At 41.3% G+C, this 69025-nt stretch overlaps 3 protein-coding genes across 11 annotated transcripts in view; 2 read left to right on the forward strand and 1 right to left on the reverse strand.

Moving 5' to 3' along the window:
* Positions 1 to 3504: 3504 nt before the first annotated feature.
* Positions 3505 to 23268, reverse strand: pde11al (phosphodiesterase 11a, like). 2 transcript variants are annotated; one of them, XM_035408417.1, is made up of 20 exons: positions 22328 to 23268; positions 18261 to 18419; positions 16229 to 16318; positions 15658 to 15798; positions 15420 to 15484; positions 15181 to 15301; positions 14957 to 15032; positions 14644 to 14711; positions 13509 to 13601; positions 13126 to 13176; positions 12151 to 12297; positions 11526 to 11633; positions 10991 to 11100; positions 10783 to 10873; positions 9950 to 10050; positions 8995 to 9072; positions 8757 to 8820; positions 8570 to 8644; positions 6551 to 6634; positions 3505 to 5814 (listed from the first exon to the last, which is right to left on the reverse strand). In XM_035408417.1, exons 1-20 carry the CDS (start codon positions 23102 to 23104, stop codon positions 5677 to 5679), a joined length of 2637 nt encoding a protein of 878 aa, XP_035264308.1. In that variant the 5' UTR covers positions 23105 to 23268; the 3' UTR covers positions 3505 to 5676. The 2 variants fall into 2 exon arrangements, with proteins under 2 accessions (XP_035264308.1, XP_035264318.1); XM_035408427.1 differs by lacking the exons at positions 16229 to 16318; positions 18261 to 18419; positions 22328 to 23268 and having other exon boundaries at positions 15181 to 15305; positions 15658 to 15690.
* Positions 23269 to 31772: 8504 nt separating this feature from the next.
* Positions 31773 to 36107, forward strand: LOC118224410 (uncharacterized protein C7orf31). Of its 4 annotated transcripts, none has more exons than XM_035411938.1 (9): positions 31773 to 31879; positions 32322 to 32454; positions 32712 to 32783; positions 33121 to 33150; positions 33429 to 33565; positions 33835 to 33911; positions 34048 to 34222; positions 34820 to 34896; positions 35548 to 36107. In XM_035411938.1, the coding sequence occupies exons 2-9, from the start codon at positions 32375 to 32377 to the stop codon at positions 35776 to 35778; spliced, it is 879 nt and encodes a 292-aa protein (XP_035267829.1). In that variant the 5' UTR covers positions 31773 to 31879; positions 32322 to 32374; the 3' UTR covers positions 35779 to 36107. The 4 variants fall into 4 exon arrangements, with proteins under 4 accessions (XP_035267829.1, XP_035267831.1, XP_035267830.1 ...); XM_035411940.1 differs by having other exon boundaries at positions 32325 to 32454; XM_035411939.1 differs by lacking the exon at positions 31773 to 31879 and adding an exon at positions 31887 to 31998.
* Positions 36108 to 43294: 7187 nt separating this feature from the next.
* osbpl3b (oxysterol binding protein-like 3b) overlaps positions 43295 to 69025 on the forward strand; it is a 52634-nt gene continuing 26903 nt past the window's right edge. For 4 of the 5 annotated variants that reach the window (XM_035431354.1, XM_035431371.1, XM_035431379.1 and 1 more), the window contains exons 1-2: positions 43295 to 43652; positions 68771 to 68978. In XM_035431354.1, the coding sequence (XP_035287245.1) occupies positions 68910 to 68978 (69 nt within the window). In that variant the 5' untranslated portion in view covers positions 43295 to 43652; positions 68771 to 68909. Of the gene's footprint in view, positions 43653 to 52634; positions 52734 to 68770; positions 68979 to 69025 lie in introns of those variants that run through there. The other variant, XM_035431364.1, reaches the window with a different exon arrangement.

Raw genomic sequence — 69025 nt, forward strand, 5'->3', positions numbered from 1 at the left:
ACTTGACTGGAACATCATCAAACATGCCTTGGTCTTTGTTGTCCAAACAAAAGCCTTTTAAGTGGACCCGGCCAGAGAGTGGATGTGAAAGACAGGAAAAAGAGAAAGGGTTTAAACAGTCTTCATCAGGGAACGAAATGAAAGAACCTAACACAGAGGGAATTTATAAGTCCTTGGACTGGGATTTGAGTCGAGGGATCTGAACAAAGTCTCTGTTTCGATACTCGCAGTGTGTGAGATCAAATGGTGTGTACTCAGTGCAGTGAGGTCATACGCAGCTGTGGATGAGGCAACTGTCAGTCCTGCTCCGCTCCCTTGGGTTGTTTTCTGATGAAATAACTGATTCTGACTACATTCCCATTTCATGGAGCAAGACTGGCGAGTCCAGATGGAGCATAGGGTCGTATATTCTCTCTGCTCGTCTGAAGTATCATTTTAGAGTAGATGCCGCTGTCATCCACTGATATTTAAGCAATCTGCTTTGGCTGATTGTCCACAGCAGATTAGAAAAAAGCATCCATCGTATAAATGTTAGTGGACCTGGACATTGACTGCTCTGAAGGATGCCATGTGAGCAAACACTAAAAGGTTTAGTGGCAGACAAGATCTCTTACAGTAGAAGCACAATACAGGAGCTCTATAAAACAAGTAGCTATAATTTGTGAAATATACGAATTATTTTTTTATGTGTAATATATTAAAATCAGAATATGACAAGAATATGTTGCATACATATTATGTGGAAATTTACAACATCCTGATTATGTTGAATGGATAGGGATTCACTTCTGCAGTTCATCCCTCAGGTAGGTCATTGTAAACATATAGGTATTACTCAGAAACTGCACAGCTGATTTCAATTGATTTGAACACTGGATACTTCCATGTAATATTACTCTCCTCACTTCTTTAGATGTCCTCTAGAATTACAGAGGTCTGGCCAGAGAACCCGTCCTGTGCATATTAGAGAGAGCATTTCTGCATTGTAATAACAGCACAGAGGTCTCATTACAACAGCGGTCAGGGTCTCCATCCCCCAACCCTGCCCTCAGTTAAAGAGGATGACCCTTCCCCCCTTTCCTTTGCAAAAGCTGAGCAGTACAGCCTGATGGTGCTTTATTGGTTCACTATTTTCACTTACTCACTATGAGCAGATTTAACGTGGTGTGCTGCCATGGTCATGACATTTAATATTTCATGAAGGATATGTTACCAATCCACATGTTTTTCTTCAAAGTTGTTCTGTTCAAGTGCTTGTTTTATCTCTCAATTTGGTTCAGTGCATTTCTTATAGACACTTTCTGTGTGATTGCCTACTGTGTGTTGATACTGAACTAAACTGCATATTGTTATTGTTGATAATTATTTGCAGTGAAAGTAACAAAACATGTTTTCACAAAGGCGGTTTCAATACCAAGTTGGACTATATGAGGAAGAATGCAAACAAGCTGATCTGTCTTTAATTTTGTGTATTGTTTTTGTAATGGTGGTTATAAGCCTTCTGTTTCCAGACAACACAAAGTACTATTTTGAAAATGAAACTGAATATGACTAAGCCTGGTTGTTTATTTATTATTAGTGAGAATGTGTATATAAACAGCCTACTTATCTTGTAACCATATTTCCTCATGTTGACTGCACTATTAATAAAAGATGAACTGTGATTGTTAAACATTTTTAAATTCCTATATGGTATGATTTACTAAATAACTAATAGTCTACAGGTACTCATTTCCATACAAATAGACTTCATTACAAACTACACAGTCCCGGAGGAACACTAAAAATAACATGAATTAAGTCTTTCTTTTTTTTTTTTTTTGCTTAGCTTTGTATTTAGTCTCACTGTGAAAATCTGCTTACAAATGAATGTTTTGTTACAACTGCCTGAGTAATTTGGGTCAAGCCAATTCCATCACTGCAACATTGTCCTTTAATTTAGAAGGGGTGCACACTTGTCACAGGCCTCAGCTTCAGCCACTTTACACCCCTCTAATCCACAAGCATGGATACCAGTTATGACAAGAATTAGTGTATGATGAGGAGGGGATTAACCTGCAAACTGAAGCTCACCCTCTCAGGGCAAGGGCATCATTGAGAGTATGTAATATCTAAATTATTATATCAGTCATCATTTATTTTATAATCATCAATCATTGTGCTATACCAATGCTGTTTGATACTTCAGCATGTTATATTTGTGTATGTGTGTGTGTGTGTGTGTGTGTGTGTGTGAGAAAGAGACAGAGAAAGAGAGAGAATATACTTTACTCTGCCCTCCTTCCCTTTATGTCGAACCCTAAGGGAGACCAGACCCAGAGGCCTAGTCATCCCTGAATTATAGATGAAAGACTCATGCTCACTGGAGCAACGATGCTGGTTCTATGTCAGACCAACACAAAGATACAGGCTGCTGGTTCACCTCAGAACCTCATTAAAATCCACATCAGACACTTATTACAGAGCCTGGCTATGGGATAAAGAAGAGAAGGAGAGAAGTATCTATGCATGTATTTTTTATATGGTTTATTTCTCATACAGAATATCTTGGGTTCTGAGATAAGCATAGTATTCCCTGAAATGGTTAAGTCTATGGTGATAGCTATGCCAGTTCAGTAATTCAGTTTGATGACACTAGCAATTATAATGTGGTAATAAAATCCACTGCTTGTTTCAAAGTTATTTTTAGAGAAAGGGCTATACTGTACATGTTGTACACCAAAAACCCTTTTCCTGTTAAATATCAGAGTACTCAGGTATTATGGTAAACTACCTGGTGTGGTGGTCAGTTGCACGTCTCTATAATCAAACATCTGTGGAAGGACGCTGACTGTATAGCCCAACAACAATACATTGCAAAATAGAGATAGCAGAAATGAGAGTGGTTCTGCAGAGTACAGCAAGCTTAGGTAAGATAAAGGTATGTTGGGCACAGTGGTGGATAACTGTCAATGCCAGTGGCCTGATATGGCCTGATCATGTCAGAAGTCTACTTAGAGATTGACTGATATCAGTCTCATTTACATCTCAGTCCTCTCCGATGCACCAAAACTGCACATTTAGCATCAGTGAACTGCAGCCTTTGATGATTTGTAAACTATTCTCAGATTTCCCAGTCTATCCATCTTGTGTAGTTCATTATTTCCCGAATGGAATTAATTGCATTTATTCAGTTTGTAACTAAAACATAAAAAGCTAATGTCACAATCTTCTAAAAACATGTCCACAGGGATGTCAGGCTATCACCTGACTCGGCATAAATGATTTACGTCCTGTAATCCAATATCTTGGTACTACAGATCTAAAGCAGTAGTTAATCAAGAGGGATCTCTGAAGCTTAGAGGACACAACTGGACAAAAACAAAGAGACTGGCCAGTTTCTAATAGCAGCAACTGAGCCCAGATAAAACTGATCAAGCTTTTTCACCCCTCAAATGACACAACTGCATGTGGGGTGTACAAACAAAAATTCATGAGAAATACATAAACACCAAAACTGCTAAGGAGAGAAATGCATTTTTATAGATTGCAAACCAAGCCTTTTACAATCTGCAGTCTGAATCGGAATGAACTCAACTGAAAACAATATATATGCACAAATACCATAAATTAACTGACAGTAAATACAATATCCAAAAGGAAACACCTTGTGAATTAGATGGTCTTGATATTAATTCATTGGTACATAGGAAACGTAGTTAAGCATTTCAAAGGGAAATTGAGAAAAGATAAAAATACATTTTTAAACATTAAAAACAAACAAATCAAAAAGTATTTTAAGCCAACTTGATAGAACATACATTAGTTAATTTAATAATATAGTTTCATATTTATCTGACAGATGAAGACAAGTTATGATAAAAATTATAAAAATATTAAATGTATTTTATCCATCACTATTTCTCTTCCAGATCACTGTTTTCACTGTTTCCCTGGTTTCTTTTTTTTCTGTTAGAATTTCCTTCAGCAGCACTGTTGGACAGGAAAAAGCAAGTCCACCCTGATATGTACAGGGGGGTGTCAACAATTTGACAAGTATCTTTCAGTCATAAGAACCGGGACTAGTTTGGTCAGTAAACACACCAACAATGCTGTATCTGTACCTACTTCTAAGTGGGGTTTACCTGTTTTAGTATCTACATTCAGCTGTAATTCAGAAGTGAAGTGCATTCCACAAATGATATAATGAATATTACAGTAAATGAATGCTCTGAAGAACAAGAACACAAATGTGTTATTTAAATTAAGTTATGTAGAATGCAACAGAGTCTTCCCTTGAAAGGCCTTCTGCAAGCCCTCTAGATAGCACAGTACAGTGGCCGTCTGCATCAGTTTGTACTCTAGAGAAGAGAAATGTACTGTACAGGCATCCCACCCTGATGCAGCATAACAAATCAATCACTGGTGCAATGCCCTATGATTACTAAAAAATCACATAAGAATCATCCTATGCACACTACCAGGGTTCTGTACTTACAAAACTTTGCCTGAGGGAATATAAGCACAGATATTTTCTTCCACGTCTGTACCTCATATGATACACCTCACAGATGTTCTTTCATGAATACCTGGAGTTATTCAGCTCCTTCTCTTAGGTGTGTGCAGAGGCACAATGGAAACTGAATGATTCCAGGCATGTTCTCTTAGAATGTTTGCATTTGTAGGCAAGTTGGAAAATCTAATGTTCCTCAAGGGTGTCCATAAATAATGCATGCATGAAAATCAGGACAAACTTGCAGGAAATGCGTTATTTCATCAGTTCGAGGCTGTACAGTATGCTGGTTTTACAGTTTTAACATGCAGTAGCAGCTGCACAAAAATAACAAACATCACAAAAAATAGATTTAAGCAAACTGCAGCCCTTAAAACCAAAAATGCATTCACCTGGAAAACTGATCACATGCTAAGACTGTAGTGCATGCAATCCAAACTTCTTAATTCACAGATTTACCAAACATGTATGTAAAACTCCTCAATTAACAAATTGGAGCATATCAATAAACAATTTAATGAATCATAATCATAATTTAGTAACAATATTTTGTGCCAGTTTACATTCCGAAGACAATATATAACTGACATCAATCACAGTGATACTGCATTTTAATCAACTGAAAGTATGCAAGCATGCAGAACAAATCTGTTTAAATTTGTAATTCAGTTTCATGTCATTATCCTGCATTGATTTGTACCCAGTACAGATATCACATACATTTCTGTACATTTTTTTTGTATTTATCTATCTTGAGAGCAGTGGTGGTTGGAGAGCTGAAAATTGGTTGGATAGAAAATTATCATTTCTAACTATATCTGATATTACTTTTTAAAAATGAATCGCTGTATTGAAAATCAAGGAAAATGGCTGAATACAGGTGGAGACCAATAATCAAAGTTTTCCGCCCCAGCAATTTTCATCTCACCAACCTCTACAGCTTGAGAGAATTTTGTGCATACTCACTCATTAGTATCTACTCCATAGCTACCCTGATCAACTCTGTGTCAGTTTCAGAGAAGGAAAAAGCAGTTCACAGCATTATTGGTTCTACAGTTATCTTTCCATTAGAGTTAACTGTCAGAATAATTAGTTAAATTAAACAATTAAGGGCTGTGGCAGAATGAACATAATCTGAGTCTGGGTCACTCCGTGACTGCAATTAGTCCATCCCTTCTGTACTCTTATTCTCCAGCCAGTTGATTGTGGTCTGGGATTTTCTGTGTCTGCTGATTGGATGATGAAAGCTCCTCCCATTTCATTCGATTCGCATTTATTCCATCCAACATGGGCTGCAGTTTCCTGTTCAACTTCACAAGTGCCTGGGAAACAAACATTGTATGTACTGAATAGACAGAAAATGTAGAAGATTTAAATGTGTAGTATTGCCATTGACCACGGACTCACATTTGATACACATATTAAGAACTTTTCCAGAGTGGCTTGTTTAAATCAGGTGTTTCTTATAAATCATTAGAGGATGCTTTTGTAATGTCTAAACTCAACTACAGCAATGCTCTGTAATCTGGCTATAAATGATTCAAATATAAATATAAATGAAAGTCAGTTCAAGACTGTCTACTGTCTAACTGTTTGGGTCACAACCGTAATTTTCTATTCTTATAGTGCGACTAAAATGTTAAGGATCAGTGACCGACAAGGTATTTTCTATATTGCTACTCTCATTATTACAGCATAGGGTGCTGCAACACCCTTAACACCCCTACTTTCCATGCCTATGATTGGGGGTGGGTAGGTTTGCCTTTCTCATGCCTGTGTGGGTTCTCTGTCCAAGTAGTTATGTCTCTATCCAAGTAGTCACCAGATCTGAACCTAACTGAGCATTTATGGGAGATTCTGGAAGATCTGAGACAGTGTTTTCTCCACTAACATTGCATGAGTTGACTGACTCATTCCTCCTGCATAATTCCAGAAATTGGTAGATTCTATAACACGAGGCCACAAGCTGTCTTGATGACAAAGTGACTTCACATTGGATGTATGCGCTAAGATTTGGCTCGTTTAAGGAACAGAATTCTAGAAAGGTGATTTCCATACCTGGTAAAGAGGTTTACAGATCCCATCAATCCACTCCAGCTGTAAGGCTGGTAACTCATCCTTTCGGTTCCGGTCAAAGATGGCCTGTACAGAGAGAACAGTCATGAGTCTTAAACCATGAGGAAAACACACGCTCTGTCCCCAGGTCTTAGAACACCTCATAACACACAACTTGTAATACATTCATAATACCCACCATGGCCTGCCAAAATCTCTCCAAGGGTGCAGCGACTCATCCAGGAAACCACAAAAGACCCCAGAAGAACATTCAAAGAATGGCAGGCCTCTTTATAACGCCTCAGCTATGGTCAGCGTTCATGACTTTTAATTGCAATACTTGTCAAATTACTTATACTTATTGTTTATGGCTTTTACTTATGAACGTATGTTTACACATACAAGTCATCAATATGATTTAAAAGCATTTTGTCTTTGCCTCTCCACCACTTGTGTATTATACTGTATGTTCCATTTGTTATTTCATGAAAATTCTACATTCTTTCTTTTTTTGCAAAAAAAGTCTTTAAGTAAATACAAGAAGTCACGATTCAACATATTCAAAGCATAACACGGGAATAAATCACAGCTGGAAAGCAATCCTAGTTGGATTGTCAGACATTAACAATCCTGAGAAAAGTTGCTCCAGGAGACAATCCTGTGTAGAGCAGTGACAGAGAATCTGAAACTTTCACATGTGTGTGGCTGAGTATCGCCTGCCTCATGGCGCCAGGTTTATCAGAACCATGCAAGGCTCAAGAAGAGGCCGGCCACATCACAGAGGAGGCAAAGCAGACTTATGCAAACAGAGAGTACTCTGAAAACAAGCAACACAGCACCGTGTGTACAAAGCTCCTTAGTAGGACAAGGGTCAGTCAGACCAAAGGAGGGAGGAAGACAAGAAGGCAAGAGATAATTAGTGATTCATGATTAGAAACATCAGCCCCTCAGAGCTGAAGATGTCATGACTAGGGCAACCAGCTTGTCTCTACTAAGTGACCTGCAGGGATGTGAACTTGTATTTCAATGGTTATCCTCCGGGGGTCCCCATAGGCACTCCAACAACACAGTCAAGTGACTAATTGTGCAAATGAGTTTCTAACTGAGACATTTATAAAAACAATTAGTTGACCTAATACAGGGAGAGTCAGGAAGGAAAGTGAACATGGAAATTTAAATGGTACAAAAAAGCATGTCTGAGCCAGTGGTCCTCACTCTTGGTCCTGGAGAGCCACAGAGTCTGCTGGCTTTCATTGTTACTCAGAACTTTATCAATTAAAGGAGTCGTTATTAATTTTTTATTTGTAACTACTTGTGCAAGTTAAATGTTATATAACTGCTCTCCTTTTTAATGTGGGCATTTTCCATTGCTTCTAACAAAACCCATCATTCTCCTGTACAACATTTTCAAATACTGCAGCATGTCCACGGTATTAAGTAATCATCATGAATGTAGCATGCAAGTGTCGCTTGTATACATTGCTGTCAATCATCATCTGTGCTTAATCAGTGGAAATCACTTTATCACCTTATATTCTTTGGGTGGTGCAAATAAAATAATTGTTTGAGAAGGGGCTTTACAAAGAGGCTACTGTGACCTCTAGTTGGTGGAGGAATGAAGTACAATGTGACAAAACAAGGGGAGACAAACTGGAGACCCTAGTCATGACAGCAGTAACAGTAGGGTCTGAGAAGTTCAGGCAGGACAAGGTCACCCAAAGAACAGCTAACGGTGTGAGGTTTATGAAGCACGGGGTCAATGCAAAAGTGCTGTACTGAAGTGAGCACTGAACACAGATCCTGGGTTGGAGGTGACTCAGACCAAATGAATATTTGATCCCATTGTTCCAAGTCAGTGAGACCCTCAACCCTTCCCCACCAAAAGTCAAAGAAAAATGCTTTTTTAGAGATTCATGGTCGTACAGTAACTAAAAGTATGCTATTCTAAAGCCCAAGCTGTGATTTTATCCGTTAGTGAAAGCCAAAGGAATGTCATCTTGACCTTCTGAGATGGGTACTTACTGCTGGGGTCAGCTTCAGCTCGGATCTCTCCCTGTCACCCTGCTCGAAAAATTCACTGGTCACCAACTCTGCCACCTGCAAATGTTCAAATGAATCAATTGACAAACGCAAGGAGCCATAAAGAACAGTGGAAACTGGAAACACAAGTGGATAAGACATGAACAGAGAACGCGAGGGGGTGAGTGACCTGTTTGGAGATTTCCCAGGGTCGTGTCACTGCTCCCAAGTCGCAAGATGTCATGAGCATGGACCTGTTTTGGCCAAAACTCCCATCAGAACCAGCACTGTTCACCCAGCCACCCAACTGCATTCAAATCCCCTTTTCCTGGCATCATTACATCACCAAATGACAGCTTTTGTAAAATTCACTGATCCGGTCTGGGCATGTGCAAATTATAGGGCAGAAGCAAGAAGCAAGCACACACCTGAGTACCTCCCTGTGCTCCTCGTCCTTCCAGCTAAACTCTCCAGAGAGCACACACTCAAAGAACTTAGTTCTTCTCCTGTATTGTTAGAGCACAAGTCGAGAATTTTTGGGTTAAGGGTTGGGATGAGGATAAGGGAGGGGACACTCATATTTCAGTAGGATGTTTAATGCATGATATTCCCAGATATCATAAGGTAAGCTGGAGGCATGAATTGGCCCACTTTCATAGTTCCATTGTTTTCATGGTCCTTGAATCAAGCACCTGATTCACTGCTGATTTGATTACCAACTATCAAATCCCTCTTAGATGTCTGTGAATGAACCATCAGACTGACTAATGCTGTAAAGGTACCTAAACTATGCTGTGTTTTTAAACTATTGTTAAGGAATACATCTTTATTGGATCCTTCCATAACTTCCAGCTTAAATGCATAACTTCCATAACTCTTTTTCTGAAATACCAATGTGGTTTGCTCAGTTATTATTAAATATGCATGTATAAATGTACCGTAAAGTTAACCTTAGAAAATAAATATTTGAAAAAGAAAGTGTTTAAGTAAATATACTGTACCAAGCACATCCTGCTATTTTATCATTAAATATCCCCAGGAGTGTTTTAAACTTGATGTTGAATAGGCACATTTTTATGATCAAAGGTACCCCCCCCGATAATTCAGTACTAAAATACAATGCATTTGTTATTTTCTTGGCAGACAATGTTATTGATACGTACATTATTAACATTTTTTAAATGTATTTTACATTTGTAAATCTGAATAATCACTGATCCAATTCAGGTGATGTGCCTTGCTCAAGGGTATAACTGGAGGCCCCCAAGGAATAAAAGATGCAACCCTCTGGTTGGAGGATCAGCAGTTCTTTAAGTGCCCAGCAGCAGCTCACAGAACACACTCAGAACAGGCGTCAGCGGTGCAAGAGGAGCGCATACTCACTGAAAATACAGGGTGAGATCAGTGGACAGAATGGCCTGCTTCAGGAGCTGCATCATGTTGCTGTACTCCTTTGAGCAGAGGTTGGCGAAAATGTTATGACCCTGTAAAACGAATGAACAACATTTCTGGAATTTCCAGGACAGAATGTTAAAACAAAATGCATCTTATTGTTTTGTTGCTGTTGGACCAAAGAATCCAATTACCTCCTCTTGATCACTGATTAACTCAAGTCATTTAGGGTTTAATAAACACTTAAGAGAGGTCTTCCACTGCTTTGCTCTGTTGGTTGAAAATCAATGCACATCAATCTGGAGCACCTCATTAACAGTATCAGTCTGGGATGGCTGGGCATGCCATCTCCCTTTGTTACCACAGGAAATCAATAGGGACCACAGCAATGACGACAAGGGTCTTCACGACTCTGACATCAGATTGCTGATAAATACGTTTCTTAATTAAACTCCTGCATAGTTAACCATCTCACCTGCTTCTGTTTGCAATGCTGTTAATGTGCTGCAAGCTCATGGTTTGGCCTCATTTTCTCAAGAACATATACAGAGGACAATGGCACAGCAAAACAAGAGGCAAAATGAAAGCGCTTGATAACCGGAACCAAGCATATCATACCGAGAGACAATGGTGAATGACTTAATGATTTAATGATTTAAATACCAACGACAGCCCAGAACACGACGATGTGGGTAAAGGTCAGATGATCGCCAGACCAGAGGTAGATGAAGGATGAGTGGCAGGTGGTTGCCAGCTGACTAGCAGTTGCCAGGTGACATGGCAGTGATGGATGAGCGAGCTGCTTGGTTGGTTCCCATGGTCACCTCACTCTGCAGTATCATGACCGCATGATTAAAGTGGTGGTGCTCCAGGGTGGCAGAGGTCCCGTACAGTTGTGCCAGGGCTGACCCAGACCTGTAGGAGGCAACGCAAGGGCAGAGGCAGACCAGCATTAGCACACATAGTCCTCATCTCAAGTCCTTCTCAAGTTGTATCTTTATTCTTAATTGTGGAAGTTTTTTGGTCACACACTTAGCCTGGAAGGCGTTGTTAGTGCCACGATGATCCAGGTCATGGCAAAGACACCCCACCATCAGTGCCAAAGTCTCTGAGTCTGATAGGACATCCTGGAACTCAGCAGTCTACAGAGGCAGACAACATTATTATACCTCCATGGTAGCAATTGCTCTCTGACAGCATCACCATTACAATAAATGACTAGTTTACTTGGTTTACTGTACATACACTGTTTAGATTTCACACACGATATGCCCTATGTATACAGCCAGAGGCTTACGGAAGTTTTTCATGTTTAAGTTCCTTGCTCAAGGACACAATGGCAGTGACAACCAAATGAATCAAATCTGCAGTGTTCTGGTTATAAACTTCAAACTAAAGGTATCTTAGACACTGCTACTCCACCCAAGACTGTAGTGTCTCAAGAAAACCTCACCTAACAGCAGAGAAACATACTTAGTCTCCATTAGATTTCAGAAACAGATACAATGTGAATTGTATCAGATACAGATCCAATGGTCTTTATCCCACAATAAGCAGACAGACTCACCTTGATCATGGCAAACATGCACTGGGACACATTGAAGGCATGCCGCCAGTTGTGGTAGGCAACAGTGCGGTAATTCTTTCTGACGGTCAGCAGCCAGCGACATAGAACCTGGATGATGTAATATCAAATAACATTATGTAATTGGTGAATTTATGAGTCTTTAGTCATATCTGCTCTAGGCTATTCCTTGAGATCAAATGAGCACATCAACCTCATTGTCACAAGATTTTGAGGTGAACAAACAATCGCAATTATTTACAGTGAAATGAAAACATATTTGCCCCCTGATTTCCTTTATTATTGCATATTTGCCACACACTAAATGGTTTCAGATCTTTAGACAAAATGCAGTATTAGACAAAGAGAACTTGAGTAAACACAAAACACATTTAAAAAAAATTTCATTTAATGAAAAATGTTTTCAAACACCCATATCACCCATGTGAAAAAGTAATTGCCCCTTTTGTGCTTTCCTTTGTGTAGTATTACATTTTGCCTAAAGATCTGAAACCATTCCGTGCATCAAATATGCAATAACAGAGGAAATCAGGAAGGGGGGAAATTCCATAGTCTGTTTATAGTCCAGGTCAGTAGGGACCTCAGGCCTGCCAAGTTATTACCTCACCTCATAGTCGATTTTAAACTTCTGGACCACTCCCAGGTCCAAGAACATCCGCAGGGAGGCGGTGATCATGGCGTCATTGTCAAGGGAGAAGTCGTTGAAGTGAAACTCGTCTATACCCAGCTCGCTGCTCAGAGGGATCTTGGCAGCCTGGAGGAAGAAAAATCTGATGAACACCATAAGCAATAGCACATCCCACATTCAGCCCAACACAACATAACACCCAGAATAACATCCCGTCAACACATAATCAGAAACAATTACTGTTACCCGCAGTGTACCGAGATCACATCTGCGTGCTGAAGAGAATGACCTTGAGAGCCATGACAGATGTTTTCAAATATTTATATTCTAGCTGTTCGCTGTTAGCTATCATAACTATCCTTTCATTGATATAGTGTGGGTTTTATAAATGTTATCATACATTGAATCTCAGCTGTCATCAAAAAGATGACATGGAGAGCGCTGGCCAAGATTTTTTCAACATATTCAATTTGGCTGAATGCATTAAACTTTAATACCTTTATCAAGGCCTCTCATGCGCTTGTGATGGTTTGTGTTGTATAATTTATTATGTACACTACATCTGAGAGTGGGAGTGAGAGAAAGAGACTCCCTTTTCTTTAATAACCTCCACACAGACACACAGCCCACGCATGCAGGCCACACCAACCAACACTCAGAAAAATCACCCACAACACCCTGACTGCATTCCTCAAAACATAAAGCATATTACCTGCAAAACACCAATACATCACACACAGGCACACATACACGCACACGATACACAAGCATGCGCACACACCCACACACACACTGCATGCACACATACACACACACGCATGCATTCACACACACACACACACACACACACATACACACGGAGGTACAGTACATACTTATTTGGATTAGCATACGATAACTGGTGTCACATGAAAACAGGCAACCTCAGGAGACCGCAGTCTTTTCATCATATACCTTCAGTCGGTCCACCTCCACCTTGGAACATGTGGCGTGATAGGAGAGCATCTACACCATGAGAAAACAGATGCTGAACAACCAACACAAACTCCTCAATCTACGACAAACATTTCTGTGTGGGCTGCAGAGACATTCCTTTCCTCCATGTACATCTCCTGCTAAAGAAGAGCAGACCACAGCAGGGGCACCGTGCAGTGCATAACCCTGAATAAAGGCTCATTTCTCATTCAATATGAGCTGGAATGCTTGCCATGAATAACTGAAATCAGATTTAAATATGCATGTGGTGAGGCATTGTTTCTTTCGTTCGGTGTAAGTTAATATGAAAAATCAGAAGTGATCGATGGATATCTTCAGTGTGTAATAGAGGGAGAACTCACATCCAGAGCCACAGACTGCTTTGCCCAGGTCTTCTTCACCTGGTTGTACATCATTGTGTTGTTTATTCCCAGCCCACAGAAAATCACAAAAGCCTTGAGGAAAACAGAGGCAAACCTGAATACGATATGCTTACTTGTTTTTCAGTCCTTCTTATAATGTAAAGCTTATTCATATTGCTGGCATACAATGGAATCACATAATATGTGCTAAAGTATCTCTGGTTAAATGCCTTGAGCAAGGGCACAGGAGCATGTCCCACAAGGATTCAAACCTGCAAGCCTCACACCATGCTCCCAGCAACTACCAAAACAATGTTTTTACCCCTTTCCTCAGCAATCTCAGTTAAATCTATGTAGTTGGTAACCAAAAATGAGTTGTTTCATAGTAATTTAACTCATAAAGGAAATTTCTATGGAATTAACAGATACATTTGAACCAATTCTAATTCTGTCTAGTACACTAAGGCAATAATTCATAGCTCTGATACCACTTAATTCATTTGTGACTCCAATTCTCCAAAATTATTAGCCAAATATGAGTTAAGTTCAAGCAATGAAAATGTAAATGCAATGTCACCTCAAACTGATAATATTATCCTTTATCGTGAACTGTACAGTTAGTAAATAACACATTTCTTCTTAGACACAATTGCCCATGTGTCCATGTGTAGTTTTGTAGAAATTATGAAATAAAATGGTACTAGATACTATCTTGTTTGTAGGTAAACCAAGCTGGGTCCACTTTAGTGGCAGAAAAATGGTGAATTCTTATGTTATTTTATGTTATGTTAATATAACCTTTAAAAATGCATATGAAACCCCATATGAAAGCATATGAAAAACACTTTTTTGTACTGCCTAACAGAAACATAGATTTTTCAACACTATCAGTTTCACTTTCCATGTGTCACGGGAGACCCATACTGTAACTATCTTTTCCAGAAACTCTAGAGAGAGTGAGTGTAGGGTTGGGGCAAGCTTGGCTAGGATGCTCTTTTCTTGAGCAACTTTAAAAGTATCCACTTAAACAGCTGAAAGATTAGCTGGCAAAACAAAATAAGCTGTAATTCAGCATTTGTAATCTTTCCTTTTGAAAAATAAAAAGGAAATCCAAGGATGGGAAAATCAAGCTCACCTCAAACAACCTCTGATCTGCATCATTAAATGTCTTCCTGTCAAGCCGATTCAGGATCTGGGCCACCCCTGTGGGAAGACATGTCTTTTAGGCCTTGTGACAAAGGTTCAGCTCATTCACACATGAACGAGTGAGGAACCCCAGTAAGGCAAAGGGGAAGACCTGAGAAACCGGGATTCACCCCCTTTGGAGACAGATAAGAGGAAGATACGATCACAATGAACCGGACATGAAGCACGTGGTTTTAAACTAGACTTTATCTGGAGCACTGGCAGAGTTAAAGCTGCACTGACATAGTTGGGGAGGGACTCACCAATGATTTGATGGGTTCGGTTCCAAATGGGCACGCACAAAACTGACCGGATATGAAACCCGGAAGCCTGATCTGCCTGGAGGAGAGAGCACTGTGTTAGCAAGCTGAGTGTGTGTGTGTATGTATGTGTGTTTGTGTGTGTATGTGTGTGTATGTGGAGAGCATGTGTAAGAGAAGACACATCATCAGACAGTTTTGTGTGAATATGTGTGAGCAGTACGCACCTCAGCATCAAATCGTGGGTCCTGACACACATCACTGATGTTAACAGGCAGACCCGTGGATGCAACTAGCTCTGCAATGCTGTTATTGATCAGCCAATCAGAACAGGATAGCTTCTCCATGCTGACTTTGTCAAAGAGACACACATGAAAGTCAGCACAGCTGTTTTCAATACATTAGGATCTCAATACCTGGTCTAAATACAGTATTTACAGTAGGACACGGCTGCTGAATATCGCACCTGATGTCATGGTCAGCACTGCACAGAGGAGACATCAGCTCAAAAGTCTTGGAGAACTTCACCACCTATAGGTAAGACACAGGCCAGGCAATGAGGAAGAGGAGGCTGGGGGAGAATTGGAGGTGGGAAGTGAGGGTAGGCAGAAGACATGTGGGAGGCTGGAGAAAGTGGGCAGGAGGGGCAGGGTGAGGGTGAGGAGGAGGAGCACGTGGGATGGTGGGAGATGACGGTATCTCACAGGTGAGTGTATGTCCTCCAGCAGCAGCACAGAGCAGCGCTCGCACTGCAGCAAGGTCAGCGCGCGCTGCATGATCTTCCGCACGATCTTCTCCAGGTCAGTCTGCTCCTCGAACAGGTCGTTCACCACTTCCAGCAGAGCCTGGGGCAACAGAGCAGAGAACATCAACACCTCTGCCCAGTGCTGCGGCCCTGTAACACCCACACATACTCACACATGCATGCACGTATGTACACACACACACATGCGCGCGCACCCACACGCACACACACTCGCGCGCACACACGCACACACACACACGCACACGCACACACACACACATGCGCGCGTGCGCACACGCACACACACACACACACATGCGCGCACACGCACACACACACGCGCGCGCGCACACACACACGCGCGCGCACGCACACACACACGCGCGCGCACGCACACACACACACGCGCGCGCACACGCACACACACGCGCGCGCACACGCACGCACACACACACACACACGCACACACACACAGGAGTCTGTATCAAGGTGCAGGAGCATGCTTTTGTGGGCACGGAGCTTCTCCTTACCCGGCTCCTCTCATACTCCTTGCGGGACTCGGAGAACAGCTTGGCATTGGAGATCGATATTCCGCAGAATGGCAAATACATCTGCAGTACCTTGGGAGGGAGAAGCAGGCATCAGCCAAGATCCAACACAACTGTACAGCTTGTGTGGAGTTCCATGATAAACACAAAAATATATACAGACAAGTGCTGGATATAAAATAGGTATTCTCTGTTTTCTCTCCTCATAGTGTTCCTGTGTTCCATGTCAGTGCAAATACAACACTATTAATAATACAACGCTTCATAGTTTAAGTCTGTGAGTATCGCCACATAAAGCCATGGATGAAAACTTCAATGAATGGTCACCGTTTATATTTGAATAATGCAAATATTACTTTAACAACAGGCTCTAATAAAAATGTTGTTATAAAAATGTTGTAATAATTGGTTAATTTACTGCCCTGTTGCATCTGATGAGCTATATTACGTCCATTATGTAAGCAGGACATTCGGTTCAATATGAATTGGCAGATTTGATGAATGAATTTGCGGCCCATTCAGATCTTATCTAACCACGTTCCTTTTTCATAGGTATATTTGCTCTTTGCCTGTTTAACTCATTTGTCATTAATAAAGTCAGTTACTTCTTCATTAATTATGCAATTAGCAAGCATTCCCTTTCATGCTGACTGCTTTCATCACACCTGGATAAGTTTTGCTTAATTAAGTATTGATCAGGTAACAGACTGACTGGCATTTTAATCACAGCGTCTTCGAACAAGACAGCCTGACTGGTGTATTAATCACAGCATACTCTAGTTCATTATAAATAAAAAGGCAGCAGTAAATGTAACTGCATATGCTTGCCAACAGTTTACAGATGGGTGTACTAAACAATTACAATAATTTGAATGATACCGTACATGGTGCTTGCATGACATGGCAGATAGCAGGCCAAATGAGCCTTCTCACCACTTTCTCACCTCACTACATGTGAGAAACAAGAATGGATTTATAAACAGGCTCTCTGTCATTATTATGTGAGCAGTAGGCTTGGAATCTTATCAGAACTGGCTGTACTACAGTACGTGAGAAACAGGCCAGTATTTCATTTCACAAGTGAAATCATGATGCACATTGATACCAATAAAATTCACTGCAACACAGTGCAACATAGTGGAATTTCAATTCAATACAAATTCATAGCACATAGCACTGAGGCAATGTTTTTGCCTTTTATTGAAAAGGCTTACATTAAGCTTACATTGCATCAGCAGGGTGGATCACTGGTTGTGAAATCACCAGCAGAGAGCATAACATCCATCCCCAGTTGCTCCACAAATGCTCACTGTGGATTTTTACCCATGCTTGACCTGAGTATGCCCCCTGGTGGCCACCTTTGGGAAAGCATTACTTCAAGTTTTCCTTCCCATCTCTAACTACACTTTATTCTGTTGCTATAAATATCCACAAACATATTCTTTAAAAAAATATTATTAGCTACACTATGGTGATGGGCTCTAAAACCTATGATGTACATTCCTTTGTGACAATATGCTAATTTCACACATAAAATATATAATATACATTAAAACATAAATCTGAACTATTCAAATATTTGAACATTACATTTTTATAACAATTATCATGACACTGTTCAGGTACTGTGAACCCGACTAAAATGGATCAGTTCAGTTTCACTAAAGTAAGCAATAAACAATGTCCTTCCTGGTCCCAGTAGAAAAAAAATAACACCTTGCAAATTGAAATCTAGGAACCAGAACTACAGACCCACCTCCTTTCTTTCATCTCAAACTAAAAATACAACATAACCAAAATAGTGACTAACACCAGTTTTGGTTTAGTTAGTTATATGAGTTTATTTTCCACATAATTTTTCATAGCGGATGCATGTTGTTTTTGTACTTGTTGCTCCTTTAGCATGCATGTATCTTAATGTATCTCGCAGAAAAGAACTAGTAAGTCTATGTTAGATAAATAAATGAAATGTGGTGAATATCTAGCTGTAAAGATGGAAGGGGAAGGGGCTCACCTTCTCATCGTCCTCGGTGAAAGGCGCCCCGCTGGGGTTTTTGTTGATGGCCTGCACCACTCCAATAACATCACCATCGCTGTTGCAGATGGTCATGCACAGAATGGACTGGGTCTTATACCCGGTCAGCTTGTCGATCTCATCACTGAAGCGATGATCCTACAGGGGAATGCAGATTTCATAAAAATAAAAACAGAAAACCGATGCAAATACCATGCACTAGCAGTCTGAGCGGTAGGAACACAACACAGCGTTCTATTGAAAACAGAAATGGAATTTTAATTGGATCGTAAGAGCCCAGTGACTGAGTGAGAGCATGTCGGCTCACAGCTCAACACGTCAGGATGAACGCGAGGCCTTCCTCTGACCATCAGCGAGCGGCAGATTTCACACAACTGAGATGATAGAATCAAACTGTAAAGACAGCAAGATGAAGGCCCAGAAATGTTGAGTGACGAGTACAGTACTCTGCAACGTCAGCAGAAAATAAATGCATTTGAAATCTTTTCAAAAAAAGGAAAATCAAATACTGAAAAAAAAAAATGTACAAAGAAATCCCTGAAACAACTCTACCAGGACCTATTTAAACGTACCTCTCTCAATGCCTGGAAAACCATCGCCCCAAGGGTGCGGATGAGTTACAAAAGCAGTGGCATGCAGGCATGAACAATATGCAGAGCAAGAATACAGAGACCGAGCAAGCCAATGAAAAGGGTGCTTGCATTTTCTTGTTCCTACTCTGTTGTGTCTATACAACCCCTATCCAAAAACCAGTTATTGTTACAGTCCCTGTCCAAGGTCAAGATCTCACCATGGGAGAACAACAGGAAAGCCAAGCTCCAGGCTTCAGCAGCGTACACATTTTCTTCTTCTCACAAACCACACTGCCAGACCCTGAAACCTACTCAGGTTCATTCCACTAACAGACCTCAGTCCATATTCACGGGGTGCTTGAGCCATGAGTGGCGCCAGTAGCGGTGTTATAATGATGTGGGACTGTAATATGCAAGCAACTGGAGCAATGGCAACATCTCCAGTGAGTTAACATCTCCACTACAGCTCCATGGGAAATAAAGCTAAAGGTAGATGTTCGGGGAAATGTGGGTTTCCACACCCAATTGAAATAATTGGACTGTCTGTTTTCTGCAGGGCTTTGATTAATTAGACTAAATCATTGTTTTTATTCTTTTAACAGAGATGAGAGTTTTGAACAAAAAATATTTTAATGTATTACTGCAGATTAACAAAATGACAAACCTAGAACAGAAATGGGGACATTAACTAATATATATAATATATAATATATAATATAATAAGTATTTGAGTGTATAAAATGTATTTGAAGCAATGTCCATAGAGACTAAATAAGTTAACATTTTAATCACAGACAGCTGTTGCATTTTCATATGGTGTTAAACAATTACATTTTAAATGCTGAAGTGTAACTCTCATTTTTCAAAACTTCAAATCAAAATAATACAAAATTAAAAATCTATTTCACTAAATGCAGTTCAAGCTTTTAAATATGTTCCAATAAATTATATTATTTTGCTTGATTACAGCTTTCAAATAAAGCTCATAATTAGGAATAAGCAGCTCAAAGTGACGATACAGAAATACTAGTTGTGAACTGCAGGCATGTATATTTCTCCTATGAAATATTGAATTAAAGTAGAATATGAGAACAGTGACACTATAATATATGATATGTACTAAAATTGGTCAAAGGAAAAGAGAAACAACTGTTGTTCTGCACTGTTCTTACTCATACACATAAATACTTCAAATAGTGACTATCTAAACATCCCTTTCAATATAACAGCCTCCACTCATTTGGGAAGGCTTTCCAGTAGATTTTGGAAAATGGCTGTGGGGATTTGCTTCCATTCAGCCACTAGAGCTAGTGAGGTTGTGCACTGATGTTGAGCGTAAGGCCTGGCTCAAGGTGGGCCTTCCAATTCATCCCAGAGGTGTTTGATTGGGTAGAGGTCAGGGCTCTGTGCAGGCCACCAAAATCAGACCATTTCTTTATGGATTAAGAGGTAGTTTGTAACTCTGTGTTGCAACCGAGGACAGATGATTTTTACGTGCTACATGCTTCAGCACTCAAGGGTCCTGTTCTGTGAGCTTGTGTGAACTACTGCTTCATGGCTGAGCTGTTGTTGCTCCTATATGTTCCCACTTCTCAATAACAGCACTTACAGTTGACTGGGGCAGCTCAAGCAGGGCAGACATTTGATGAACTGACTTGTTGGAAAGGTGGCATCCTATGACAATGCTATGTTCAATGTCTCTGAGCTGTTGAGTACATCCCATTCTACTGCCAATGCTTGTCAATGGAGATTGCATGATTGTATGCCTGATTACAAGGGGTGTCCACTTTCTTTTGGAAATGAAATTAGCGCTGTGTATTTGTAGACATCAAGCACATTGATATTCTGGAATTACAGTAAATTGTAATCTTTGCATACTATGAGATGTTTACTTTGATCAAATATTGACGATTACATATGAATTATTGTCTCAACAAGAACTGCAATGCCAGGTTCATGCTTGTGGGCTACTGTAGCAATTGTATTTGAAACGTACAAGCTATTTCGCAGCTTAAAATGGGCTGGCCGCATGTAAGATATGTCATTGGCTATGGGACTATCTGTGCACTCTGCAAAATATAATGATTACAATAAGGCTATTTCATCAATAGTCCCCGTCACCTCTGATGACGAAGAAACTGTCCCATTTGTCTTCATGCCTCCTCATTCTCTCATTTCCTCCACTCCTCTCCTCCCCTCCTTTCCTCCACATACTTCCAGGAGTCTGCTAAATAAATGTAATGTAATGTATGTAATGAGGCTAGTGGGGGAGTGGAGGAAAAGAGATGAGGAGGGAAAAGTAATGGAACACACCCCTTCCTTTCTCTAGATTTTTAGTACTTGAATGAATTATCCAACCTATTTTGGGCTGCTAAGTCATCAACCACCTTCTGATAACTACAGGTGCTTCTTTACACTACATTTAGATTTAGACTCCCTCAGGATGTTAACTGAACGTTTAAAATAAACTAGTTGTTGGTGGTGATGCCTCAATGTTGTAACATCACGTTCAAGAGGTCATCAAGAGGTCACGTGTGTGTGCGAGGGTGTGTGGCGATGGGCGTGGCCTATCACAAAAAGGCGCATAACTCCCGAATGAATTCACAAGTTTTGGAAAGGTTGGTCATGAACCAAAGAAGAGGTCACGTGATTGTGTGAGGGTGTGTGCGTGGATACATGCACACATGGATGCTTGCGTGTGTGCGGTCGCAGCTAATGCGGATTTGCGCTTGTTCATTTACGCACATGATACGAACAGTTTACTGCATATCTGAAATCTGTTCAGATACTACGAACAAACTGACAATATGACAACTTTAATAAACCTCACACTGTTTGCGTAAATGCATTTACGAACGATTTACAATCAGATTCGTTAGGCTCAGGTTGATAAATGAGGCCCAATGTATGCAACCTATTTGGCCAGTCAGTGACTTTTCATTTAAGTGCTAAATTCACCAAAAACATTATGCTATTGTGGTTCTCTGATACCAGTGTCCGACAACTGAACTTTATATCCACAGTTTCAGAAGTGATCGGATATGATACAGAGCCAATAAGGAATGTGATTTCATTCCGATTACGATCTCTGGCCAGATTAAAAACATTTTTGTGCAAAAATCTACAAAATTTGCTGTGATGCTAATAAACACTTCAGGAGTGGTCAGAGATACAAGCGTGTTATCATGTTAACCAATTCATTTACACTCTGATGTATCAACAGGTTTCACAGTTATTGGTTGTCATGATAATTTGACAAGATATTTTGCTCATACTACATCCTGCTTGATGTACATATTTCTAAATAAAGTGCATATGACTATCGTTAGAAATGATAGTGTTACACATTGTAGTGTAGTAGTAGTAGTAGTGTAATTGTAGCTTTAGTGTTTGTGTTGAGCATACAATATTTTAAAAGCTGTGCTACAACATTAACAAAGTAAGGTTCGGTTGCAACGTATGGAGAAACTGTACCTCGTATGCGTTAGGGACGTTGACAGTCTCACCATGTTCGGCTACATATCCGATTATACCTTTCCCCCAAGGTACCTGCACTTCGTTAGAGTTCAGGGTGCTGGAGGAGGGCCGCACCGTTGTTCCCGAGTGCACATCAAAAAACTTGGACACCAGCGTTCTCTTATGAGAGGGTCCCTCGACAAGAAAAAGTGAGCACCTGTCAGCGTCCAGCATGATACATACGTTTATCAGGATCTTATAACTGAGGTTAGTCATGTCCAGTTCGTTGGAGATATCTTTCACTAACTCTAGGAAGAATTCCCGTTCATTAGACTCCTTAAGTCTGTATTTGTAATCTATAGCGCTGGATGCGTACTGTGGCACATTCACTCTGGATTCAAGCAAGGCGCTCAGAATGTGCGCGGTAGTCGGGGGTAAGGAGCTGGCTTTCCGTAGAAGCGCGCGGCGGCGCATGCTGGACTGGGACTCGTGAGCGCTGAGGCTTACGTGTTCATCGTAGGTTCGGTGCGCTGTCATTGCTTTGGAACGGGCGAAGTTCCGTCTGAGTTCCATATGTGAGGAGCGCCGCTGGAGCCCGTCAGGATTTGTGGGCCAGAAGGGATCTCTAGCGGCGCTGCGCTTATCCTCCACCAGCGGCACCTTGGGCGGCTGGTGCTCCTTCAACCACCTGCTCACAGTATCGTATTTTCCTTTGCGAATAAGGTATTCTTCGAAAAGGTCCGGGTGACAATCCAAAAAAGCCTCCACATCGGAGAAATCAAAAGTCGTCATCATTAAGGAACAATAAATTTAAAAAAAATACAAGGAGTTGTGTTACTGAGTTGCTTAACTGATCCGCTGCCGTTTTAAATATCAGTTCTGAACTGTGGAGCCCTACTGCATGACGAGAGTCTGGCAACTACGTATATACGTAATAATTTATTCAGCGCTGAACTTCATTTGATCAGAGTCGCTCTCTTCCTCCTATCTGAAACATTTCCTGTTGAAATGACCAAGCACCAGGCTAGATAAATAAATAAGTAAAATGCGCTTCTGTTGATTCTACAATAAATTACAAAGCCCAGAACAGCAAGTAATTTATATGGGCTGCTGCAGCTGTCAGGTGGAACACGAGAAAGGCTCTTGAGATTTCTTTATCAGTTCAGGACTGTTGAAAAATGCTTGTCAGAGTAATTTTTTATGTGAACAGGAGGTTTGAAACAGCATAGGATACTGCACTGGGGACTCGTTACTCTTAACTCTTATTTACTGTGCAAGTTGTGTTTCGGTCTAATTTCAGAATGTGCTAGTTATAGAATTAAAAAAAAAAAAAACTACAGAAACATTAATTATTACCTGCGAAATCAATACAAAGTATAGTTGTAAAGGTTGTAGTTGAACATAATATTGATTCATTTGCCTCTCTCTCTCGTCTGTGTGAGTATGCTCCACTGCATCAGGGGCACACATGAGATCCAATCTTTGAGCTACTGTGATTATTATTATCTTTATATTGCTGTTTATTGCCATTATTATAAACAATATAAATTTTAGTCTTTTGAGAAATATTTGGTGGAAAATACATCCTTCTGACAAACAGTTTGCATATTTTCCACAGCATGTATGTTGTCAATGCGTTACATTAAAGCATACATTATATCTTCTGGTTCAGTGCTGTGATTCCCAGGAGTGATTGGCTGGCCTCCTGCATTCCTTCCGTGTTTTTCTTAATTGGCACTTTTTAAAGAGAGCAGCATTCCTGCTTTGCACTGCTGCACAAGCGATTGGATTTCTATAAGTCCTCTCCTTTTGCCTCAAGGCCCTCTGAGGCACACTGAATTATTCTGTGCTGTGTTGTATTGAAATTAAATATTCACTTTATTCCATACAAAACCTGTCAGCAATGCAGTGTGGAGGTGGCAGGTGCACGCTCATATTCTTTGTTCTACACCAATGAGAAAAAGGACATTTCTACTGGCAATAGCACTGTCCATGGTTATTGGAGCATGAGGCCTTGTGAACTCCATAATGGACTTAATGTAACAACCAAGTGTTGGTAATCCCTGAATCCTGACCCAACAAGCAAACAACTTATACAAACAAAATACTGTACACCATTGTGGCATTCATGAAGTCGCTGTTCTGCCTTTGTCCTGATGTGCTGCCATTTCAGATCAAACATACTGTACATACAGAATACAATATGTTCATTTGAGTTGTAAAAATATTGAAGGTCTGTATGAGTTTGCATGGGGGGGGGGTGTAGGGACTGTTGTCCTCCTGGCACAGTGGCCTGTTGAGCAGGCCAAATGAACACACATAAAATATATGAAACAAAATAACTGACAAAAATAAATATCCTGTCCATGCTGGGAAAATAACCCCATCTCCTATTCCATCTGACTCCAGGGGACAACATTTTTGTAATGGATTCATTATACAGTAGTGAACCTTGCTATAATGATCATCACACAATGTTCCCTTTCTCCTTCCAGCAGTACTATTGGAAAAACTGCGGGGGGGGGGGGGGGGGGGGGGGGGATGCCCACTGACTACAACTTTACATCAGTAATTGTTGCATCAATTCCCAAACCCTCAGCAATTGGATCGTTATATGATTATATATTGCGAGCATACTCGCAGTCATGTTCGCATTTGGCCTTCTGCAGTGTTTGCTTGCATCATGTTTGCCTCGCATCATGGAACAACAACAATAATGATGTCACCTTCGTGGACAGGATTAAAGAACACAGAATACTTTTCAAAAGATATAAAAGACCGACTGATTGGATTAGACTGAAACACCCAAAAACAAAAACCTACCATTTTCATAAATAATTAATTTTACCCACTCCTAGTCTGCAGCATTCCTTTTTCAGACTAGAAGAGAAATTAAGATCTGGCAGAATCACACTATTTATATACTGTTTAGATGCTAGATATTCTGCATCAGCTGAAGGAATATAGGTAGCCTGCATTTGATTAATTTGTACAAATCAACATTTGAAGTTATTCATGTACTATTAATGAGAATGGATGGATTGCAGTTTAGAAAATCCCATTTGATTACACTCGCAAGGATGAGTCAGACATTTTAATGCCAAATATTTCATAAAAGTGTCAGTTAACTTGTTTTTTTATCATGTAAATCCTGTATGCATTGTCTCCATTGCTGAGCTTTCAGCCTTCAGTGATTCTGTTAACAAGCAGTGATGCAAAACAGCATCATTATGTTTGCAGATCTCCCAGAGCTGAGTGTAACACCACTGGGCTAAATTCTTTTCTCCATAAATGAATATTAAAAAGCAGTCTGAGATGTAGCGCTGCAGGGCATGTAACATTTATAATGCACCACGAGGAAATACAGAGGCTAGTCCTTCAACAGTGGCAGAACAGAGTAATTGACTCACTGGATTTAGTTCAACCTCAGTGGTCTCTGAGACTTTGCAAATATCCCCAAAGAATCCCAATTAACGCCTCAGTACCTAAATCTGTTTCTCAAAGCGTTCAGTAAACAATAGCAATTGAATAATGTACAAAGAACTATCACTCCATTCAGAAACAGTCTGTGTTCCATCCAAATGCAAGCAAACAAATTTGCCTTTGATGTAATTTGGAGGAATCTGTTTTTATCATAATGTACCATAGCTGAATTGCCGATAAGAGCGTGTACAGTACATACTTTCATATGGCATCGGAATGTCTGAGGGCTCATAAATTCTGGGAAATGGTGGTAGATAATTTGTCTGTCCTTTTATCTGTAGACATTTTGGTCTCTCTCTCGGTCTTCTTTCTAAATGACTTTTCTCGATTGGCATTTCACCGTACAAAAGCTAGAACTTTCCTGGCGGATTTAACGGCGGCTAAAAAAGTGATTGCACAAAGATAGAAGAAAGACCTTTTGAAAATGGGCCCTGAGTCCCTGACCTTCATGGATGAGGGTTCAGTCCATGCAGATGCAACGTACCGAGGCGCCTAATACATTACAGGCATTTTTTTAACATAGTATCCATTTATACAGCTGGATATATACCAAAGCAATTCAAGTAAAGTACCCTGCAGTGTCCTGCCAGAAACCTTTGGGTTACAAGCCCAGTTCCCTAACCATTAGATTAGGGTGACATAGCTCAGGAGGTAAGAGCAGTTGTCTGGCAGTCGGAGGGTTGCCAGTTCAATCCCCCGCCCTGGGCATGTCGAAGTGTCCCTGAGCAAGACACCTAACCCCTAATTGCTCTGGTGAATGCGAGGCATCAATTGTAAAGCGCTTTGGATAAAAGCGCTATATAAATGCAGTCCATTTACCAGACTACACTGCCACCCAATTCTGCCTAGTATTATTCTATGGGAGAGGCTGGTGGAGGATCTGAAGACGCTGCTCCTGGGAATATGAGTCAGTGGACCTCCTGAGTCTGTCCTCTATTATTTATTAAGCTGATTTCTTTTGTTCTTTTGTCTTTGTCTTTAGTCCAGTGGAGTTTTGTATGGGAGTTTCCTTTGTGGGTGCGGAGGTGGAGCGATTATAAGTTGGTTGTTAATCTTTTGTAAATGCACATGTTCTTGTGTGTCTACATTGAGGCTGTACTGGCACTGGTAATATCTTTGTACATTTTTAGCTTAATAAAAAATTGTTCACAAAAAACTGCATATACAGTCATTGTACATTTGGCTTTGGCCATCTATAAAATTTGGTGGTTAAAGGGAAGTCAGTTGAAATGCGATAGACGGATGCAAACTGAGCACCAAATTAGCTTCTTTTACATTGTATAGCATTTGTTATTATTATGTTTTTTATTGTTGTTTTTAAACTGATAATTACAGTAGTAGTACAGTAGTAGCAGTAAAAGTCATTTAAGAATTAGTGCAATGGTAAGGTAACATAGGTAAGATTGGGACACCAGGAGTGATTGGTGTGCTGAATAAAATATAGGATGGATTGTTGAGCAGTGGTGAATATGTATATGCATGCTTTAGATTTATGTGCTGCAAACCAGGTTCATACATCTGAGCCCAAGACATTTCATTATTAATTCTGATTATTATTCATTTCTTCAATGGTAAATGGAGCTTAAAAGCAAACAAAAAAAAAATTCCAATGGTTGGTATCAGTGGTTATTTATCTGTGTAGTACCTAATTACCCAAGTCTTGTTTGTACAGGGGACATAAAGTTATAGTGGAAATTTTACAAAAATCTTTTGTAATCTTGATAATCTTTTATACCAGGATACAAAGACTACACTCCAAAAGCAAGTTAACTAGTCTGAATGCTGAATTTGAGCACAGCACAAATCAAGAGATTCTAGCTAAAACCATTGCACTGCTGTAAAGATGGCATATTTTATAATCTTTCTTTTTCTCCAACGCACAGGGTTGTGTCTTGTGAGCCCAGTCATTCAACAAATTCTGTAAAGATGGCTTTGCTAACTGTCTATTCCCCTTGACATATTAATATGGTTATCAGTCCCTATATGCCGTTGTTTGTGCCTTTGTTTTCATTGGATTATGAAACTGTTAAAATACAATTAGTCAATAGGATGCAGTAGAATATGAATAACATTTAAAACTAATTTGTGAAAAATGTCAGTTTTCTTGAAATTATTATTCAGGACCACAGACAGTATCCTATGTATGTGGGCAATTGTGGTTGGTTAGGGACAGGGTTATGAGTGACAAATGGTGACAAAACTATCCATGTAAAAATAAACAAGTCATCTTGCCAAGTAAGCAATAGTGGTTTGTAAGTACTGATGACAGATAAATACTTTTTGTTTGGTACCAAAATATTCTACAACATTTCTTATTCTTTTAAGAACCCTGATTTGAAATTAAACATGTCTGTTGGGCACAGTATTGAGACTGGAACAAGAGCCATCTATAAATAATATTGATCACATTTGTATAGTAGATCTGTTCTTGCCGTGGAAAAAAACCCATACAAAATGGCAGTATTAGGTTAATGCATCGTGATACAGCAACTGGTAGTAGCTTAGCGCACTGGTGTAGACGTCGGTGGGCCAGGGTGGGTATCCTGGCCCACCCATTTTTCTTCACTCAACCACCACACCCAAATGTGAATGCCCAGCGATGTAGTTCTGGCCCACCTAGTCAGAGGTGTTACTAGGATGTCATCTTTGGGTGGGCAACAACAAAAAAGTTGCTTTTCCTATAGGGTATGCAAACAAGGGCGTAGTTTAATTTTGAGGAAGGGGGGGAGACAAAAGGATTACATTTACAGTATCCACTTTTTGTATGGGGGTCCAGGGCCATTACCCCGTGAAAAGAAAAGAAAAGCTTAAACTCTGTAACACTAAGCGAAACACATTAAGCGGGGGTCCGGGGGTCGTCCTCCAGGAAATTTTGAGTGTTAAACACTTAATTTCCTGCATTCTTGTGAATTTTAATGCACCAATTTGTGCCTTTTCTGCATCAATTTATGGTGGAAATGTAAAGGAAAACACAAAATTCAGGGGGACAAATGCACATTTTCTAAATATTGAGGGGAGCTAACGTTAAAAAGAGATATCGATAGCTAAAGCAAACTTGTAATTTTACAAGACGTGTCCATAACGTTACACAAAACATTGCCTAAATACCAATACTGCAACATGGAGAGTCACGTTAATTCCCTGCTTAGCAACCGAGTGCAGCTATCGCCAGGTAGTTTTCTAAGTTAAGTGAACATCACATTCAGACAGTATACCGACAGCTATTAACTAGGGTACTTATCATACTATCAGATATCATAGTTCATTCATTGACAACTTGATAGGTAACATTGGTGTTAGCTGGCATATTGATAGGTAACGTTACAAATATAAGATTACCGTTACCGTTCTTTTCAACCGCTGTGAGTCACTGACTTTAACTGATGTTGTCATAAAAGTTTTCCCGACCGTGAAAACTGCCTGGCTTGTTTACATTTTGGACAGATGCTAGTTGGTAAACCTATCGCTGTTTCCGTCGCAGAACTTTCGACACAAACAAAATCGGAAGCGCTATTCTAAAATTTCTTCCTACCATTTTTATTTCTATAAGGGTTATGGGAAGTGAAGTCCATAGTATGATCTGCTTGAGCAACCATCTCTAATTGTTGACTACATATCCCATTAGTGCTTTTGTAAACTCAAACTTTTCGTGGCCATGGGGGTAAACCATTGCTACTGTGTGAAGAGGGGAGTCAATAATTCGTGTTATGTTTACAGGCGTTACAGACCTTTCCGCATAATTTTGAAGTCATCTTTTATTACTGTTGCAGCCTTTATTGTATGAAAGCTTTACATGAGAGAGGGATCAGTTATGGCTGGGGGGATAATTCGATTCTTTACAAGCATTGAGGGGGACACGTCCCACCCGGTTCCTACGCCAATTCAAATGTCTCATTTGGTATTGTCACGCCGATATTGATCCGGGCTGCAAAAACGATGCAATGACATTCTAAAACTGCTCTTGTACCCGTTTGAAGTTTCGTTGCGGCCTCCGTTCCTATGCCGACGCTCACAGCCCTGCTGCATTCTGCTGCGATAAAGATTCTAAGACAACTCGGCAATTTCTCTGGTTTAACGGGTTATTTTCCAGCCTGAAATGGTGCTATGGTATTAGTAAACGGCTACACGTGTCATCTAACTTGCCAGTAGTTGGCTATCTCCCTGAATATGAATTACATGTTTTTTGTAAACAGAAAATAACAATTATAAATGCGATTTTATCCACGGAAACGGCTATACAAAAATGCTGGCTAGCTACCTGGCAATCACTAAACCAGCCACCAAGTGAGCTGGTAACTTAAAAGAAACACACAGCTTGCAAAACGTGCAAACTCAACTGTGAAACAATACAAGACTACTTTAACTTATAATAATCAGAGAGAGAGAGAATAAACAAGAAAGAAAAAAGGTATTAACAGTTTTAATTGGATTGCTGATAGCAGCTAGCTACAAACAGGTTTTGCAGTTCACTTAACCATGTCTGTACCGCATGTGCGAAGAAGTGGCGTGGTTTGGCGATAATGTAAAGGAGCAGCACTGACTAATCGTAAAGTCGGAAATTTATCACAATTTATATGATTTCTGGCTACGCTGCTGGCCTAGCATTTTAATTCTTCTGATAATGGGAAGCTAACCATACTGTAGAGCCAGTAATTCTGAGGGGCTCATGTTCAAAATAATAATGATTGAATTTCAACCAGTTCTTTTCTCTTTATTATTATTATTATTATTATTATTATTATTATTATTATTATTATTATTATAAACAGCCTAAATATATATGCTTATAAATTAACGAATTCATATAAAACTATCTCGCTCTCCATTGTTCAAAGATAATCGCACCGTTGTGACGTCATAGCACTTGTAATATCAAAGATGTTCTGAAGCTGATACATATTTAAAGCAGTTCGCTGCGGTGTGACTGAGCATTATTCAGCGATCAAGATTGCACTTCGACAGTTCATCGAAAATCATTTGTTGAGGATTAAAACGTACGTATACATCCAAGACGTTGTGATGTGAATAAGCCCTGAAACGTCGAAGAAGTAAATATATAATTTAACCTATTATCGGTAATTGATTATCTGCTCTTTAAAGCCTGTGAATTTTATATACTGTCTTCAACAACACCAGAAGACAGGATGTTGAAGACGTGCTGTACGGGGCTCAGTCCAGACAGGCAGGAACATTTTTTATTTTTTTAATTCTCTTTTTTCAATGTATAATTACTTGTTGTTTAAATGAATCTCTCTCTCTCTCTCTCTCTCTCTCTCTCTCTCTCTCTCCCTGTGTGGGTGTGTGTGTGTGTGTGTGTGACAGCACTGGTAACTGTATGCCATTCATTTTCAAGAGGGCATTGCCTTCTTTGAACTCAAGGCCAGCAGCTGTAATAGGAACTGTGCTTCCAGAGCTTTTATCCACAGTGTGACCATTCAATGCTTTCTAAAGCCCTGCTAAAGTTTCAGCATTTGCTATGCCTCGGCAGCCTTCTTTGTGTTCATCCACTGAGCTGTGACCTTGCAATACACTTGCATACAAAAACTGAATGACGGCGACAATGTGTTCATAGCTGAGATTTGCTTTGTGGAGGTTATTGATTTAGTGTTTGGCTTCTGCTGAAATGTTTTTGCAAAGATGAAGAACAGCAGTTCATGAAGAATGATAATATGTTTTGGGGTCATTTACATCACAAGTCTTGGGGGGGGCGGTGCAGATTACTCTTTGTTTAATCTCTGGAATCTAAATCATTTATTTATTTGCTGCAATGGCAGATACAGTATAAGTTGTCAACAGGTGACGGTTATTTCCTCAAAGATAACTTCCCTGTTGTGAAGGCCCTGGTCATGACAGAGGCGGTTGTGTTTGTATGGTTGAGATGGGCTAATGTGGATAGAGTGTCTTGCGATGAGAAATGTGATCCTCACCACAGAGATCGATAACTAGGTTGTGACACAACTGTTCTTGTGGCTCACCGCAGGGTTCCGTCACCATAGACATCAGAGAGACTGTTCTTGACTTTCCTGTTTTGCACAATTATATCAAACCAGGCAAGATAACCACCTTCACTCTTATTTATCTGTCAAGGTAAGCCTCCTGCAACTCCTCCACAACACAGCATTGTCTATTTAACATTTTGTATTATATTTATTCCAGATATGTGTATTTGGAAGTCTTTACAACCTGTTTTAGAGTGTGCTGATACAGTAAGTTAAAAAAAATTAGTGTCTGAAGTGCCTGCGTGTCTTGATGCAAAGAAATGCATGTGCATGATTGCAGTGCTGGTGCTTGTTGCCCAGTAGGAAGTAGAATTAAAAACTGATATATTCTGTAGCTGTCCCTGTGGAATTATGACACATAAAAAATCCATGACCAATATATTTATCTTTGTTTACTTACATAATAGTTTTCGCTTAGCTGTGTGTACTGTGCTATTATCAATGGAGGGCATCACCAAATGGTATCAAAACACAAATAGCATATTCTGAAACTTATGCTACTTCACCCATTGATTTTGAACTTTTTCTAGCAGGTACAGCAGATTCACCCGGCAAAACAGACCGATCTCACCAACTGCACGCCATGGCATCCCGGTCACAGTACATCCCAGCAAACGTCAAGGGCCATCGGCACTTCAGCTATGGAGGAGATATCATTCCTGAGTACGTATTCAATATGAACTACAAAGCTTTATGAGCAACATTGAGGATTGTGTCCAAAATGCAATTTTTTCACACAAAAATGTGATATTAAACCTCTCTTATTAACGTTGTGTATTCACTTATCAGGCGTCAGCTGTCTGTACAAAACAATGTGCGCCTGCATGATTCAGTCAATGTTAAATAGCAAACTGCAAAGCATTTACAATGCATCATTTAAGCCTTCTTCCAGTGTAAAAATATTGCATTTGTGTTCTCAGGAATGTTTCTATAACAGAGTATTATGATCTGACTTCTCTCAAGAAGAGCAAGCTTCGGCGTAATGATGAGCTGTAAGTTGTGTTTGATTTTATAGTTATAGTTTTTTTTTAGTAAAGTTTACAGCAAATATCCTGAAAATGACTGGTGCCCAACTGTGTGCTCCAACTGTAATATGGTCGCTCACTAGATAGAAGCTTGTAATTCTAGTTAATGCCACCAGATAGTGCTGTACATCCTTTTCGTATTTCTTGTCTTATTCATTACAGGACACCCGAGTGTGTTGCAAGCATGTTTGTTTAAATATTTTTTAATTGCTAAATTAAAAATTTAATTCTGATAAATAGAAATTTATCTTTGTAGTGGAATTGTGTTATATTACTCTTTTCTATTGACTTCTTTCTATTTTAGTGTTCCCAAACCTCCGGAAATTGATGTCACGTAAGTGGAATATATTGTCTCATTCTTAATTGTCTCAGTGCATGTGAATGGGTCATGGCTTCATGGTTATAGTGATGGCGAACATTCTTCAGAATCGTATAGCAGTCTTTATGGTGTGTGGTCCAGCTATCTATCTGTCTGTTTGTCTGTTTATCGAAATAAATGACGATCTGTGTTTGTTCATGTGTGTCTGTTGTATTTTTCACTTTCACATGCTATCTATCCCAGCTTTTCACTGCCCATTCCTTCACAGTGCCACTTCCTTTTGTCCTTCACAGTGAGAAGGTGATAAAGGTTCCTGTTCCGAGGGAACATCCGTACGCTTCCCACATCCCTCGCTGTGCCGTGTTCCCTTACTCCCGCTCCTCTGACAACGCCAGCCACAATGCAGTCACGCTGCGCAATAAGACGATTGGTAAGACAGTGAGAACAGTGAGAGTGTGTGAGAGAAGGATCAAAAGAGAAAGAGAGGAGTATGAAATGTGAGCGGACACGAGAGTGTGAGTGAGTGAGAGGGAGTGGTAGGAACTGTTGCAGATGTGAGCTTCAGCCATTATAGTAAATTCTCAGCTATTTAAGTGGGTAGCAGAATGTTCAGTAAGCTGAATGATGGATGTGTGGCTGGTCCTGTTCTCTTTTCTGCCCTCTCGTGGCTCTTGTTGGAAAGTTTTATCTTAATTGCAGGTACTTCTTGCCGCCAAGAGGTACTGATGAAACACACAGAGCCTATGGTCTGGCCAGGACAGCAGGGTTTCTATGATGTGAGCAGACTTTTTGTTAGCAACTATTTCACTAAAGCCTTCACCTTAAGAAGACATCCACCAATATTTAATGCCTGGATTATAAAGAAATGCATGTATAATTATCATCCCTTCCGTGTTCTCATTTGTTTCCCAGTATCCAAAGCAGATGACAGGTGCAAGGCAGGTATTCTATCCTGCTCCCCCAAAGATAATGTGCCCTAACCCTTCTCTGAGTGCCAGAGAGACTGCACTGTCTGCACAGAACTTTCACATGTTCCAAAACTGGGAGAAGAGCGTATATCATACCACCTACCAGAGGGGATACCCAGGTACACAGTACTGCACCAGTTAATTGACACCTGCACCAGATCCTTTCACCAACTGAAACTGGAACATACACCACCAGTAGATAACACATCTATATCACATTGCAACTTGTTTCTGTACTCTTTTATATATTTCTGAATTATTTTTGTAATTTGTTTTGCTCTTTCAAGCTGAATATAATTGGACGTTAACTATGATAATTGCTTTATGTTTGTATATGTGATAGGATATACAGCAAAAATGAGGACCCAGCTATAAAAAAATTTATACTAGGAACTATAAAATAGGATTTCTCTCATTACCTTTTGTACTCAATGATGAAGCTAATTTAGAACTCAGGGAGACCTTAGGTGTTTAACAGATTTTATTTAACCAATTTTCATAACTCCAACTGTCAAACTGTGTGCATGTGTTTAAAGAATTAGCACCAAAGTGTAGTTTTACATGTGTGCTTTCACAAGTTCATAGTTTCATGTCTTTACATGCACTTGAGTTGTGCTTGTTGAGTGATAACATATAAAATGCTTTTCACAAGGTCTGAACACAGGTCAGGCCCTAGTGATTATGAGGCTGAAATATCACAGTACATGTATTTTCAGGAATTGAACCCTTGCCCTTTGATGAAAAGACCACAGACATTATCACGAAGGATGGAACTCCCAGAACAGAGAAGCAGGTATTGCTAAACAGCACTAAACATCTTGTCTTATTTACTTATTCAGAGTATAGTCTACATACTTCCCTGTTTGATACTTTTTCATCCTTTTTGGCTTGTATTTCACTTGTCACTATAGCAAATTGGCTAGTGCTAGTTTCAGGTTTGCACATTGTATATTTGTAAGTGTATACCAACTATATATTTAAACTAAATTATTCTCTAAATTGTTCTCTAAATTGTACACTAAGTGGACTGTCTGTGAGTTTAGGCTATGTGAACAAAGTGCAAGTGCTTTAAGTGTAGGCATACAACAATACAACATTAAAATTCTAATTGCTGCTTTGTAGTTTTTTTCAGTCTATTTTCTTGTGGTATACCACAAACCCTACATAAAAACTGCCTGGGGCATTCAAAATCATACATTATAATGTATAACATTAGAAACTTTCAAACTTCCAAAAGTGGACTAGTCCTTCATTTGCTTTTAAAAATTCATTACTTAAAAAATGTATAACTTACTCCTTTATTCTGGTGCTTATTTACTGTGGAAAACTAGGTCATGTATCTTGTGCAAGGTCACAATAATCATTCCTTATTCAAGCATGCATTCATACAGTTGGTTAACCCCTCAGCAACACTGCAAACAGCTTCTGGGCTTTTCACTTGCAGCTCCCCCACGTAGCCTCAGGGCGTGTCACAGAGATGGGACCTGGCCTGAGCTTGAGTGAGCTGCAGAGCTCCTACAGTAAGAGTGACGCCCTCCGTGACTTCCACAAGTCCACTAATGAAGCCATGGTGGACCTGCGGGACCACATGCGCACGGGGAAACGATTCCACTTCCAAGGAATGTGCTCCCACTATTTCCGTAATACCACTGCTGTACCGTTGCCTGTTGCCTGAGCATATATTACCAGAAGCCTCCTTCAGCCCCTCCACATCAAATAAGAGCAAATAAAAATAAAATGTGTTTGAAGGTTTATGAATTTTTAAAACTAATATCTCTGATTATTTTTTGGATTTCATATTTCACTATGGGACTGTATAATCTTTTTAGGAAAAGGTAGAATGGTATTTGAAATGCATCTGCATTTTTCAATGTATGATACATCATACATGATTTATGGTGTCTTGCCACCTTTTTCCAAAAACATTACAGTAACATTCTTGTTGCACTGGTGCAATTAATGAAAGTGAGGAAATAAATAAATGTAGGACTGCTTGTTTACTTTTAACTGACATCTGATTATGAAAATATTGCGTTTGGTGGAATTTTGAGAATTTCAAACTGTTTTGGACACGCAGCTGAAATGCTACACTACTAAAAATGAAAGATACCAAAAATCACCAAGGATGGGCACTGCTAGATGACCACTTAGTCTCTATAGTTTTTTTTTCAACATAAAAATGTTAAAATATGTACAGTATATACATCTTCATAAATATATTTTATTTGTTTTTTTTTTTAAATATAGGTCTTCAAACCTCCACAGAGCTTTTGTGAAATGTTCAGACATTATACTGTATTAATTGGAATTTATATTGCAGTTGTCCTGACATTAACTAGAATTACATATGCTACACAGCCATTCAGTAGCATATGTAGTCACCCATGACTATTCTCTCTCTCTCTCTCTCTCTCTCTCTCTCTCTCTCTCTCTCTCTCTCTCTCTCTCTCTCTCTCTCTCTCTCTCTCTCTCTCTCTCTCTCTCTCTCTCTCTCTCTCTCTCTCTCTCTCTCTCTCTCTCTCTCTCTCTCTCTCTCTCTCTCTCTCTCTCTCTCTCTCTCTCTCTCTCTCTCTCTCTCTGTGTGTACGTGTGTACGTTTTTGCCTGTGTCTGCGTGTCTGTTTGTGTGCGGGTATGTTCAGAACTCTTCCTCAGTCCATTTTCAGTACACTTCACAAGTGGCAGGGCAGCAGGTCTTGACAGGCACAGTATGTGGAATTTTCCTGACAACACATTTCACGATTTCATAGGGAAAGTAAAGACACTGTGCTTTGAGGGAAAGGGGGGCACATCAACCTACAGCCTGAGTGGATGCATTCACATTTTGTTCCTGTATGTATTCATGCTTAAATAATGAAACATACTTTTCATCTAGTAAATTCTGAATGTAAGTCAAGCTGTCCATTCAGTTATTCAGTTTTGAGATGGAGACTATTGAAACACAGAATAGTTGCACACACTTTGTTACATTATATTACGTTACAGGAATTTAGCAGACGCTCTTATCCAGGGCAACGTACACAACTTTTTACATAGCATTTACATTGCATCCATATGTACAGCTGGATATACACTGAAGCAATGCAGGTCAAATACCTTGCTCAAGGGCACGAATGCTGTGCCCTAGTGGGGATTTGAACCTTTAGGTTAAAAGACAAACTCCTCTTACCCATTATACTACACTGCCGGAATTTCTCAACAGAACTCTATCTCACCTGCTTGTATGTCACCTACTCATTATACAGCTGCACCTTTACCAGGTTGAATAAAGATCATTTCTAGAGGGTCATCAGTGCTGGGCCTGCTGAAGGAGTCTGGACACAATCCCAAAATGTACCTTCTGGCACAATTGCAGTTTCATTGAGAACAGAGAATGAGGACACTTTTTCACTCATGAATTAGATTTTCCTTCACAATTTTTCCTGCCTTATTTATTGGCAGTTTTGAAAAACATATTTGCATGTGTGAGATAGCAGGGATAGACAAAAACCTTTCTCCAATTTTTTTCTGCTGTCCAGGACTTTACTGTATTTATTGTTATTCTGTTTGACATTCAGAACTGTGGCTCTGACCCTCAGAGAAAAATTTAATCCACAGAAGAAATGTAAATTACGTATTGAATACTACAGAATAGAACATGTTTTAATGAAATTCTTCATTCTGTGTTTTATGTATTTCTAACATAACAGTTGTATATATTCTGCATCTTCTTATGCAGTTATATATGTGTTTCTATATCTACACTCTACACAGCCTCTTTATAATGTGCACTTGATCATTAACACAAACAGCCTGCTCCTCCAAACAGTGAATCACGAGACTGCAAGTCAATATACCATAACATTGTGAAGCAGACCAAACATTGGAATGATCTAAATGACTTTGGTGGTATGATTGTTCATGACAGATGTGATGGTTCCAGCATCTCAGAAACAGCTTCCCTCCTGGGATTTTCAGATGTTACAGTCTCTAGAGCTTGCAGAGAATCACCCTGTATAAAAATACCTTTTAATAAAAGCTGAGAATCTGCTCTTAACCCATTGTTTTGTTACAAATCAAAAATTGTGGAGTACAGAGATAAATCGATAAAAAATATATGTCTTGGTCCCAAACATTTTGGAGGGTACTGTTCAACCTGAAAAGCAAGGGCTCTACTTTACACCCGGCGCAAAGCGGCGCCAAGCGCAAGGCAAGTGTCTTTGCTAGTTTCAGACCGACGCAGTTGTCATTTTCCCGTCCAGCGCCCACGTTGTTTAAATAGCAAATATACTCGCGCCCATCTGAGCGCCCATGGGCGTGTTGGTCTTAAAAAGAAGTGTGGTCTGGCGCATTGTTGGAACATTGTTATCTTGAGGCAGCGGAAAGTGATAGCGCGACTGACCAACAAAAACCTGGTCTTAAGTCAATGGCGCAGTATTTTACTGTTATTTTAAGGGCGCATTATAAGATAGTAATAGCGCCTACATAGGAGGGTCCACAACGCGCGATATTTTAAAAAGATACATGTCATAATGTCCGTTTCCTCTGCAGAGAAACGTTTTTTCCTACTACTTGGCAAATCCACCATTATAATAGAAATCCGCCAAGGTGCAAGCGCACCTAGCATTTAAAGGGAATGGGTGATGACACTGATTGGTTTATTTCATGTTACGCCCAAAACACAAAGTGGATTTGGACACGCCCTAAATGCACTTGCGCAGTGCGCTTAGATCGTTAAAAAATAGCCCCAAGTGTTTGTCAATGCAGTTATAGATATTGTCCAGTAGGTGTCAGGATTACTCTAAATTAAGCCAAAAGATCAAAAGGTGCATAGCAAGCCTGGATAGCAATACACTTTGATGACGCTGATAGTAGAAAATGGCAAAACCTGAATCCTTTTTTTTTTTTATTGAATGACATGCAGTTGTCATTTTATACAAATAAAAGTTTTATTACCATGTATTTTGGGAAATTTACTAATCAGAAAAGCTGAAGATAAACACACAATACACAATTAAACTCAGTATGAACAATATGTTTATGTTTCATGGTTTATACAAGAATATTATACTTTATATTCAAATATATTATATATATATATATATATATATCAGTGATTACATGTACTGTATATTAATGATTATACAGCAGCTTCTTGAAAATAACAGCCATTCCTGGAATTTTGTTGGAAATCCTACCGACAGGTGAGTGTATCCCCACTGCACAAACAAGGTCAAAATGAACAGGATAATTTTCCAATTCATTATTTTGAAATATCTCAGATTCCACGTATGTGCTTGTTCATTAATTTACCCACTCACACCCTCCCATCGGTGCATTGGGTCTCCTGGTTCAGAAATTCTCTCAGAGGAGAGTGAGTGAGTAATGTTGCTGGAATGTGATGACAGAAGAGCTCAGTACAGATTCCAACATGCAGAGGAGGTGAGGGTCAATACAGACATGCCTGGGTAAAACCACAACTCCCCACCGCATAGCCATGGAGACAGCCATTACAAAGCAGCTACATTAAGTCAGCCTGTCTACCAGAGGCTGGTTTATGGTGGGCAGGGCATTATATCCAGGGATATCAAAGCATTTTTTCAGTGAGAGAGAAACTAACTTCATACCCCTGCAAAATATAACATTGACTTGTGCAGGAAGAGGTAACACAAGTAGCTTTGAATAGGAAAGGGATTACATAGCTAGTCAAATGGTAGATGGCTTGCTTAGATTACCAGGCTGAGCATGGCAGATTGGACATGATATCAGAAGTTCTGAGTATTTTAGTTTCACAGTGTATCCTGAATGCTTGTCCAAATGATGTAATCTCCTGCAGTACAGTTCACCCATCGTTGTGAGACAGTGATGTTTCACAAGCTCTACAGAGAAGAGAGCTCTTATCTCGGTCCAAAATAGTACCTCAAGTACTAACCAAGCCACTTCCTGGTTGGATTCAGCAAAAAAAAAAAAAAAAAAAAAGCCTACTGCTGCTGGCTTACATCACACTATTTTTTCAAACTATTTGTATGGATGTTATTTGCATAATCTGCCTCAAGGAGGGGATCTGGTTTACCAGTATGCATGTTTCTTTTTTCTGTTGTCATGGTGACAGCAGGAAAATACCTGCATTTTGACACTTAGTTCCTGGAAATTACGTGGTAATCTTGAAGCCTGACAGCAGCAAGAGTGTGCAGATTTCACCCACTAATGCTCTGACAGAGGTTCCAGCCAGAATTTCCACATAACTTGAAATCCTCAGCACTGAAAGGGCTGGGCATAAATGCAAAAGGCTAGTCTCGCCCTTGTGTTGAGACAAAGCAATTATACAAACAATGTTAACCAGCCAGTCTGTCTGTCAGCCATCAGTTCTGTCTGCATGTCAATTAGTTTTCATTGAAAGAATTTCTCCCTGTTATAACACCATGTCTGAGCTCACAGACACACAAGTGAAAACTTCCCAGTTTCTCAATTTTAAGGAGTAGGCAGACATTTTATCTAGTGCATCCATTCTTCACATACAATCTATTTATACACATCTGTCAAAACAATTTAAGTTGAGTACCTTGCTGTCTCCCACCTGGAAATCAAACCTACAACCTTGGCCTAGTTCCCTAACAAACATGCTGCCTCCCTTGAAATAACGGAATTTCTTTCAATTCATTTCACTTTAACTTGCGCTGAATTTAAACTCAGATATTTATCCCTCAGGGGGGTGATACTGAGAGTGTTTCTTAACAGAATGTCCTAGAAAAGGGAGACAGAGACCAAGCGCAACCGAACAGGGATCTTAATAGAGTCTCACTATAAAAACTGAGCATGCCACAAAATCTCTTCCGAGATCGAGGAAGGGTAAAGATAAACGAACAGAAACGACTACTACTCCACGGGAATATCCCAACTAAATAAGGGAACCTCAAAGGGGGGGGGGGGGGGGGGGGGGAGTAGATAGGTTCTCTAAAACTCAACTAAAATAAAATAAACAATAGCCCAACGGAGCGAGGTGATAGACCCAACCTCTGGGCACTACACTCAAAAACCTCTGTAACGCAGAGAGAGAGAGGTCTAACTGCACAACTCGCAGAACTGATCTCCTCCTAACTCTCTACCCCGTGACAATCCTGACTAAAGGAGTCACGGACATGCTAAACCAGATACCTCGCATATATAATTTTCACGCAAGAGATTATTAACGCCTATGGGCATAATTCTTAGACATGAACTTTATATAAGGTAGAAAGTGCTGAAAAGCACTGTTGGGTTACCAGCAGCAGCTCTTGTGTGTAGATGGCACTAAAGCGCCGTCTTTCTGTGAACCCACACCTTAAGTAACTTTAGACAGGTGCCGCAGCTAATGCAATCAACACGCCTGCCGAGCAGTGAACCAATCAGCGCAGAAGGGGTCTGTAGGCAGACTGAATTCTGCATGCCTACAATTAACCCAAACGAGGTGACAAACACTAATTAGAGAAGCAGGAGTGGAAAGGAATGGAGCAGAATGCTCAAGCCACCCAAAACCATGACAATACCAACACTATTTGTATTGCGACAACTAATAATGACCTTTTTCCTCAAGCTGCCTCATTGACTCTCAGTCATAAATACTCATTGTAGTTCAACATTGCAGTTCTCTTACGAAACCAGCACAGTGTTCAGGCTTCCACCAGCCTTAGAGACACAGAACCCAAGAGAAGGCCTCACTCTGCCTGTACAGTATGTCCATTTGTTTGTCAGTGACAAAGGAAAAATGCTCTTTCTCACATACACATCAACCTTCAGCCCACTCACACTCAGTAATGTGCAGACACAAGGCCTGTCAGTATTGCACCAAGTCCTCACCCAGAATGGTTTCTCTCAGACTCTTTGAAGTAGATGTGCAGACATCAGAGCTTCACAGTAGTCTGTGCATTTATTTCATTGCAGAATTTAAGGTAATGCACCTGTACCATTCTCTCATGCATGAGCATGTTTTGTAGATCACCTATGTGACTTGAGGATAGCATTTATTTATGTTTTAATACCATGTGTGTTTATCCAGAGTGTTAGTTCAATTATCTATCTTGTGTCTTGACACAAGAAGCCGTACGTTTTTGCCATGATTTGCTCAGTAAGGCTATTTTTGCCAGTTCCTTCAGCAGTGCCACTATACAGTACCATCGCTGGCATTTCTCTTTCATTCGTTCTTTGCCAAGTGATTAATAGGACCTCCTGGTTTCCTCAAGTCCATGCATGCAAGCTTTCTGTAAATGAGGATTTCTTTGCATTTGTTAAATAGAGGGTGTGACTCTCATGCACAATCCACAATGCATGTTCGATCACAGTTTTGAAGAGAAAGTTTAATAAAAACCAAATAACTGTTGCACAACTGTTAGTAACACAAAGTAGCTGTTTCCACTGGAGTTACTGTAGTCAACTCTTCAAGTTAGTGTGGAACAACATTATGGCAGGTTCAACAGAAAGAGGTCCAGTCTGTATTTAACTGACAACTGATTTACTAAATTCTACTCAATCTGGTCTCCCTAGATTAAAATATTTCCTAAGACAATAAACAAATGCATTATACAGTATTGTTTCTTTGACGATGATATAGCTGACAAGTAGGAATGTTACCTGCCCTACGATGTTAGGGTTACAATAAGTCAAAATGTCTCCCTCTCATGGTATTTGATAATATCGTGAAAATGCGCTCCATTTGCTTATTGTTCACCAAAATGTCCCACCTACGACCCCTCTGATATATAGGTATAGTTTACCTATACTGTATAATCACAGAGCAACTAATTATATAGCTTGTAGTATTCGGTTTTTATTTCCTATATGAATAGGGCTTATTTGGCAACCAAAAAATTATTGTCAAAACCGAACATAAACAAAATTATCTCAAAAATCAGATCAAACAGTCGGGAAAATCCATCAGACATTCTTGAGAACAAAAAAACAAAAATATAATTACATTGGAAGTCGAAGACGAAAGTAGATCAAAGATACTTGCTCACCTCTTCCTTGTGTTGTACCTGTACAAACTTTGGTTGCTCACTTTAGAATTACAGCCACGTCACGGAAAAGATACAGAGTAGGCTACTGTATCCACTCCCGCCGCAGAAACTGTGACGCCTTCAGGTGGTATTCCACATTTATTGGAGGTGGGGGATTTCACTCAGATTTCTCCCCGCCCCCTTTCTGAGGCTCTTGTCCACTCCGCTGTGCTTCTGCTGATCATTCTCATATCTGCACGAACAGGGTAACTGAGTAACACCAATTTGGGAGAAAAGTTTCAGATCATGTTTAAAGTTAAGTGATTTAGTTACCCCTTACCATTGGCCGGTAAATACATCATATCGGAATTTGCAAATATTTTAAAATATTTTATTCTTGCAACTGGGCGTATGATGCTTGTCGTCTTCCTCATTATATTTCAGGGTGAAATATATTCTCCGTAGCTAGTAGGGAAGCCAAAGCTGCTTCAACGTGATGCCGTGTAATTAGATAACGATTTTAGACAATATCTTAACTGGACAGTTTCGAGAGGAGACAGGGGGAACTCACCGCTGTTCACAACAAAACTTCTGTGAAGGTAGGCAGTGGAATATTTCACTTTTGTCATTCACATTTGAAAAAGGTTAATGAGCTACTCAGGTTAACTTAGTTTTTAAAATAGTACATTCGTTTTCCTGTGCTAGCTTCCTTGTGTTAAAAAAAAAAAGTATTTACTAACGCCTTACTCCCAATAAATTATAATAGCTTTAACGGAATTGATCAGCTGGCAATCTACAATTTTTCATATTGAAAATTAGCTAGCGAGCCATAGGTGTTCACAAATAGATAGCTAGCTGTTAAAATGTTACACTGTGGCTGGAGCAGCGCGTTATCAGTGAAGTAGAAGCTGCTAGCGTTCGATTATAGCTCTGTCACTGTAACAAATTTACTGTAGTTTACAGTAGGCTATGTGTTACAGTAGTTAGCCACTGTAGCAGCTCTGGTAGAGAGATACTTAGTGGAAACCATTATCCGACTATCTGCTTAACGCTGTCAAGGAGCGAAGTACACAATGCTAGCGTCACTTTTTAGCTAGTTATAGGCTAGCACTTCAGATCCGCTGAAGGGTTGCTTGTTCTCAGTTACTCTTACCCATTGCTAGTGGGTTACCGCTTTTCCTCAATCATAGTCGCCGTAGGCTATTCCAAATACCGGTGAACAGACTTCATTGTCAGAAATGTAGCCTGCGAACTCTGTCGCCATGACCAATGCATGGCGACAGATCAAACACCGAATGTATGCGAGAAACCTCGCTTTACACAGTATTCGAACCAAGATATAATTTTACTAGTATAAAGCATGGTCCTACAATCTGTGGCCACGTGACTGTAGCGATGTGAAATCGGTGCGTTGTGTGAATTTGTCATGCAGTTTACTCCACATTTCACTTTCCGCTATACAGCCATACATGAAGTGATTTGTGCCTTCAGTGTTAGTGAGCCTGTTGACATCCTCAGTCACCTGGCTTTCTATGTTTGCTAATGATAGGTCTGTCACCTGCAGCGGACGGTGAAATAAGACTTGACCGCCGCACAGACACATTTAAGCAATTGAAGCATTGAAGCAATGTTTCCCTTTACAACTCGTGGCATTAATAGTAGCCTAATTTGGTACAAGTTAATCATTATCACAAACTGGGTTATACTAAAGAGAACAATGCATTAATTTACATCCATTCACTTGAGATAGCCTACTAATACAAGTACTAGGAGTGATAGCCTAATACTATTGATACGGATGGTTTATATAATAAACATTACGTCATATTTTTTCGCGTGATGCCAAACAGTGATTGATGTAAGAAAATGGGTTGCGTCGTACTACCGTAGGCTTCTCATTTTATCAATGATAAAGGTTTATTCAACTGTTCAACTCAACAGATTTACTTGGGGGTAGAAAAAATCATATGTATTTTTTACACGATGTGAAGGCTAAAGTTCGCATCCCCAAAGTTTAGCTGTGTTTTTGTTGGAATTATTAGGCCTATTATTATTATTATTATCATTATTATTATTATTATTATTAATTATAGGTTAGTATCTCAGGCTTGCCTTCATTAATGTTTTTTCCTTCACTTCTCTTGAAGTCCGAACGCATATGATTCAGGAGCTATTTCCACTTACATCCTTACTGTCTCCATGGCAACTGATTAGGAATGGGGGTTTAGCCCTTGCTGTGGGCCGTTTGATTTTTATCAAAAAGAAAAGCAGATAAAACTTATAGACTTGCTTATCATGTTTACATAATTTTAATATTGTATACTCTGTACTGAACAAAGGGACAGCATACCAGTCTCAGAAAAGTCAGACAGTGTACATTTCTTGAAAGTGCTCAGGATAGTGGTGCCATGGCCCGGCTGTTGTCTGCTTTCACACTTATTTAGTGTAGGTGTGTGTTTCTGTATGAAGTCACTGCGAGGTTGTTCCATTTTCAGAGCGATCTGGGTGTGCGCCCAGCCCACTAGTGCAGACACCAAAACCAGGCTGTTTAATTTTGTATTACAATGGGAGGTGTGTCCTGTGCTGCTTATGGACGTTTCTCAGATGTGCATGTGAAAACGAGAGACCACACATCACTCTCATATTACATATGATGCACTCAGGATGGGTTTAAAGATTTCTTAGAACACTGAAGATGTTTATCTGATGCTCAGACGCTGTCATTTGCCATACAGAAGCACTGAAGGGGAGAGATGGCTGAGATGAGAGGAGAGGGAGGAGTGCATAAGTTTGCCACCTTGAGCAGTTGAGCTGTGTCAGCCCTGAAATCAAACAGTTTCTATCGTGTTCTGCTGGCAGTGGTGGCATATGTATTAATAGCACCATTTGGTACAGCGAGTACATCTCGTCATTCCCTTTAGAGTTTCGAAGGAGATTTTGGGATGGGGCTATTTCTGTTAAGAACTAACATTGGTTACTTGCATACAGATATCTGAAGCTGTCAACTGTGCGTGAATGTCTAATGGATTCATACAGTATTCTAATAATTCACCCTTTGCTGTTGACCCCCAATGTGTATTTCTTCCTCACCACTGAGTCCTTCCATAATGAGCTACCAATCACATCATTTCTGCCTCTGTGACCCCTGACCTATGACTCCTGTCCCTGCCACTGTGTCTGTGTTATATGGCAGTTAAGATGTCTTTGGTGGCGGAAAATGGGACGATGGATAATCAAATGAATTTAAAATGGGAAGCTAATATCTGATGATTGGTATATGCTGTTTGTATGCAGGACTGTTGGACCAGCAGTTATGTGGATATGCGATTAAGATGAGCATTATAGGAAATTTAAAAACTTTCACAATTTCATTCATCATCTGAGCTTCAGTGCTGAATATTAGTCATTGTTTCTCCTTTATGCCAGCCAGTTACGGGCTACATTTTCATCAAACCTAGCTATAAAGAAGACATTCTCTCATTATGCCTACTACTTCTTGCTCCTGACTCATATCTGACCAGCTATACATGAGGACTATTGAGTATAAAGCTGCCATTATAAGGAACTGTTCGGCATTTTTTAAATTTCACTGGTCATACATTAGTCAGTGTGTTCTTGGATTACTCATAAAAGGTTTGCAGATTTACATTCTCTGTTGATGTTGCTGTAATATGTTATTGTTGCCAATAGTTCTGTCTTCTTCTCAACAGAAGTTTGCACTGTGTGTCTATACAGCTATCAGTGTTATCTGTTCCAGAAGCATTGATCTCAGTGGGAAATATTCCATTCAATATACATATTAGCAGCAAGGACACAGAAAGACCAGGCATCAACTGCAACTCTGCCACCACTGTTGCCATGGACACAGACTGAAAGAGTAGAACTCAAGTTAGGTAAACGGCCTTGCGATGGTGTAATGGCTTTTGCTTATTAAGTGTTCAGTCACTTTGTTCCCCGTAACTGTGCAGGTCTTTGTGGACTTTGACTTTCTCTGCTTGCTCTGGCTTTGTTCATCTCTTCTAATGATATGAAAGAAAGAGATGTTGGGGAACACTGGCTGGAATGTTTGAGGGAATGGCAGATCTAGGACTGGTAGAACAGCTGCTCAGACTGTATCCTCCAAGGCAGGTGTTGTTCTCTCCCGTGACGCACAAACAAGAATGGCTGCGTAGGTGTATGGGCGGAGCAAGCAGATTCTAATATAGGCGCCACAGAGAACTCGTGGTATCTTATATACAGGTTCTATTCCCTTTTAGGGATTCACTGCAGCGATGGCATTTTGAATATTCATGAAAGGCCATCGTGAAAGACATCATTTCCATTTTTAGCACGGGAGCACACAGACAACACCAGAATGTGTTTTTACCAACCTCATGTACACTGAAATCGCGGAGCTGAATATCTATTCAGTTCGTCGAATACTTTTGTCATTCTTTTTGCTGTGCATAACCACAGAGTGCTCTTGGACTTTTGTGCATTCTACATATTTTATGAATGGACCACAACCTTGATGAGTCTAATGGCAGCATTTTGGGCACAAGTTCCTGAGCAGTGATGACTAAAACGGTCACGTGTGTGAAAAGGGAAGTGAAAGTACTGGGAGGAACATCAGTCTCGTGTACTGCACTGGTGCATAGCAGTGGCTGTTGCGATGTTGTCAGAAAACTTTTTTGCATTGCTTTCTTAAAAACTTTTAAAACCTTTTTGCATTCCTAATGGTGGTGTTATCAGCCAGCCAGACTCCTGAGTGAATCCTGTTTGTTGGCAGCGCGAAGAAAGAGCTGTTAAACCTTTCTGGTGTCTTTAGGCTGCCAAGTTCCCTCATGTCGTTAAAAAGTTGGCTGATATAACTTGCCTCTCTAGGTTTGCTACTTTTTAGATTCTGAGATTAAAGTCTCCCTTTTGCCCTTGTGCTCTGAGATAGGGCTCCTCATCCAGATATTAGTGTTATTTTACAGGATGAATGCTTACCCTTTTGTTTTCAGCTGTTATTTGCAATTGTTGCATCACATTATTGACATTTAGCAGACACTCTTATCCAAAGCAGCTTGCAAAATGTTATATTTTATGTAGTGTTCGTTTGTACTGCTAGATAAATGCTGTACATTGCTCAAGGGTAGAATGGCAGTGTCCTATCTGGGAATCAAACCTGCAACCTTTGGGTTCCAAGGTTCCCAGTTCCCTAAACATTATACTGCTCTGTTGCCCCATATCACTTTGTATCACCACAGTAGTCCATCATTAGCATTAAATAAGTTATGTGTGAGTACATTTCATATTAATGAAACATTACCATTTCATAACAGTTTGTGTACAGTTCCATCTTTTTCTATTTCAGTGCAGAACAGGGGGTCTGTTTTTCTCAGCTGGATGAAAGTATAGAAAGGGCTCTTATAATCACGTTAATAAGGCTGTTATGTTGGCACATTCCCCACACATACCACAGAGATTCCACCCAGAGCCTGCAGAGATCGGAATGTGCCATAGAGAAAGCTCAGCACTCAGCACTCAGTAAAACAGGCCTCTCAGCTTGTGTAGGCCCTGTACCTCAGACCTGTCTCTCAGACCTGTCCCTCTGTGGATGGTTATGAGAGACTTGCACATTGCGAAGACACAGGGTGACATTTCAAGAATGAGGCCAAAGTTGCAAAAAAAGTTGTAAGAAAATGTAATAAATTGCAGAAAAGTGCACCTACAGTAGCACCTTGTATCCTGCTCGCTGAGGGAGTCATCACCAGACCCATAAGCAGGTGGAGGACAGTCCTACTCCTACATTCTGGGGCAGTGCTTCATCCAGTTTTTGTGTAAGAAAAACTGAACAGGATGCCGGGAGACTTTATTCTATTATACCTGGCAACAGGAGATTTGTTCCATTAGGCTTTCCTAATGTGAAACACTTTTCTTTTGTCCTCGTGCATAATGAAAGTGTTAAAGTGTCTGAACGACCACTTTCAAACAAATGCCTGCTCTTGCAGCTAAATAACATGTAAGCAACACAAGACTTAAGCATCAGTTAGGGAAATTAAATGGGGTCTCATGAATAGACCTGATCTGTTTGTTTATGGATTTCAGTTGTGCTAGCTGCTAATGTTTCTGGACCCTTGTGGGTAATTTTGCTGTCGTTAAGTGTGAGGTCTGGAAAGCAGTGTGTCAGAACAGATCTCTAGAGCTGTTACTGACTGTGGAGAACTGGTGTGGTTTTGAGGCCAGTTTTACTTTTTGCGGGGAAATTGTGGGCTCTGAGAGAAAACCACTCACATTAAATATTAAGAGATTTACAGTGCCGGAGAATTCAACAGCTATCATGATCTCCTGTTCCAGGGAAACTACTGTTTTACTAGAATCTGTCTGGAGCACACAAAGCAGGTTTCCATCTTTTTCAGTATAAAACTATTGCTCACGGGCCAAGTTACATAAAACATTCAACATTTTACAGCAAACCCATCCATCCTAAAATATTTTTTGCACGATTGAAAATGGCTACAAATATTCTTTCATGGTCAACATAAGTGTCACTGCTTTAGTATATCAAATTTGAAGGTTACATAATAATGCTATATTTTATTTTCCTGGTGTTTTACTTCTTTACTTCCTTTTTATTTTTCATTTGACTGCATTGCAATTTCATATTGTGTGTGTGTGTCTGTGTGTGCACGTGTGTGTACGTGTGCAGGTGCTATAGAGGAAGTGTCCATTCATCCTTTTTCTGTTCCATTTTGCGGAGAAAATGAAGCTCGGATAACTGAGAGAAGGCGTGTTTCTGTGTCTTGTTATTTTTAACAGTGCTGAGGTCTCACGTTTGAAGTACACCATTAACTGCTGCACCTCAGCTATTGGATAATAATGACATGCTCTACAAAGATAAACACTTCCTATCCTTCAAAGGGCTTTGGGTGAGGAGGTCTGGTCATGGCTAACTAAAAAAAGCAGAGTGTTGGAAGCAGAGGGAACTTCAAAGCATGCCTGTATCCTGCCACTGTGACATGTGGTGCTCTGCTATCTCAGAAGTGAAGGGTTTGAAAATGGTGTTCATTTCATATTAATCAGTTACTTACAGTATTTTCTAATTGCTCAGACAAGGATCCCCAACACTGAGGGAAATGTGTTCATAAAAATGCAATGTATACAGTCGTGTTTTTTTTTCTCGATGTCATATTGACACGAGAATTCCCTCTACCCAAATGAATGAATAAATCATTGAGAGATATGATCTCTGTTCTCGTTGTCCTCCCTGATTTTGTCAGTCAGTGATCAGGCTGCATCTTGTGTTTTGTCAGTCACAGGAAAGCCCTGGAGGCCTACCTGTCTTTGTTAGTCAGCAGTGTGGGCCTTCTCCGTGGCTGCAGGTGGGTGTTCAGAGCTGTCAGGTATTCTGCCGTGAATGCAGAACAGTCTACCGGTGCTCACACATTACTCTGCTCCATCCATACGACTGGTGTTGTCTGGTGGTGTTCAGATGTGTAAGCGATGCTTGGTTGAAGAGGACATGAGTATGCTGAGGAGCAAATTGTTTCATTGCTGTTCCTTACGGACGGCAGCGGCCGCAGTTGTACACGAAGAGCAGAATTAGCCATCAGGCTTTGAACACATCTACTAATCCAGCTTTCCTTTTCATTTATCCATGCCTGGACAGAAATCATCAGCCCTTTTCTATGTGTTCACCGTTAAGCTATCGTTACTGTGGTTACTGTCACAAATATAGTTTTTTTATTTGGCTGTACATGTAAATTCTATACACCAGATAATAATAAAACTGCTCTTCTGTGAGTACGGCCATTCACCTTGTGTTAAAAATATTTGACTGGGTATATAATGATAAAAATGATTATTACAAATTCGAATTGTATCAGATCTAATTTAATGTAAGAAATTAATGATGTGGAAAATGAGATGATGCTGATATACGTGTCGACATTGAATGGATCGGCTAAAGGGTCAGGGCTTGGTTAAACGACACTCAGATGTCCTGGGGCTGCTCGAATGCATATGAAGCGTTCATTATTTCAGAGACATCCACTGAGGGCACTGCCTTGAATGTGTTAACATGTGGAGCGGGAGAGGAAGAGGGGGCGGAGTCTGTGGGGAAATGACTTATTTAATATGCGAGCGCCGAGGGATTTCCACCGCTCTGCTTCCAGGGTACATAATAACAGGAAACCCTAAACAAAGATGACTCACCTGCAGCCACTAGTCCCTGAGGCGAGGTGTGACAGCCATTCAGAGCAGGCCGTTGGTCCCACCCCTCACAGTTACAGAAAGCCTTATTGTATTCATGGCTTCTGATGTATTTCTTAGGTATGACTACCTGGTTTCATATAGGTAGATTCTTATTCTTATTTGCTGTTATTGAGGTATGTGACATCCAGATATGCAGATGCAACAGCCAGAATCCTGTATCTCTAACTGCTCATTTGTCTGAAGAATGGGACATCCGGAATCACCAATAAACAAGAGCTGTTGCTTTATGCGTGCTCTTATTCTTGGGTGTGTGTCAGCCTAATGTTGCTTGGTCACATTGCAACCTGTTCTAAACATTGTGTGCTAAACAACTGTAGCCAGTTCCCCCATTGTACAGGGTAAAATCCTCTCAATGGTTTTAGAAAAGACCTTTTGTATCTGAACTATCTTCGCCTTTACACTGGTAATTATACTGCTATGTATCTTCTTCTTTTGTTTTTGAATGGTTTTTGTGAACATTGTCGATTGTAATCTACCTGAACAGTTTCAACTTCAGTATTTCCTGTTCAGAATGCATTTGTAACACAAATCCTTTGCAAATCCACTCCTCCAACAGAGTGAAAGAACTTGAATGCATCCAATTTGCTGCACTTTACCATTAACCACAGTAACCTCATCCTGTGCTCAATTGGATGACAATTTAAATGCTAACAGGATATTGGACAGCGCTTTGAGACTGAACATGGGTTCTTGGGAGGGTGAGGCTAAATCCATTTTAGAGCCAATAGAGGTTAAAATGGATAACTATGTGTATAAGTGTGTATTTATTTGTGTGTGTGTTTGTGTGTGTGTTTTATCCACTTACAGTATGCCTTGCATGAATGTGCAGTGTGAATTATGTGTGATCTGGCTATAGACTCTGGGGAAGAGGATGGTAGCAGCTGTTAGGGATGTAGGAACTACCAGGAGGTTTGGATTTCTCTATACCTGCTCTTTCCTGATGTAGTTTAGTTTTACAGTTCTTGAGTTAAAGTATCCCAATGATACAGGATTCCGCACTCTTCTTTGGCATGATATGATAGTAAGAGAGCCATAGACCCTCACAGTCCAGCGCCTCGGAGAGACAGAACTGCCATGTGTCCTGCATCTGCTCTGCTGCTTGTGTAAATGTGTCCTGTTGCGTAGGTCTGCCGTAATGAGAGCGTGTTGAAACACGAGCCTGAGGAAGGGAAGACTGGGGCACAGGCAGTAAAACTGCTGGAGGATGTGGGCGATTGACAGGATGTGATGTGTTCCTGATGAGGTTCTCTGCAATGCACAGGTCAGTCATGTGACTGGTTCCTTTCGAGAGGAAGAAGAAAGAGTGTGAGAGAAGGGCAAGACATACAGGGAGAGGGAGACAGAGAGGGCAAGAAATGGCAGAAAAGAGAGAGAGGGGGAAATAGAGACGCCTTAATTGTGATCCGACAGTGAGAGCAGAGAGAGAAAACCCCACCCCTCAGGTACGCGTATCAGACAGGGATCTGAGTAGATCAGAGGGAGATGGAGAGTCAAAGCCAGCGTAAGCCCTGCAACAGAGGGGGAGTGTAAGGGTGCAAACTGTTTTGAGGTTTTCTCTCAGCCAGGACTGATTGTATTTCCTGCCGATCGCTCTCCTTGGAGTGAGGCCTGCTGGGGTTGGCAGACTGCGCCAGGCGCCCGCGGCAGCTCACGAGGGGCGTGGAGCCCATCTGCGTGCTCCTCTGATAACGTGCTCTGCATGGAGGTCTGCATGCCTGGGGGCACGGAGCGGTCCTGCATGCACAGGGGCACGGAGCGGTCCTGCATGCACAGGGGTACGGATCGGTCCTGCATGCACGGGGGCACGGATCGGTCCTGCATGCACTGGGGCACCGTGTGGTCCTGCATGCACAGGGGCCTGGAGCGGTCCTGCATGCACTGGGGCATGGAGCATCCCTGCATGCACGGGGGCCTGGAGCGGTCCTGCATGCACTGGGGCATGGAGCATCCCTGCATGCACGGGGGCACGGAGTGGTGCAGCATGCACTGGGGCATGGAGCGGTCCTGCATGCACTGGGGCACCGTGCGGTCCTGCATGCATGGGGGTACGGAGCGGTCCTGCATGCACTGGGGTACAGAGCGGTGCTGCACATTCTGCACCGCACCTGCTATTGGCCCCAGTGCTCGAGAAATGCCTTACAAAGTTTATGAAATGAGTTCAGTTGTTTAAGCCGTGGGCTCGGCACGTGGGCTTAAGTCTGTTTAATACTTCTTATTGGCCCACAGAGAGTTCTGGTTTGGCTGTGCCTTTGTGATAAGCTGCTGTCCAATGTAACATAGTGGTTCTGGCCAGCATGCTTTTCCATCCAGTTACCAATTACCATCCAGTTTAGATCAGGGCTCAGCAGCTTTACACCAAACAGGTGTGGAATGGGTGTTTAAAGAGTGTTCCATGGATCTGGTGTGTTTTTGGCCTGGTGCAGAGACCCTCAGCTGTACTAGACTCCTGTCCATTTGGGTTGTTTCCTGTCACTCTGGTTTTCTGCCTGTCACTCTGCTGGTTTGCAGGACTGGCCTGTGTTACAGAGGAAGAGTGGAGGTGAGGGAATGCCACAGGAGAGGGTGTGATTAATTACTGGGGCTAACGAAGCAGGCAGTTTGCCCCGCAGGATGGAGACAGCGGGGACAGGAGAGGAAGGTTATCCACCTGTGTGTTTATCTGTTTTGGTCTTCAGCATTGTTGCAGCAGTGCCTTCTGGGTAAAGAGGAGAGAACACTAAGGACTGTAGTGAGATCCCAGGCACTCTTGCTTTTTTAGTATTGAGAGATGCGCTGCTCCTGCCTCCTCTGCCTCAGCGTTTTAATCAGATCAGGATGCCATCACGGGAGTGCAGAGATCAAACGGTAATGGCTCCTGCTGAAGTGGTGCCCCTGACGTCTCGCACATTTTACTCCGGTCGGAACATCGTTTGCATTGATCTCCTCTGCGGTTAACTCCCATGCAGTGGCTCAGAGGAAGCCTAGAGCGAAAGCTGTGAGTAAGGAAAGATGAAGAGATGAAGTACTATCCGCACGAAGTTCTTTCTGTTGATATTTGTCTGTTGCCTCTTGATCTTCCTGGTCTTCTCCTGTTAACATTACTGCCCATCAGCTGGGCCCTTCTGAATGAGGTACTGAACATTGCTCCTGGAAAGCTTCTTTGCAGTTTCTCTCGGTGAATAACCCTGCCACAATATGTCTACTTGGCCCTGCACGTATAAGCCTAATGCCTTCTTCTTTTCCATATTTCTTGCAGCTTTAGTGCCTATTTTAGTCACCCTACGGGACAATGGTATTAGGCTTCCTGTGGTTTAAAAAAAATGTAAGGTAGATGAGATTTCAGTCAATTTAACTACCCCTCTACCTCCCTCCCACCCCTCCATATAGACTTCTAATTATTTGTTTAATTGTATTTAAAGCCAAATTAGGCTATTTTGAGCAAAGTTGCGTAAAATATTATTTTTAAGTAAAACTCATATTTTTGTTGTAGGTAGAAATTCGTTCATTATTCAATAAATGCACATATATTCACTGAATTCTTTTTTACCTAAAGTTAAATAAGGTGGCCTCATACTTTTGGCCTGTACTGTATGACACAAAACGGTCCCCTTTGAAGTTTGATGGTGTAGGTTAATCAAGATATTACCTAAAACAGGTGAAATGACCGTTATCCCAGGAAGAAGCAGATCAAAAGTTTGTAGTAAAAACAGGAAGATTTATTACGCAGCCGGCTACGGGAACAACTCAGCGAGAAAGTTCAAAATAGTACTGGTGGGTGATTAGATTTATACAGTTTAGAGTGGGTACATTTTGCATAATGTCAGAACTGGAGCGCTGCCTCTGATTGGTGATAAGAGGCTGTGCTTCCTTCCGATTGGACCATTCAAATTCAAACCCATCCTATCTATTCAAACAGGTTCCATTCACATTGAAATTGAAATACAACAGGGGGGCTCGCCCCCTTCCCCCCCCGGGGCCCAGGGGAAACTTCCCAAACACAGAATACACAAAACTGTCTGTTTCCCAACAATGGTCAGTCGCATTATCATCCTGCCGTTGTGCCGTTTGAGTTGACAGGTTGACCTCTGACCATATTGATGTGAAAGGGTGAAACCCGGTTGGGAACAAAGTATTGTTCTGAGAGGTTTGTTCTCACTGTCATCCTGTTTATTTGTAATGAATGTGTAATGTATAATGAATAAATACATGCTCATTCACACTCAGAATGGAACTAGATAGCAGTGTGAAGCTAATCCAGCTTGCATGTGCTGTGTTAGAATAGTTGTTAGGGAAACAGGCCCTAAGCTGCAATATGTGAATATACAGGTCTCTCAGCAACTGAGTCTCAAGGTCATAGGCTAACAGAATAATTGACTGAGAATGATTATGTTAAGGAGATTATGACAGAAAACACTGTGCCAGATGTCCTGTACCAGAGAGCCAAAACTATCATTTTAATGAGCTGATGTGTTGATTTTGCCAGGAACAGGCCTCACTGAATGAAAAGAGAATATGCTCAGTAACATTTTTAACCAGTTTCAGGTAAATGTTTACATTTATATTGTTTTGTTTTTATATAGGTCTACAGTTACTGTCTTTAGCTGGCCACACCAGGCCGTAATGCCTGTGCAAAAAGCCATCGCGTAAGGCGTTCACGTATGTCCACTGCAGGCATTTTGCAGCTGGGTGACCCTGGCGACCAAAACCTTCCATCCCTGAGCAGTGATATCACCAATTATGCATTGTGCCACATTGTGAGTTGTATCATAGAACTACCTCAGAAGGGCACACCACTCTGGAGCTGCTGAATATACTTGTTATTGTTGGTGTGCTAGTTTTCTCATTTTGTCATTCTTTCCTAAATCTTTCCTTCATAGAAATATCAGTGCCGCATCATCTTCCCTATTGACTCAGATATTAATAACACGGATAAGCAAACATTATAATCTCTATGCTGTGGTGGGAAATGTACATCTGGTCTCTAATTAAAGTACTCGGTGCAGCTGAACAGATGGCGGATTTGCAGTTAGGCAACAACCACAATGGTGCTATGGACTCTTGTAGCCTTGAAACAGTGGTCTGATCATACATACTGTGAGATGGTTCTGAAGAGCCATGATTGAGTGCCATGTTTGATGCTCGACGGCATGATTTCGCTTTCATCTCTGTGACATTTGGAAAGGTACGTGAGTTATTTGTTTGCAATGACAGGGCTTTAATGACCTCAGATGTTCAGGGAACATTGGGCCAGGTGGACTGGAGGGATTTTAAAAGGCCCGTGTCCTTAGGAGAGCTACGGTCTGCGCACAGTCTCTGTACTGTAACTTAGCATTTAGTGGCTAGTTGGATGTTTTGGACAAGATAAAGGTGGATTTGAGAGGGTTAGTGTTAAAAAAACAGGTCTCTGTTGTATGTACTTAGAGTAGTCAATGCATTACTCATGAAATACCGGAAAAAGCTGCAACCATGAAAGGCACCTCAAGTGGTGTTCTTTCTCTGGTATGTCTGTGCACTTGCTGTATGCATATTGAAGTGTGCCAAAACCTTGGTATTGCCATATGACTGTGAGATTATCTCATGCTGAAACAGCATTTAAGCACTTTGTAGCTTCTAAGGAGAGTATCAGACCCAGGACTTGAGATATTGAGAATTACAAGCTCTTTATTAGAAGTAGATACGTTTCAAAATCTTGACTTAGCTGCCTTATGTTTTGGATTTTGTGACTCTCTTTATCGACTGTTTAGTATGGGTGAGAAACACTGTGGCTCTGTTCTCCACAGCTTGGTGCTAAGGAGGTTTCCTGACACAGCTGCTCCAGTGAAGCTGGCCTCTGCCAGTGCTAAGTGGAGCCCCTCTTATCAAAGGCACATTTTAACCGCGGCACAAGGAGCCATTAAGCCGGCCTCCTCCCATAAGCGCGAGTCTGGAACGTTCCATTTCAGTCGGCGAGCTCTGAATAATGCATTCGACGTGAAAGCCAAAACTTTTTCGGCGAAGCCGGCTAACCATGCATATTTCATCCGTGTACTTTCCACACGCGCTGGAGTTTCAGCCGCCAGGCTCCGCCGCGTCAGATGATCCGTGGATGACAGGGGGCGCTGTTCTGCCCTCGTCGTTGCTGTGTAAGTGACAGTAGCTGGAGGGACACCGGAGGCATGCAGCATGCTCCTTTTAGCGTGTATGTCAGCTGAGCCTGTATCTGTGCTGAGTCAAAAGGCATTTCTGCAGAACATCTGGCTCAGGTTAATAGTTTTGGCCAATCAAGTGTGAAGACCTTAGGCCAGTTAAGCAGAAGTAGATGCATTTATCCTATGGATTTTTTTTTTTTTCACAGCACTTGCTAACATATAAATGATGGTTCACATTTGAAAATAGTGCTGTTTGTCTCATATGTTACTCATATTTTCCATAAAAACAGAAGCTCACCAAAAATGTACTCTAAGAATAGGGCACCGAATCTTCCCAGCATAATGAGCTGTTGTGTAAATTCCTTTTACACGGGTTCAGCTACCATGCCCTGACTCCCTTGGCATTTGCAATATGCACTGCGGCCATAAATTCTTTGAGGACTGTTTTTGTTCTGTAGTGCTTAGCTTACTGTATTCCCCAACTACTCGCCTCAACTTGTAGACTGATCTCTCCAAAAATCTCAGTGCTTCTCTTTGTGGCTGTCCTTCCATTTTTTTTGCTATTTGTTTCCTCCAATAGATGAAAGGCAGTTTTGGCCAGCTTTTTTCACACAGAAAAACTTGTGTACTCGTGAATGCAGATATCGTCTCCTGTGAATACCCACTGAGTGCCGACTGTATGTTGAAGGGAGAACTGAGGTGGAACGTTAAATTTCCCGCATGTGGAACTGCAGGGTAATTGTGCAGATATTCTCAATGTCCCTGGGGTCGGGGGAGGCCTCACTCTCTCCCTCCCCCGCACACGCTCAGTCTCCTTCCCTCTCGTGTTCAAATTAAAAATCAAACGAGCCTCATTGGCATGGCTACAAACAGAACCAGACTGACTAAACAATAGCAGCAATAATTTTGATAGGAAAAATAAAACACACAGATATTAAATGCAGAATTATTTCTCTACCTCTTTTTGGTTACGCAGCTCTCCCTTTTATCCTCTGAAATAGACTAATCTCAAACAATAGGATGCTCTTTTTGTTTATGAATGATAAAATGGCTTTCCTTTCTCTCTTCACTCCCAGATAAAGTAGCGCTGGTCAGGCCTGCACGTCCTCTGCCTTCTTTACTGAAGATGGACACATCTCTGACTCCTGCTTGACTCATTCTCCTTTAATAAATATAGCAGTCCACCCCGATGGAACTTTAATATTGTCAGAGAGATGTTTCATGTGGGGGTTTTTAGCTCTTAAATCCTGAGTTTATGCCCCCGGTTATTTTGGCAGGCAACACCGGGAGCCTCTCCAGCAGCTTCTCTGGCAGCTCATGATGCTCTCACGCACACTTGCTAATGCAGAAAAAAAAAAATGTCTAGCATCTTTCACTCTCGCGTTACTACCCAGCTGGACGCTTGGTGAGTCTGCTCTGTTAGAGTGTTTGTTCTTTTTTAATTTGTTTGCATTAGCATCTCTGCTAATTTAATGTTTGTTTCAGTCATGCTCTCTCTCTCTCTCTCTCTGTTCCTCGTAGACAGTATGGCTTTGTTTAACAATCACGTGGGCTGGTTGAGATGGGGATTTGACAGGCTTTTCATGAGAGTGACAAAAAAAATTTTTTTCTCACGTCTCTAGTGTCACTACATACTTATACTATTTCCTTTGTGCTGGAATTGGTGTGTGAATATGAGCACTGCTTGTGAAGGTTATTCTGAGATTCTTCTACATATCCAGATCAGCTTGAGGGAGGGATGAGCTCCTTCTCTCTCTCTCCTCACCCAGTTGGTCTTGCTGCCAGTCATCCCTGCCTATCTCTCTCTCTCTCTCTCTGCCTTTTGGGATGTCTGTCAGTGCGTTTGAGCTGATTGGACAGGCAAGGTCATTAAAGGGGCTGCATCAGAGCACTGTGCACATAATCTGAATGCTTCTTGCTTCCATTATTCTAACTAGTGTGGATTTAAGATAGCAGTCATCTTGTTCTCATCCATATTGATGTGTATGTCTCTCTTTCTTGCTTGTCTCTCTGCTCTTGTGTATTTTATTCTCTAATTTCTCTCTCTACTTTTGCTCTCGAGCTAGTCTTGATCTCTGTTCTGTTACCATAAAATGTCAGTGTGTTTGGAAGTGCAGTTTGTTTATTTGGCCAAAGCTCTCTCCTCAGTGGGTGAGTGTTGCAGTCAAGACTCAAACCCTTTCAGTTCTGTAAACACCACTTGGTTCTTCCCATAATGCCATGCTGAAGAATTTTGTTCCATATCCCCAGTTCAGCTGGGGGGGGGGGGGGGGGGGGTGGGAGGGCGGTGTGGTCTGAGTGTTTTGAGCTTGCCTTGTGGTGAGTCATGTCCTGGGTGGAGCTCAGTTTCCAGTAATTAGCTGCAGAGTGCTGGCCCCGTTGTCCGGACTGTATGGTCAGAATGGGCCTGTTTGTGCCTGGCAAAGGAAGAGGAACTTCCACAGGCACAGCTGAGTCTTTCAAAGAGCACAGGTCCCAGATGTACCATGTGAGGCTTTGTCTGGAATCAGGTTCAAAGGAAAAACATGTCATTTCTGTATCGTCACGTATGAATTTCATTTTACTCCTGCAAATGCCTGGAGTTATTGTAAATATTGTCACATGGTTCATAAATAAATAGACAAATAAATAATGGAATAGTTAGCAATGACTCATATCTGTCATCCATTAATTAAATAACAAATAAATAAATATGACTGTGTATACTTTACAGCACTGTTTATTATTGAGCTTGGTAGTTTGTTAACCTCTCTTCATTATTTGGAGACTAATAATAAATGTCTGCTCGTGTGCAGCACTCAGCTACATTGCATGGGGTATTCAGCAGCTCTAACATTCATATGGTTCTGCAGGGTCATTCAGGAAGAGTGACTTAGTACTTTGTGAACATTGTACTGTTACAACACTAGTGAATGCTATGAAGTTCTCTCATGAATAAGGTGTTTGTTCTGTACGAACTGTAGTATTTCCTGGTTCTCTTTTCCTGTTTGTGCTGTAATGTGTGTTATATCATGAAATCTTTGCACGTATATGGCCTGTAATGGAGGTTTAGTAACAATGGAGTTGGAAATGGAGAATGTGTAGGATGTAGATTAGGGGTGGGGCTGTTTACTCAAAGAAATTAGTACTTGTTTGCAGATTCTTAATCGCTTAGAAAAAAAAAGTGAAAAAACGGAAATGTTTTTGTCCAGTGAAAACTACAAGGCGCACCCAATACATACACACGCACACACACACACACACACACACACTCCTGCCATGCGTGTGTGTGTCTGTGTGTGGCACATAAGTTTTTATGTATATTTGGCCATTCATATAAATGATCTACCGCTCGTGTCCAGATTCCAGTTCCTTGTTTTAGGAATAATCATGGTCATAGATCCTATTGTCATACATATATTAGGACATGGAACACTATCATTTTCACTCAGCACCATCCCCCTTCTCACAACCTTCAAACAATCATGCAGGCACTATCTGGTTTCAGGCCAGTGATGTTTTCATTGCTTACCTGAACTTATTCTTCCTCTTTTTATATCTATAGATTTTCTTTGTTTTCTCTCTTTTGCTTGTTATTTTTCTTTGTCTTACAAAGCTGTTTACTTTCGCTCACTTTTTTCCCCTGGAAGACTGGAAGCTCACTGAGTTGGGCTCAGGATTATTTGTAATTAATGTGTATTGTGCAGACATCTTCTGTACATATTATGCTTTAATAATTTTTTCCTGTATTAATAAATAATACATTGAAATTGAAAATTGAAGTATTTGGACAGGAGCACAATTTGTGTTGTTTTGGCTTTGTATGCCAGCACAGTGGATTTGAAATGAAACAATGAGTATGGTTAAAGTGCAGACTGTCAGCTTTAATTTAAGGGTGTTTACATGCATATCCAGTGATCTACTGTGTGTAGGAATTACAGCCCTTTTAATACATAGTCCCCCCCATTTTAGGGCACCAAAAGTAATTGGGCAAATTAACATCTTAAATAATGTATTCATATTTTGTATTTGAAAATCAAGTCTATGACTCATAGACATCACCAGGCGCTGGGTATTTTCCCTGGTGATGCTCTGCCAGGCCTGTACTGCTGCCTTCTTCAGTTCCTGTTTGTTTTGGGGCTTTTTGCCTTCAGTCTTGTCTTCAGCAAGTGAAACACATGTTTGTTGGGATTTAGGTCAGGAGATTGACGTGGCCAGTCAAGAACATTCTACTTTTTGGTCCTGAAAATCTTGGTTGCTTTAGCAGTATGTTTGGGGTCATTAATACCTGATGAGAAAGACCCAAGATAAAGCATTCAATCAGCCTGGTTTTGTTATTTTCTTGGTTATTTTTCTTGGTAATTTTGAAAATGAAAGATCTTTTCATTTAATGCTTTAATGAGCATTCATTTAAAAGCACTTGAGTCTAATGTTTGTTCCACCCTTAATGTAGATTATGTTCCATTTCCAGGTATTTGCTCAGCCAACCACGAGCCGTGACATTGGTTATGACGTCTTAGTAACTAATGTCATGGACACGCTGAGAGGCAAGAACACCCTGATCGTTAGACAAGTGGCGTTTCACATGTTGCTCTGTTTATCTTCTCTGGAAGCTGCTAATCTGACATCTCGTTAACGCTGAGACCCGCATTCCCCACCAATAAAGTATCTTTGACTGAGCAATATCCACAATCTTTCATGCTTGTGTGAAGCATGTGTAATTAGACCTTTCAAGCCTCAGTATGCTAAAACCGGCTTCCCAATTTCTCCTCACATTCTTTTGATTCTGTTTCCTTTCAGGCGGTCTCCCATGAGCCCTCGAACCGTTCTTTTTGTGCACGTTAGCCGTCAGTCTTTGCCTGAAACAGCATGGCGCGGCGTAGCGCTCACACTGCGTGGCCTTTCAGGAAGGCGCTCTCGGCCCTGAGTAACGACCATCAGTCTCCCGTCCCGTCAGGACTCTGCGTCTGTCTTTAGGAAGTTACAGAAACGGCTATCAAAGCGATCCTCCCCGCGACAGTGTTCCTCGTGTGCAGTCCCGGTGACCAGGGGAGGTTCTGCTTTCCTCAGTTTGAGTCGCTGGTCGCGTCTTTTGGTTGATCTGCTGTTCGGACTCTGTCCTTGCTCTCGGTGAATCAGAGGATGCCGTAAGACCCAGCCTGCGTATCTCTGCCTTTGGCCTGTGGGCTGAAATGGTGAGCATCTGAAAGGCAACGTGTGCTGTTCCATGAGCAGGCCTTTCTGCACTCCTCCTGGCATCCTGTGAAATAAAGACCACCCTTATGTCCTCCTGTGGGCCTCCAGAACGCACAGGCCTCTGAAGGCCCAGACTTGTGTGATTTTATGGTCTTGTGCCCTATAAGGGGAGTGTGTGTATAGGGGGAGAAGGCCAGTCAGACCTCCGTATCATTAGGCCACTGGGTTTGCGTGTGCCTGTGTGTGTGTGTATGCTTATTCCTCTGTTCACAAAGCAGTCTGTGTGTAGGGACTCACAGGGGGCTGCATTCATGTGTGTGTGTGTGCGTGCATTCATGCATACTCGGGTGCCCGTTTGCGTGTGTGGGCACACGTGTGTCCATGTGCACGTGTGCGTGTGGGTTTGTGAAAGATGTGCATATTTTTATTCTCATTTATATAATTCATGGATGGTGACAGCATGGTCCTGATGATGAGTGAAGTGTGCCCAGCGTGTCCATTAATCTTTCATCCTGACCAGCTGTCTTCAGAGAGAATGTGCTTCTGACCCCCCCTGCCCATCCAGCCCCTCCAGGGTGCTCTCAAACACAGCTCCCTGGGTCCCTTTGCCTCCTGCTGCACATGACTCTCCCAGTGTGAGCCGCTCTCCGACAGGGCAGCCCTGCTCTCCAAAGCCGAACAGCATTTCCAGGCTCAGCGTGAAGTGTAAAGCTCCGATATTATTTCCCTAAAATGTTTTGGAGCTTTATGAGATTTATCGAGCTTTTAAAAGCTTTCATGACTCTCCATTTTATTGCACAAACACCTCAAGAGTTTTCAGAGAAGATTGACCGTTTGAAATGAAATTCCGGCTATGTCTGAGGGACAGGGCCAGGTGTGGCGGGTTCTGGCTGCTTTGTGTGTGGCTCCTGTAGGCAGGTGAAGAAAGGCGCTGGGCGGCCCCGCGGGTCGGGTGGCGTTTGTCCACATGGCGGTTAGACAGGAAGCGCGAGGTGTTGTTTTGAGAGATGAAACGCCCTGATAGGTGGCCGTGTGTACAGGGCGGCCGGCCGATCGGTGGAAACTGGATGAATAAATGATGGCGGAGGAGCAGGAAGGCAGCTGCTGCCTCCCAGCCTTTGAAGGGGGGATTTACCGTTGGGAAGCTGAGCAGCGCTGGAGTCGGCTGGAGGTCAGCTTTACCGCGCTGCTGAGCCATATGTTTTTAAAAAACGACAAGCTTCCTTCTGTCGTAACTAGCAGGCTTACCCAAAACAATCACTTACAGCCAATTTAAATCATTGTATAGTTTGGTTACATCCACCAGTTCACCTTTAGTTTTAATAATAATGCGTTTTATCTGTCTGAAATCCAGGAACAGGTTAATTTGTTTTTCTGTGGGTCTTGTCGTGTATGGTGATAATCTACTCTTGTAAGGGCAAGATCTCACTCTAGAGCCCTGGTGAAAATTGCACTCCCAGGGGCTGTTTGTTGGTTTCCATCCCATTCAGCTCACCAGAATTAATTCGAAATCGGAAGTCTTTCAAGTATGGACGTGTGCCAAGACGTGCTAAATGTTTCATACTTAAGTTTGTCTATCATTGTGATAAATAAAATAGACAGACTCTGTCATCTTCAGCTGCTCTGAGATTCACACCACACTGTCCATGGTAACGGTTGCTGTGTTGCTGTTTTGGGAAAACAGCTTTTGCTGTATTTTTCCGCATTTTCTGAATATTTCTGTGTAACTCCCTGGTCTGTTTTTAATTATTATGCAACAACTACTGATCCGCACAAACCTCAAATGAGGTGGTGCAACAATCTTAAGATAGAGATAGCAAATTGCATTTTTGCTGAATGAACTAGCTTACACTAGTTAATGTTTTGTGACAGATTGATAGCTATACAGTGTTTGATTTAGCTAATCTAGCTGCCAAATGTTTAAGCACACATGTATAAATATGTACAAAGACAGTGTATTTTCACACTGTTTCATACACTTCTCATTTTTATCACTTGTTCTTATAGCTAACATGAACTGTATTGTTGCAAGTTAGCCACATGAGAAGTACTGATGCATGTTTGCTAACTGCTGAGGTGTGATTTGTCGAGGGATGGAATTCCCAGTAGCACTGTTACACGCTTAACCTACCTGGAGGTAAGGTAATTGGAAGGAAGACTTCAGTTCACGCATTAAGATGAATCCAGGCATGTGTAAACGTGTCTTTACAGCCAGCACATCAAAAGCCCTGGGCATGAACTAATAAGTCTAATGTAGGTTGGTCCTAAAATGTTTCTGCCAGGCAGAAAATTTAAGAGTAGTATTGTATTACCACAGGCAGCAAGAAATCTATGACTGAAATAACATGATGTCTCTTAAGACTGGATTATCAATACCGTTTACTTGTCCCAGACATTATTATCAGTTAATATGAAAAGGATGGTGCACATAATTGGTTCAATGGTTCTTCCAGATAAAAAAAATAGAATAAAATTTTGAGGAGATTCTGTTTTTACCGTTTACTGATTCAGAGCTACTTCTGAGAGATGTTTTCCTGAAAGCAAGGATCTGAAGTACAGATAAAGATAAAGTTGAATGTAGGACAGATGACCAGAACATCAGAGTAAGACTGAATGGTAGGTCACTGATGGGGTCATTAATAGCCCCTGGAAACCACGTGTTTCCTGAGCATGTGTCCCCTTTAGTGTAGGGCTATCTGTCATTGACACTGTGTATTGTTATTTCTTTATATTTGGCACAAATACGATGGTAGAATGTTCATGTTTAGGTTTTTTTGCACATAGACCATACTGTAGCCCGTTTGCACCACACTAGTGGGTCCACAACAGCACCCCAGACACCCCAGCACCGGGGTCAGCCCCCTCATCTCCGCCGGCTTGGGAGATGACCTTTCACACTGGCCGATGGGCGGGGCTATCACACCGGCCACGGCCAGCTCTCTGTGCTCTACGCCTCTCATCAGGAGGTCTGTGGAAATGGCTGGGGGTGGGGGGGGGGGGGGGTAAGCTTGTGTAGTGTAACCTTGGAAACATCCCTGAGCACTGGCTGATTTGGGAAATGGCTGGGGGTGGGGGGGGGTAAGCTTGTGTAGTGTAACCTTGAAAACATCCCAGAGCCCTGGCTGATTTGGGAAAAGTGGTTGTGGGGGGGGGGGGGGGGGGGGGGGGTAAGCTTGTGTAGTGTAACCTTGGAAAACATCCCTGAGCAATTGCTGATTTGGATAAAGTGGTTGTTGGGGGGGGGGGGGGGGGGCGTGGGGGTAAGCTTGTGTTGTGTAACCTTGGAAACATCCCTGAGCACTGGCTGATTTGGGAAAAGTGGTGGATTGACAAACCCTCCTGACGGGCACTGCTTTAAAATACACCCAAATGCAGCACCACAAAGAAACGACAAGACAGGAAGTAAATTTCCCTCTCAGCAGGTAATGAGCATGTCTGGGTGGGGCCATGCACTGAGTCACGGTCATTACCCTTCTCTACCATGGAGATCTGGGTGGATTTTCATAGCAGTCTGAGCCTTCTATGCTAAAGGCATAGCATGTTCTTGATCCAGTGGAGTTGTGATCACACTAGCTAACATTACAAACAGCTTTGAGTGATGGTACAGTGATGTTAGCTCCTGAATTAAAGCATATTAGAAAATATTTGAGAGACTGCTGACATTACTTAAATTCAGATCAAAATTGCATTGAATATACTCAGTTTTCTTGCAGGAAAACCGTATTTAAAATCCTTTAATTTTACCCATGGCCATGACTGCTGTGAGCTGGTGAAGGCAGAACAATAAGAACGTCACTGCAAGTGGGTGAAAATAAACAATTTGGAGCTGTAGGCTGACATTCTTTTCTTTTTGGATTATTATTTTCTGCCAAGCAGCTACACAATTTTATGAACATGCGTATGCGTATGCTTTACAAATTAAAATCAAGAGGAAGAGAGAGTGGAGCACATATATATACAGTGTGATATATAAGGCTATGCTGTTCTGTGCACCAAACATTGTCTAGATTAATTACCTCACACTTCAGACAGTATTGGCGGTATGATTTGCTAAAATTGCTGTTAGTATGGTTTATGTTGCCACGAGGGGGGAGAAAATCCAGTCACCCTCGAATGGCGGCCAAAGATCTGCCTTTCCCTTTTGGTATATTGGAGAATAAATCCCCGTGTTTCTGACGGCCACTTTGAGTAATGGGCTCTCCTGCCTGTCTGCTGAGCTCTGAGACTGTGTGGCCTGACTTCTCCCTCCGTCATTTGTTTACGCCGCAGTTCAGTGGCCTCTGTCCCTCAGACAAGCAGACGCGCTGGCTCCTGCTCCTCTGCCTGCCCCATTACTAACTGCGCCGTGACAGCGAGCCTAAAGCTTTGTCTCTCCGCTCCGAGATGTGTGGCTCATTAGAGGTGATGGAATATGGCGCAGGCTAATAAAACTCCAGGACCGGTCCATCGAGCCTGCCCCGCCACATAGCTGCAAGGCTTTGGGACAAACACAAATGAAAAACAATAATGAACTGCCCTATGCACCTGGACTATTACTCTCAGGCAGTAAGGGGCCTCTCCAGAGCATTACTTACACGCTGTATGGGATTTGCTGTTCCTAGTGCATTTGGCATGGTAGCCTGAAGATCGATTTATTATACACATTTGCTCATTAGTTATAAACCACTGAGTGACTCACTGAATACCAATTAAGAGAATTCACATGCTGCATTGTGGAATGGAGGGAAATGGGTGTGCTATCAGCCACTGTTTCAACTTTTTTATATAACGGTTTCTTTGTAAAGAAACTGTTACTAGTTGTTCTTCTATAATTAGTGCACACAGAGTGATTGTCAAGCTGACTTTAATAATTGTTCGATACGTGACTGTGTTATGTTTAGTTTTCTGTCTGTATTTGTGCTGTTGGTGCTTACTCTGAGAAAGCGCTACGGTATAGTTGTGGAGCTCTAAACTCGCAGTGTGTCTCACATCAAATCAACAGCACACACTGAAGTCAGAAGTGAAACGTGAATCACGTGATGTCCCCACCCAACCACACAGCACGCTCACTTTTGTATTTTTTCATACAGTGAAACCTCCCATGGTTCCACGGGGCGGGGTTAGCTGCAGCACCTGGTGCAAAGCACTGGCTGTGTTAATCAGGGCCGGGCAGAGACCTTTTGACTGACAGGTGCTCAAAGTGAGAACACGGCACACCAGCCTAGAAAACCTGTTTTACGACACCCTGTTATCGTACCGAATATATTTCACCAAAACGGATGAATGAACAATAATGGCAGCAACAATAATAGGATAGGAGGCATATGGGGCTCCTGAGGCAAAAGAGGCAGATGCTCTGCTATGATTAACTACATTATTTATATCTTTTTTACTTTAATACGCATTGACCTACATCATATGTGGCACGTGTTTCTCACAGTTAAGATGCAGTTATTTCTCTAATGGTTTAGTTTCCAGCCACAGGGCATTATAGAAGCTACAGTCTACTGTGGCTAATGCCGTGATTCAACCGGTCCCATATTGGAACGCCTTAACTGCATCATGGACCTACCAAGCTTCTCGAAAGAAATGCAGCTACTACAAGTACATCCTCACCTCAAATTAGTACTATAAATAGACAAGCACAGTCAGATAACAGTTGTCTTTCACGCCACCTACATCCTTGTTGTCAGGGCAACACTGTTTGGAAATAGAAAGGAATAGAAGGCTGGAAGTGACAGTTACGCTATGATTGACACATTGATTATTTTTCAGACGCTGACCTATTTTCTCCCATTAAGATAAATAATATATTTTCACATGCTCAACTATAGAATGCCTTCCAGGCATATTTGTATACCTTTCAGCTCCTGGTCTTTTTAACCAGGAGTTTTCTTTGTCGCACGTGGTGCATTTAGCTTATCTATGTCAGGGAAACTATTCAAGTTAATGATGTGCATTGACAACAATGGAATGAATGGCAGCTAACAGGTTGGCTTGCGTAAGTGCTACTTAGCATTCCACACTATATGGAAACTGCCCTGACCATGCTGTTTCCATATAATTGGTCATTATTCCGCATGGCTGCCTAATGACAGGAAAGAAATGTGCATGCTTTGTCACAGAGATGACCTGTTTTCCAAATTCAGCTCTATTGCCGCTCTGGGTATGGCACATTCTCTGACTGGAGTTTCATTCTCTCCGCACAATGCCTGCAGGTAGCGAGCACGCTCACAATGCCTGGCCAGTGAGGAGATGCGCTGCGTGAGACCCCGCCCTGTGGAAGCAAAGCCCCGCCCTGCCGCAGTGAGGGCCCGCCCATAAGCTGAGCTCAGAGGAGAGGAGAGCAGCGTCGCCATGTCACAGAAGATACCGTCACCGACCCGCAGCACCAGCAGCTGCTCCTCCAAACATGACAGCCGGCAGGTAACAGAAACCCCACATACTCCACGCTGCTGTCTGAAACGGGTCCT

This window comes from Anguilla anguilla, chromosome 1 (genome assembly GCF_013347855.1).
Source record: "Anguilla anguilla isolate fAngAng1 chromosome 1, fAngAng1.pri, whole genome shotgun sequence".
NCBI classification, from domain to species: domain Eukaryota; kingdom Metazoa; phylum Chordata; class Actinopteri; order Anguilliformes; family Anguillidae; genus Anguilla; species Anguilla anguilla.

Bases quoted from the DNA above. Each gene is read 5' to 3' on its own strand.
- pde11al (XM_035408417.1), bottom strand. From the start codon at position 23,104: ATGATGACGACTTTTGATTTCTCCGATGTGGAGGCTTTTTTGGATTGT. The intron at 15,485-15,657 runs GTGAGATACCGT...TCTTACCTATAG, and splicing joins TGGAGGACATACACTCACCT to GTGGTGAAGTTCTCCAAGAC. The intron at 10,874-10,990 runs GTGTGTGACCAA...TGCCTCCTACAG, and splicing joins AACAACGCCTTCCAGGCTAA to GTCTGGGTCAGCCCTGGCAC.
- LOC118224410 (XM_035411938.1), top strand. From the start codon at position 32,375: ATGGCATCCCGGTCACAGTACATCCCAGCAAACGTCAAGGGCCATCGG. The intron at 33,151-33,428 runs GTAAGTGGAATA...TGTCCTTCACAG, and splicing joins CCTCCGGAAATTGATGTCAC to TGAGAAGGTGATAAAGGTTC. The intron at 34,223-34,819 runs GTACACAGTACT...ATGTATTTTCAG, and splicing joins CTACCAGAGGGGATACCCAG to GAATTGAACCCTTGCCCTTT.